We start from the raw sequence: 61,337 nt of genomic DNA, 5'->3' as shown, positions 1-61,337 counted from the left end.
AAATAAATCTATAAATGTTTTTTTATAGGTAATCAGTTTTTATGACCTATAGAATTATGAATATTTTATTAAATTGTTTATAGTTTATATATTTATTTCTTATAAATTTATTTGTAACTTATTACCTGCTATACCTAAGCCATTGAGACGTACAATATACAATTATTAATATTGCGTTGATTTCAACTATTAAACTAAACTAATTTTATTTTTCCGGTATTAGTGATAATATATTGTATACATTGTAAGTTAAGCGAAATACCAAAAAAGTGATTGAAATACTTTGATATTACTGAAAGTAACAATATTATTATGAATAAAATAGAATATATTAGTTTAGCAGTGTAATTTTGTAGGTTCTAAAAGTGATTTAAATGGTAAGTGATGGGTGGCCTGGATAGATTTCAATCTCCCGGCCTCAATTTGGTCGCCACTCTGTCAGAGGGTATAATGTAAATTTTTTGACAGTCATAATATTATATGTTATCAGCGGCCGAACAGGGTCTGTTTGAAAATTTGAAATTACCTTTTACTGGTAGATATATATATCTATGTTTCGATTTATGTTATAATATACTTATATAAGTATGTACAGTTGTTCATTATTTATTAATAATTATTTAAATTTTTACACGACACTGTTTAAGTTCAAAGTTGTATAATATGATAATAATAGTCATATGAAATATACGATAATACATAATATATTAATATAATATGCTCTATAGTGGTTTATTACTGTAGGTATCTATATTTATAATTTATATAAATTTATATTTATGTTGGAGTACAACTATAATTACTAATTATGTTATTTATTTGTATGTAATTTTAATAATTCTATTTCTAATTTCTATATAGCTTATGCTTTACATTATGACTTGTTATGTGTCAACTGTTATGACTGAACAGTTAACATTAAACAATACATTTTAATATTTTATAATTCTGTTGTATAAGTTTGTGTTGTAATTTGTAAATGAAATAGGTATTAAAAATTAAAATTAAACAAATATATTACCTATAGAACTACAGAAGTAATAGAACCATAGAAGTATATATACTGTTAGTAATTTGAATAAGTAAATTAATTATTATAAATGTTATAAATTTCAAATTTGTTTGAAACAAAAAAAAAAACAATAGGAATGACCAGTATGAACTTATAAATTATAAGTTATATGCACATAAATTATGTTTTTCTGTTTTAAACAACTGTTTTTTTTATATTGTTTAAATCATTTGTTTTAAACAACTGTTTTTTTTATATTGTTTAAATCATTTGTTTTAAACAAAACCATGTTTGATTAATTTAGATGTTTAAAACAAAATGTTTTAAACATCACAAATCTGCTATTTAGTGGTATAATTATTGGTATAGTTTTTCACTGATTTTTGATTATGTTAAACAAAAGAGGAAGATGGTGTTTGGCTCTATTTTTGGCACATTTGTTCAACTCTTTCAGCCAGCTCATCTAGATCATAGTCTTGCTCCCGTTGCAATTCACGATTGAATGCATCATGTGTGGGCTTCCAACATGAGTAGCTGAGAGAATGGTCAAATGACCAATGTTGGTCACGTCTCCTTCAGTAGCGATGGCGTCACGCAAGTGGATGTACTCGTCAGATTGTAACTTCGACTGATTGAAACAAATGAGATTGAGACGCTATATTAATGATTAATATTCAAATTAAAAAAAAATAATAATAAATAAATATTTGAGCACCTACCGAGAGTGGTGACTGATGATTGATGGATAACTGGATACTAAGGTTGTGGTCTCTGTCACTGGTAGGCGATTAATATCTTTTCTTCTGAAGGTTGTGTGCATTTTTTCTTCTTTGTTTTTTCAAGTATGAAGTATTTGAAAAAAGTAGTATGAAAAAAAACAATGTTTAGTATTGTTTAAATATAATTTTTTTTTTTTATAATTATTTTTAAATCATATTTTTGTTTACTACCACAATCTTGTTAAAATTAATTTCTTATAATTGACTTTGGAATAATCAATATTCAACAGTGTAAATATATATTATCGCTGTGTAGGGCAATTTGTTGACCAATTAAAATACGAGGAGTCGAAACCATAGAAGCAACATTAATAGTTATTAATAAATGCAAGGCTGGGTCAGTTCACAATTTTTTTTAACTCGTTAAGTTAAAAGTTAAATTTGAAAAAAAAGTAACTTAACTTAGTAAAAAGTTAAAATTTTTGAATTTGCAAAAACTAAAAATTCCAGACCCATAATTTGGTTCATAAGATAGTTTTACGCTCAAGAAAATTACTGGGAAAATTTAAAATGATACTTCACAGTAAAAATCTCATTCAAAAATGTACATTATTCATTGGATGAAAATTAACTAAAATAAAATAATCCTGTAAGTTATATTTACTGTGTTACTAAAATAGAAGAGTTGCATATTCAGTTATTATTCATCTGAAATTATTGTATATTAACTATAAAGTTTAAATAACAAACAATGATATAATATTAATATTTAAATGATTATTTATTACTATGGCATGGTACATAGCTGTGTTCGTAATATAAGTATATAACAATTTTAAGACCATTGCCTCACCATATGACAATGACACATCTGATGAATATAATATTGGCACTGTATGATTAAATATTTTTGTTTCGACCTTTAATGTTAATTTGGCTTAAGTACAAACCACAGAAGAGATATTCATGGCTTAGTTCAAAAATGTTGTAAGACATACAAAATAATGTTTTTACAGGAGAGTAGATTCAATATTTTCAAATATGTGAGTTAGACAAGAGAGATTGATAAATAATTATTTTAAATTAAATTGTGTGAATGCATTGTTTATTTACCCTTTTAATAATATATTATTATAAGAAAAGTTAACAAATATAAGCTATTATTAAAAATTTAAACTGTGGATTTTTTTTTAAATGGAAAGTATATTTAACATATTATTATTCTTGTCAATGCACTAGACACATTTTGAAACAATTTAGGTAGTAGGTATGTAACAAATAACAATTAGCTGTTATATGTAGAGATCAATGGTTATGAAACACATACTTAAATATATTTAACAAATTTAATAAAAAAAAAAAAAGAATTAGATGCAACTTAATATTATTATTCACAGCCCGAAGAGTTGCCTTTAGATCGATTTGTAGATGGGACTCATGTTAAATTTACAGTCGCGTTATGGACAACATCACTTACCCTTGTTTTCTGTCATCTTCAATATGCGGACAAAGCGACAAGCGGAAACGGCCAACAGATTAATTTTGTTGCGGAGTGTAGACCAAGCAGACTGGCGGCAGAAAAGATGATTGCAGAATGCGGATACTGGATTGCACACTGACGAGTGACGAGACTATAAAGTACAAATATAGTCAGTATTCACTAGTCTAATACGGGAGCATCATAAAACTAACCTCAGTTAAATCTGCGGTATGACCATAGAACAATCATAAAGATAAAGAATAAACTACCTACTAGTCATTAATATTAGAATTATATAAAAATTATTATAAATATGAATTACCTACTCTTTATGTGGACGAGAACAATAAAGAAGCGACATTTGATTTAAAGCAGTCTGATCGTATTCTTGCTTATCTTTGATCCACGATTAAAGATAGTATCTTATACTGTCTTTAATATTGTGCTTTGATCTGAAGTCTGCCCGGTAGCATAAAAGATCTTTAAACGTTTGATGGACCGATAGCCGTTTTAATGCCTCGCTAAACAAATTTCGTTGTATCAACAATAAACGTTCTTTAAAAAATATTTAAGAGGCAGTTAAATTTTAGTTTACCAGTTAACAGTCTATTAGTTATTCACTCGAATAATCGACATCGGATCGCTACATTTTATATTGTTAAAATCGAATTAGTGCCGTGCGTTAAAATGTATTATCAGTAACAATTCTTGATAACAACCTTGTGATATGAACTTGACTGTTACATAATATTACCTAGTACACAATATTTTTATAATTTAAATTTAAATTAAATAAATACATTTGTATTTGTATCGCCATGACAAATGTGTCTGTTAAAGTATACTTATAGCCAAGAACATTTAAGAAAATTACGTGAAGTAATTTTTAATTTTATTAATTGTATTTACTTATAAAGGTCCCACCCACTGACCACTGCAGCGGTGGCGGTAATATTATTTTGTCTTGGCCGTGCCAAATTGTGTCCGGACCATTGATATTAACGTTATTATATTTAGTTCAATGGTCCGGACTCATTTTACCGCTACCGCAGCAGTGTGTGCGGACATTAACATCTTGCTAATAAAAATAATTATTTTTTATGCTAATGGCGTTTTATGTAGCCCCCTAATTATTTTCGCACCGAGGCATACCAGACATAATTGGCACACGTCTTTTGAACAGCTACCTAGGTACGTTATACCTACATATTAATAGTAAGTAATAACAACATAAATAAAATATAGGTAATGTATCCTAGACTGACAAACCGTCTCCGCTCAGAATCGTTTTTCGTATACAATGATATTATATACCTAATTTAATTCAAATTTAACACCATCTACTGCATTATTACAGTGACCCACTTTTAACCTACTGTACAGCAGAGCATCACCCACTTACCCGCTATTTTAATGTTCACTGTATCTTTTTAAGTACCTAGGTAATAATTATTCAAACCACAATAATTCCAAGTTCCAACAGCTTATTATGTCGCTTTCATTAAAATGAGAAACACATAGGTAGGTACGCGGTGGCTTTTTTTAATGTCTTGTGTCGTATATGCACTTTTCAGTGATATACCTCTATTGACACTTGAGTCTTGAGTTTTACCAAAAGACCATAAATTAACCGGATACAGTTTGGCTCTCTAGAGACTAGAAGTCGATATCGATACGTTACTGTTTAGACTTTCAATCTTCAACGACCATAAATCAAACGGTTACAGATCAGATTCAAGAAGTACGTAGGATATTGTGTGGCTACTCAAATAAAACATATAATTTTTCAGGTCGGAAACACATTTATTAAAATTCAAAAACAAACATAAATAATTCGCTTAATCAAAATACTTAGCCCGTACTACGACTGCCGTTTCACACGCACAATCGTCGTACCTACGTTCTCGCCAATATACTCGACGACAACGGGACTGTCCCGTACATGCGCGTATGACGGTTTTATATATAATATTTTCTGTCACCTCAGCACATCTTGCTTCCCAGGCCCAGGCCTGTTATTCAAAAACGAATAACTGTAGAAACATGAAAAATTTACTGAATGTTTATATTTTTATTTTCTACACACCATAACATTTAGAAAGTATTTTGACTCTTTTTGAGCTGTTTAAGGACATTGTCAGTTTTCAATTTTTTTTCTATAATTGTCGAAGAAATTTTATTTGTTGGGTGATAATGCTTAAACATTTAATACAATGCTCCCGATATATTGTTACAATAGCAGTTAAAAAATATAAAAATACATTGGCATGACTTTTTTTAATAAACATTTAAGTTCAGATTTTGACAAAATTTATCAAATTTAAAATTTAATAATTATTTTGTAGTTAAAAATGTATAAAATGTTCAACTTTTATAGCTAAGGATTGGAAATTTAAAACAAGGTTCCACGTAAATAGGTTATATATATATTACTTTATTCACAATAGTATCATAATCAGGCCTGACCTATCTTAATATCTAAATTACTAAATTATTTCCCACCTATATTACGTGTACAAAATATATGTTAAATTATATTAAATCGACAATATCTGCAATATACCTACGACATGTGCCTAAAGCTTCCTCCCATTTATATTTTTCCAACCAACAGGTATTCCAAAAGTGGTGTTTGCAATAAAATGCGGTGAATGAATGCAACAATAGACATTTTTTGGGGTAATTGTATTAAAAAGATTAAATCACGGTTTACTATTTATGAATAGACCGAGATGTAATGTAAATGTGTAAATCACTATAGATATTATTATAAATTCTTGTAAATTAATTTTGATATATAGGTAATATGTACCTGGTTTTTTAAATTAATACGCGATTTACACAGCCGCAGTGGCGTTACTATAGGGCTGAAATGTTGTCGGGGGGGGGGGGGGCTAAAGCCCCCTGATATTACATAAAAAGTAACCCGTAAAGGCCCCTTAAAAATATAAAAAACCACATAGACTCATTTCAAATGGTTTCAATAATTTCTTATACATATTTTGACCTTCGGCTAATTATTATTTAATATTATTTAAATACGAGTAAAATTTAAAATTAACTAAATACTTCATGTCAGGGCCATGTGTAGTGTGAGTACGTTTCTCATACAATAAATTTTCCACGATGAGACCTTTAAGAAATTGGTAATACAGCTATTTGTAAGTCAATGTGCAAGATTTTTCCACAGAAATTATCATATTTATTACATTAGAAACCTATTTAAATTAGGTGCCTGTAGACTCTCATATTTTTTCAAATTGAATTTATTAAAACCAACTATTTTAATGTAAATTAAATTATTTTAAAAAAATATTACATTACAATTATCATATAGGTAAGGAAAAAAGGGGACTTTCAGGCTTAATAAAAAAATTACTTTTATTTGAAAAAATGACTTAGTGGCTATAGTTACAATCATTATAAAAATACTAAATGTATAGTGAATTTTTAATTTCCAGAAAATGAAACAGATTTCTTTTACACTAGTGTCTTTTTAAAAATGCTAAGAAATTTACTAACTCCTACAATCTACTAACTCAAGAAATAAACTTAGATAATTTATTACCTATCTAATTCACTAAAAAAATGTTTTAAATATAATAAAATTTAGCATAAATACCGGTTGCAGAACAGTCTGTTTGTATACATTGCAATGATTTAGAATTTGTTCTTGTACATTTAATTTTGTAAAAATACCCATTGTTACAATGTACAATTTTACTGTTTGATCTATAGCCTTCAGTCGTGACGAATTCCATTATATAATTATTAAGTAGCTAATTTAAATTTTTAAATATTATAGTGAATGGAGAGAAAACAAGAATAAAAGTGAATAGGTCAATTCGGTTAAAACCTTAGAACACATAAACGTGAAATGACTAGATCTCAATCGCAAAGCTTGGTAAATTATATTTTTATATAATTATATATACAGTGGAACTTCTATAAGTGGAATTTTTGATAATTCTAAGGAATCCCATGCTCCCCGCATTTCAATGTTGGAACCTATTACAATATGTGCGATTAATTTTCTCGATAATTAGAATTTCTCTATAAGTCTAAGTCATTTGGGTTGAATTTTGGCTTATAAGTTGAATTGTTTGATATACTGAAATACAATATATTATTATATAGTTCGTATAATTTAAATATGTGTTTAACCTCCAAATATTTATTTAAAATAAATTGTTTTACTTTTTTCATAAATAATTATAATGCAAAATGGTAAATGGACATTTCCCTCCCGGACTGTTTTCGGTCTAGTAGAACATTTCCTCCTTATATATTTTTGATGTGGACATTTCCCCCCCATTTTTTTTTAAAGTTTATTATTGACTAATAATATTAATTTTAATAATACAATATTATTTTTATTTTTTTTAAATAAAATATTATTAGTCAATAATAAACTTTAAAAAAAAATGGGTGGAAAATGTTCACATCAAAAATACCTATATGGGGGGAAATGCCCTACTATATCGAAAACAATCGGGGGTAAATGTCCACGATTCAATGCAAATAGTAGGTAAACAATAGTATTCATATCAGTCTAATGCGACGATTCTTTCTAGCCATATTGTCTATAACTTCTCCAACAGATACTTCCCAAGTCACGGTGAATGTTCAGTATAATATGTTAACCCATTAAGTTGATTTTCACTTATTGTATTCCTCAAATATGTTTTCAACCACCTAAGGGTCGAAAATGATCTTACACTAGTTTCAGTAGTAACTGGTAAAGAAGCTAACATAATTAAAAGTCTGTATATTGAAGAATATAATATGTTTTCATAGCAAGTTAGAACATTTTTTATGGGTTTGGTTGTTATTTGTTCAATCCATAATGCAAATTTTTTTCCAAAGTAGAATAGTCATCACTCATCAGCTTTAATGTCAACTATGTAGTTTTCAAAAGTGCTTTGAAAATGTCATCACTATTATCTTTATTTTATATTCGTTTACTCCTAAAACTGCACACTCGCGATAAAATACAGACCAAAACCGCACACTTTCAATAGGTTAAAACCGCATAAAAATTTAGCCCTGCAGTGTATAATCAATGGTAATACGAACGCTATACCGGAACGCTACGCCCACCGACTACAGTTTTCGAGAGTGCATCGGCCTACCGGTAGGTGCGCACCGAAACCCCTTCTTATAGTTACAGTACGCGTTACGAAAACGTGCAGATCATTCTAGCGTCTCTAGTGGCGGTTTTTTTCGGTAGGCTTATCTAAACTACTATAGCCCTACCAAAAAAACGTCACAGGAGGAGCTAGAATCATCCGCACGTTTTCGTGATGCGTAATGTAGGTATCTACACAACAGCCGTCTGCCGTCGCCGTCATCACTGAGGTGGCTTATACAAGGGAACTACCTAGTAGCATTATTTTTGTCTTCTGAGTTTCAAATTTTAGCCATCAATGTGCAACGCCATGGTGTCAGCGAAGATAATAATCTTGATTTCGATCGTCTCGATCGCGGCTATCACCGTGGAGTCTGTCAATATTGACTCCGCCGATAAAGATTGGAATAATAGTGAGTATCTACATTATTTTTTAATTTCGTTTATGTATATAGGTAAATATTTTTATTTATTCATTGTTTTTCTTCAAATTGCATAATTGTATTTTGTTTTAAAATATTAATGAATAGATTATTTAATTAAAGTTATTACCCTTAAAAAATAGTTACCACCAGTGCTGTTATATTGAGTAAATTTCAATGAAAAAAAAAATATCATCATAACAAAAACTACTCAAACCTACCAAAATAATAATAAATAATTATTTTTAAAAAAATAAAAAAATGTGTCACGCTCGAACAGTGGACTATTTATTTCTCCCGACTATTTTCGAAAATGTCTTGTTATTGTTGTATACAAATAGATACCTACCTAAAAAGTAAAAAAAAATCCACGTCCGGTTTACAAGTTCTGGCATATTTCCTGTAATTTAAACACGTTATTTTTTATTTGTATTATTTAAATTTAATCTATGCCATTATGATTTCAGTCCACGTTGACAAATTGTCAGAAACAAAATCTCGGCGGAATTTGCAGACAAAGATCGTTCCTAAATACAATGGCCTCGACGTGTGGAGTAGGTCGGAGTTACGGCCTAGACTTAACCCACTGAAAATATTATCGAGGCCTACCAAAACCGAGCCCATTGCCAGCCAGCACGATGCAGGTCGGAGGTAAATACATCCTATTTTTACATGGTATTAAGGAATCGACAATGCGAGCAATATCTGCCATGGTCACTATACTCTACTTTATAGCTATTTCTTTAATACATAACACATTATTTAGATTTGGCGAGCCTTCGCAGTCCATATAATATTATACTTTTGTCATTCGAGGCACAATACATTATTTAGCTTACTACGCAGGGTGTGCTTATCAATGGGCAACTAAAGCTAAAATGTTAGGGAGGCTATAGCCTCCACCTGATATTACATAAAAAGTAACCCGTAGGGGCCCCTTAAAAATATAAAAAAAACCATACAAAAAGACCAAATATTTATTTACTCGAGTTTCATTTTTCACAATAATAATATAGGTACTGTCTGTGGTAATCAGAATAAAAATCCCCAGACTACAATATAAGTTTAATGTTTATATTACTCACAGCTACATGGATAGATCTGAGCAAATATTTTTTAAAAACTAATTAGCGTAATGACCACATTATTAATATTTAGTTACAAATATTACACTAATTAGCTTTTAAAAAATTTTTGATCAATAAATTTCATGTGGTTGTCAGTAATATTGTAGTCCGGGAGTTATATTTCCTAAGTTCGGGGATTTTTTTTCCAGGATTGTTAGTCTGAGTTTTTTTCCGGGTACAATTTTTATTTCGCAACTCACTGTATCTATATTATAGTTAAGTGCATATACTGTAAAATTATGTATAATAATTTCAACTAACAAATAACAATATACCGACATAAATTGATTAATTAAAATAAATACAGGCATACAGCTACTGATATTTACCTTATTTATCACAGGCAATATAAAATAATTATAAAGTTTAAATAATAATTAGATAATTACATTTTTTCCAAAAAAAATAAGAAATACTTACAGTGGAATTTTTAAAGGTATATTAATATTTTAGGAAACAATTGAATAATTTGTTTTGCGGGGTCTATTAAAAGTTTTTTTTTTGGGTGGGGGGGCTAAGCCATCTAAGCCCCCCCCCCTAGTTGCGCTTATGGTGCTTATCATTATTGCATAACTGAATAAGTATAAGCATGGCAAAAAAGTGTTGAATTCAAAAACTCTGTATCAGAGGTTTTCAAATGTATCGATAATTTTAACAGGAAAACTAAAAATGCGTTTAGATTTTGATTAGAATCATATTGATTGGGAAAAATTGGGAAAAGTGTTGAGTAAATTATATTAGGCAGTCGAAGAGAATATAATAAATCTATGGGTCGCAGGGCTTGGTTATATCTATACACATCATAGGGTGATTGGTCACACGGTCACATTAAAAAATATTAAATGCTTTACTCTTTTCAGTAACTGTGTAATAAAATGTATATTTAATTTTTTTACATGTAAAGAAATCGACGACAAATCGACGGCAAAACTAAAGGCGAAGATGGCGGATCCAGCTCAGTCGCGTCCCTCGCCAGCTCTAGTTCGCCGTCAAATGTAAACGGTGAGGACGTATTATACCCCGTGAGTGTACAAAATTGGATACTCCAACATCTAAAAATCGAGGAGATGAATCGGATCCGGGAACCCACTTTGCGAAACAGACGTCGACGCTTAGCATCTGGAGCAGAAATATCAGCAGACAAGAATACTACAGCGTCGGCAGACCTAACGGTCTCTAATGATGGACATACTATGAGCGCCATTAAATGCTTATTATCTCTTTCGTTCCCTGTATCCCTTCCAACGCAGTGCATACAATTTTATTTTAGATCTTTATTTAAAGCTATTTACTGAAATTAGTTAAACAATTTTATGTCTAAATGATCAAACTGGTTTGATCTACCATATATATTATTGTTTTTTTTTTATTATTATTTTTGCTTATACCTAATCATTATATATAACATCTTATTATATGAATATTTTAGAAAAGAAAAATACAAACATATTCACTTTAAAATATAGATACATAGCGAATACATTATATACCTACATAGCATATTATAATTATAATATTATTCTATTAAATAGTGGTGTATTTTTTTTTTCATCTGGTAATATAATGAAATGAATGTGAAGTCAGTATTTGGAGTCGGTTGTCAAATAAATAATGTGAACAATTATTTTTACATCCATCTGATGACAAACAAAAAATGTATGTCCTATCAGATGAACCTCATCTTATAAAATGTCTACTAAGCCTTCATGATAAATAAAAATAATTTTACATTCAACAAAAAATTTTTTTTGAATACAAAAATTAAAAAGAATTAAAAATTATAACTTAACTTTTTTTTTATCTAAATAAGGATAATTTTTTTTTAATATATTTTTATTTTTCATTATCCATTTTTTATTCAAAATGTAATTTGAATACTAATATAATTTATTAAATAAATCTAAAATGAATACAAAAATTTAAATGGAATAAAAAAATGCAAGTTGATTAAACCTATATATATTTAATAAAAAAACTAATTTAAAAAAAATAAAGTTTAATAAAAAAATTGAATAAATAATAGAATAAAAAAAATGTAATTTGTTAAAAAAAAATATAACTTGACTTTTTTTATAATTGATTAATTAGATTTTTCGTGCATTTTAGATTATTTATTCAATTATATTTATTTTTATAAGTATTAGGATTTTTATTCAACCTAATAGATTTTATTTTACCTAATATAGATTTTTTTTTTATAAATGCAGATTTATTTTATACAACCAGGTTGTTTAATTATATTTAGATTTTTTATTCATGTTAGTTTTTTCTTTTTATCGATACAAATAACATAGTTATTTGTTTACAATTTGAATGTATGATTGTATGGCTGTGTTAAAAAAAATTAAAGCACTATCGAAGTATTTGGGTAGTATGGTAATTGTTCCAGCCTTGACCAGAAAGTGTATGTTGTGTACGCCTATGGTATAAAGTATTCTTTATAAGTACACTCACTGTATCTCAAAGAACAAGCATTGTCGTTAAATAATAATATATAACAGGCGCGTAAGCGCTTTTGTCACGGGCAGAACAAAAAGACACACATATTATATAGCGTGTGTGGATGAGTGTTTGTGTGGATGTGAGTGTGTAATAAAGATGAGGTTCGAAATGTCTTATAATAATATTATTACTAATAATACTATTATAAGACATTTAAAGACAATAATTTATTAGGTAGGTATTCATTATATTTTAAGATATCATCCATAAGTATAAAATATATCAGAACCTGCAGCTGTCCATGCTGGCCACAAGGGTGGACGCAGAGTTCAGGGGGTAAATTCTCCACGTAGGTATGCAGCCCAAGGTCAGTGCGCAGTCTTTATATTATTATATTATTATTATTATTTACATCGGAATGCTCGACACACGAATTATAGGAGGGTAGAATACGATGCGCGCGTTAAATACTGTTGCACGATTGTACAATGTTGCCAAATTTAATAATAAGGCAAAATAAAATCTAAGATAAATTGTGTTTTGTCGTAATGTTTAATTTCCTTTTCCTACCTATCCAAAGTACCAATATGCACTCGCACGTAAGTAAAGTTGAGTTACCTATACCTACTTATATCACTATTACATTAATATTAATTAAGAAAAGACGACTAGAAAAATATGTTCAGCTAGGTAGTTACTTTATACTGATGAAATTGGATAACACAATTTTGTCAACAAAATATGGCAATCAGGACCAACTAAAATACACATTTATTGGATAAAAATCAAAAGTTTTTAAAACATTTGAACGCATTTACCATATTTACGCCTAATCCGGCAACATTGCAACAATTCTTGCGCGCAATCGTACATAATATTATTAGTTTATACTTTATTACAATATAATATCTTATCAAAAATGTTTGTTCTATTGTCCAGTCGAAACGTGTAGAAAATCGTATTATAAAAAAGGTAAAATTACTAAGATAGCATATATGGACTGGAAACTGTGGATTAAAACATCGTTTATTTGTAAACACCTTGTTGTAATTAATAATTTCAAAAAACGTAAAATGCATTGAAAAAAAATTGTTGTAACGATCAAGTTTTTCTTTACAGTTTTCCTATGAGGGAACTGGAAAGTACTTTTTATTTCATTATGTCTATCTTGAACAGAATAATATTTCGTTGGAATTATAAAAAAAAATGAGAACTGACAATGTCCGTAAACGGCTCAAAAAGAGTCAAATTATTTTCAAAATTTTATCGTGTATAGAAAATGCTAATATAAACATTCAGTGAAATTTTCAAGTATCTACATTTTTTAATTACAACAAAATAAGAAAATCGTTACACGAGAAATATATACCACACTGTGCATTATTATATTTTTTTGACGGGTGTAGTCCGAACAGACAACATCGTACGTACGACATAGGTACTTACGTGTTTCGACGAAAAAAAAAACCACGATTTAAGCCTTAGATAGAGTGTGTGTGTTAGTGGGGGTGGTGGGTGGTGTGTGTGTGTGTGTGTGTGTAACAAAGACGAGGTTTGAAATGTTTTGCAATGGGTTAGGTATTATCCTTACTATTGTAAGATATCCTCCATAAGTATAAAATATATTATAACTTGCAACTGTCTATGCTCGCCAGTCGCCACAATGGCGGACGCGGAGTTCAGGGGGTAAATTCTTCACGTAGGTATATAGTCAGTGGGCAGTATTTATATTATTATTATTATTATTACTATTATTATTATTATTTACTTCGGAATGCTGGACACATGAATTATAGGACGGTAGAATACGATGCGCGCGCATTTAATACTGTTGCACGATTGTACAACGTTGCCAAATTTAATAACACGATAATATAAAATCTAATATAAATGTGTTTCAACGTAATGTTGAATTTCCTTTTCCTACCTAGTACCTACACAAGTGCAGGCGCGTAATTTCACTAAAATTCAGAGGGTGTAAATAACTATAATCAGTTAAGTTACACTCTCTACAAAATGGGTCGCTTCGTTCGCAAGTAATTTATTTACCACTTTAAACTCAATTCCAGTTTCTCGATCTAAATTGTATACATAATTTACTATCATCAATTTATATGAACTAGGACCTAAGTAAATTGTATTCTATGTTAATTTAATTTGTATTCGTTAATAGGCTGCAAACCAAGTAAATAACATTTTAGGAAGTACGACAAATTGAATTCTTTGAATCTTAAAATATTTGATATATTATTATAAACGTGTCTTTTTTTCTCAACGCCTTTTAGGACCATTAGGTATAATTATTATATGCTTATTTGTTAAAATATGCAAACCGCATGCACTAACGTCGAAATATTTACATTAGTAACGTCTAGTCAGCTAGGTTTAGATTTTAGATTAAATAAAAATAACAATACAAAATGATAAATTAATAATATTTTTAAATTGTCATTCAATACAATAATATAACTATTAAAAAATTATATTTATTGGTTGCCGTGCAATGAAGTACACTGGATCATTTGGTACAGAGATAGGTTAGATATTATCTTTATATTTTCATATTTCTTCATCATATCTTATCTTATCTATCTTTCCGTGGGTTTTAAAGCTATTATAATAATGCTTATTGGTTGCCATTGTCTTTAAATTGTTGTTATGGTAACCGTTATAAATCGTGACGGATTTTCGTTTAATGTCCCGTGTGTCACGACCTTGAAAATTTACTCCTCTCGTGCGTATAGAAAAGTTTCACTTCAAAAATAATATAAAAAAAATAACAAAACTAACAAAATAACAAAACCACTACATGAGAAATCGATTTGCTTGTAGACATTTTTTTTTGATAAAGGTAGACAAACTTATGACTAAACTAATACATTTATGTCAACATCTATATTATAAATGCTTATAAAAAAAAACATGCCTATGGATCTTTATTATTTATCAACTACTATCATAAACAGTTATAAGGAATCTTGTATTAAATTTGTAATCTTCATGATCCAACAAATAACATTTTATTGAAATTGATAGAATAAAAATTTTATAAATGTTTATAATAAACTCAAAACGAGGCTAAATATTTTGAAAATTTGGTCTTGTACTACGTACGGGACCCCTCTACTCCGCTCCTACACATAGTTAGAATATACGAATATCTAATGTACTAGGATAACACATAGATGGTTGGGATGATGTCAGCGTAGTGCACAAGACCCTGGGAGAGCAACATTATAATTGTTATCAACAGATTCAGCATCCGCCAACGGCCAGATGATAGAACCCGAGCCGGTAAGAATATCTGCGGGAACTCCGCGACGCGCAATAGATTCTATGAATTAGATCTTGGACTATGATAACACGGCCTTGGGTATACGCACTTATTATAACGATACCCCACATCGACCAAATGCACATCTGCAACCCTGAGTCATAAGTCAGTGTTCGCACTACGAAATAGTCAACCATCTAGTTATGGAAGGCCCCACGGACTGTGAGAACCACCGACGCAGTCCGCCAGGGATCTAGTAAAGGGAGGGGATAAGACTATATAGGAGCCCTGGGAGCGGCCCATTATTCAGACGTGATCTTGCCACCTTACGTACGCACTCCTGTACCTCTTCGATTATGGTAATCACTATTTTCTCGTTGGACTTAGATTATTTTCGATATTTTCGGACTTGGAGAATATTCGAGCAATCGCTATTTTCTAAGACACCAGTATTCGTCGTTAATTCGAATAGCTAACCAGTATAAATTTAACTTGTCTTTTTTACAATTTTTAATAAATAATTCATCGAGCTACAAATTGTTGATCATTTGACGCTTTTTAACCTATCCTGTCCCCTTCTCCTAAAAGATGGGTGCACGCAACACATGTATAGAATATTATAAAAAAAAAACATTTGATGAAAATTTCAAGTATTTACGGATAATATTTTTTGAATAACAACAAAATAAGAAAATTATTGATTGTAAAAAATTAATTTGCCTTGTCGGTAATTTTTTTTTTTGTTGTTAAACGTAAGATAACCGAAGGGGGATCATGTATTACATTTTCAAAGCTTAGATATAAAAAGAAACATTTTTGTGAATTTCTAACTTGAAATTATTTAAACATGTTAGCGATTTTGTTGAATGTTGTCAAATTTTTAACCTCATACGCTCATAAAAAAATATTGCGTATTTAAAATCGATTGATTTTATCGATGATTAAACACAAAATATATATAATTGCATGAGTGCCCGTTGCCAATACGTAGATAGTAGATACATATTGTTGACCGACGTAGTAACGAGGCCAATTCAACGCGGCTACACTAGAGAATAGAGATGGGGATTTTACCGGTAAAATGTACGTAAATTATCGTTAAATTGATAAATTTCTCCAGTCCCGACTCCTGAGTCCTGAGCATATTGTTCACAGAAAATCTAATTGTATTAACTAATATAATAACTAATAATTAATATATATGTCCTAACTCTGTAACCAATACAGTGTTTATAGAGTGTCCATGTTTTTCTTAATAATGTAATTATTAATTAACATGTGCTTTTGTGTACCGATTACACTATTAATTTGTGAACATTGTTTTTTATAATATTATAAGTTAAAAATCAATGTAGTAATTAGACATCTGCTTATAATATTTAGGTGTATACAAAATATTTTTTTTTTATAGACCACTGAAAAAAGGATGGATGAAAAACCTCCAATAAGTTATACGTAAGTATAAATTTCAAATTTGTCAGCAAATTACATTTCATATAAATACTTCTAAGATATAAGTACCAAGTTGATATACGATGCCTAATTAATATTTATGTTTATATTATGGTTGTCTCAAACTTATGGCTTTTTGATAAAGGACGATACTGGACATCATACAAGTAATGATAGTTCATACATGTGCAATGTACATGTATCATAAATATTTTTTTTATTATTGCGTAAATAATTAAATTATATGTACAATCCGTTAACAATATTTATATACTTAGTTATTCTATAGTTCTATACTTACATATCTGTGTTCTAACTTATACCCACCTACCCCCATAGAATATTAGAACTAAGTCATGGGGGCACCCCCCCTCCCATCAAACAAATTTTTAATCTAAAAAATATTTTTACAAGTTATAATATTTACTGCATTATGTTTACATTATAGCATTATTTCATATTTTAACATATTACAATTAGGTTCATCTCCAGAACAAGCTTCCTAAAAATAAAAACCAAGTTATTATCTCTTAAAACGATAATCACAGTCACTGATTTAGTTAAATAAGCTTTTAGCTAGGTGCATCATACTGATACCATTCAGTAAAAATTAGAACTATGACATTTTTTTCTTATACCGATGTAAATATATGTATATTATTTGGTTAATGGTTATACAATATCTTTTTTAGTACTGTACTATATTAATATGTTAAGTAAAATATTAATAATTGCTTTAGTTTCAATACCAATATCATTTTCATATGATACTTACAATATTCTAATATAGGTACATAGATAATATTATATTTATATTGCCACTACCTATTCAAGTAATTTATTTTACTGATAGTAAAACAATGTGCTGAATTAAATTTTGCTTCAAACATTGCATTATAGAACTTTTTTGTATGTATAAAATATAATAATATAAGTAAAAGTTATAAGTCGTCACGTATAATGTTTTTGAATTATAACAAAATAATGAATATCGTTAATCTTCGTTCAAACATCTAATTTCGTCTAAGTTTCAACTTAAAATTACTATGAAAAAACTGTGCTTATATATTTTTTAGATTTTTTTGTTACAGTCCCAGATAGCAAAATCATAATATAATAATGTGATTATGACATTTCACTTCTAATGAGTAATATTATTAGAATTACCCACTTATGAGAAATCTGGTTTTAACATTATTAAGTAGTATATTAATACTACATTATTAATACTAATTGTTTTATCACTTGTAAAATAAAAATAGTAAATGTACTGTATTATCAGAGGTTTTTGACTTTTCCACAATACCATTGTTTATAAATACTAGAATTTAATTTTTAATGAAAACACTATTAATTAAATTATTAGTTAGTTATTGGCTATATCTAAAGTCACCACATAGTACACACTGCACGCTACTACACACTAGGAAGTCATCTTTTTTATATTTGTATATTTGTACAATATATTATTATACTTAGGATTACGATTACCCACCAATTTTAGGGGGTACACCCACCCCCTAAAATAGGTGTGGCGGTCGCCACACTTAATACATGGTTTCGGCGCCACTGTCTGTGTTCATAGTAAGTCTGATACTATTCGATACACCATACACATGTGTTTTCTTGAATGATCGTTTTATACCAATGTATGTATCGTTACACTCAAATTTGTTTAAGAATAACATGTATAAGAGATATACACTTATACTCAAGGCTGGGCAAGTTAGTGATTTTTTTTTAATTCAGTTTAGTTAAGTTAATATGCACTAATATCAAAAAGTTAAAAGTTAAAAGTTAATAGGTTAACTCAGTTATGTTAAAAGTTAATACATACTTTTTGTTAACTTTTTATGAAGTTAAGAAAAAGTTAATTTGTTTATACAACGCTATAGCGTACTTAATTTATTTCCAACACAAAACTAAATTATAGGATATAGTGTTTATACTTCATACTGCAGTATTTCCAATTTTCCATATAAGTTGGATTCGAATGATATACATTTTTAACTTCAAACAATTTACGATACATATTTTTTGACATGAAAACAAAATAGACTGAAATAGTGAAATATTATAAAATAAAAACAAAATAAATTAACTTAACTTACTTCTTAAAATGAAAAATTAACTCGTTAATTTCATGTTAATTAAGCAAGAAATTTAGTAAGTTAACAGTTAAGTTAATGAAAAGCCAAATGTAACTAGTTAAGTTAAAAAGTTAAAATAAAATTAACTTTCTAACTCGTTAATGCCCAGCCTTGCTTATACTATATAGAAATCTGTGGAAGGTGGATAATTAAGTTAGCTCTATATAGCAAATATTACTATGTGTTAGCTATAAGACAATGCCAAGAATGATCAGATATAATGCCCGAGCGGTATGATGATTTGAATCCAGAAAAACGTTGATAATTTAACCATAAACACTGTTATCAACATTTCAATAGTTTATTTTTTTTTTGGGAACGAGTGGAGGGAAGAGCACACCCTGGATCCGCTCTTGGTACAACTCAAGTATTAAAAAAAGTTTAACATTTTAGAAACGTGCCACTAAAATGTTGAATACTTGAAAAGAAAAAGCGTTCCGGTCGATAAAATGATACATTTCTAATACTGCATAATGTACAATTTTATTTATTCCTGTTGTAAAATAATATATACATATAGTTAATCATTCTACAAAAATTAAAAATTAAGAAAGTGTAAGTATCGACCCTCCACTTGACAAGCATTTTTAGTTGAGTTGTAGTATCATGTACCATAGATTAAATAACACTAGTTCAAGTAAAAGTGCAAAACTATAATGTATTTGGATTATGGACCCATTGCATTTGGCAGTAAATAAATAATAAACAAAATATATAAACAAACAATAATAATGTGCAGTGCTTTATAACTCAATTTTCATCATTTTCTTTTTATCATTAGATACTTCAGTTTTTTGTTCAACAGATAGAATTGTATCATTTTCTTTAGAATATTGCTCTGTTTTATCTAACATTTGTGTTTGAAATGGAGTATTCATTTTTATGTTTTCTTTGTCATAAAGTGGTTTTATGTTGAACATTCCATATTCATCCATTGGCCCATTAATTATTTCACATAGTGACGATGATTCTATTATCAAGATGTATTTACATGTTTTTGGCTCTAACAAATAAAGCACTACTGATTCTTCATTATATCGACCATTTACACATTTATACCGTACCTGAAAAAAATTTAGGGATTATGATGACAGCTGAATAGTTAATACTTAATAATATTTATTAATTACCTCAGTCTCTCGTTTATCACCAGTTTTTTGACAGACAGATCCTGAAGAGTAAAAATGAGATACAACTCTTATCTTGTCAAAAGCATCAAGTTTAGCTTTTTTCTGTGGATTCTGAGATACCCACTTTATATGTTCATCTATATTTAACATTCCTAAAATAACAATTTCATCCGGTTTTCCTTTTTCTTTGTGCACTTGTCGTATGTATTTATTGTAACATATTTCATATTTCCACCACCCAGAACCCTATAATAATTAATAAATATGCATTATTACTATTGAGAACATTGGAAAATGTTTTTTTTAATACTGTTTTTTGCTTACTCCATCTAAACATAAATCTCCATTCACATATTCTTTAATTTCATTGTTTGGTGTTCTGGAGTGCGTAAATAAAGAATTTTCTTTTGACAAATGTAATTCTGATTCTTTATTTGGTTGTATTTTAACCTGTATTTTGGTTTCTCCGTTCTTGAAAAATAAATAATTAATAATATATAAGAAAAAATTATTATTTTAATGTCCTATTTTATAAATAAAACTCAAAATGAAAAATAATCAAGAAAAAAATGGAAGATAATTTAAAAAATAAAATACTAAACCTTATCTATTGAAACACCAAATATGTAGTTTTCCTTTTTATTGAGAGAATCCTTTAAAAATAATAAAATAATAAATAATAAATAAAACATGCAACTGGTAAGCAAACTGTACAAAATATATACTAAAAATAAAATAAGTTAAGACTTACACTTAGCATATTTATTTGCTTTTTAAATTTAGATGTATCAGATTGAAGAACTTTCAAGTTGTGGGGCTTACTCATTGAATCACCAATTGGAAGGCAATCAATATTTAGTTCATCACTGATTGGTGGCCTATTTAAATTATTAAAAATTAACTTAACGTAATAGCACAGAAACATTAGTTTTACATAAATAATATTGAATATATTATTTATTAATTTTGAATAATGAATACTAACTGGTACCAAGGATGTGTGCATAACAATGATGTTAAAATGATTACTTCATATTGGCATGTGGATGTTTCTTTTACTGAAAACAAATTATGTTCACGTTGAGGATAACAGACATACAAGACATTGGTTTGTCTTGGTCGGCCACTAAGGTCACAAACTGTGCCGTTGGACATTTTCATTTTAAAATAGGGTAAGTTTACACCATAAACTTTTCTTGTCATTGTTGGTCCTGGATGATTTAAATTTGCTAATCTTTTCAGTTCCTCCTCTGTAAAACCACATAATTTAATGAAGGAACTTATCACAATATGCGTGACTAAAGATTGGTTATTTTTACACAAATTTCCTATTATTTATACTTTATTCTGGTAATACCATTTTCTGATTAATTTGTCTCAAATTAATTTCAAATTATTTTGTACATAAGTTTACCTAATTTAAGACCATCAAACATATTCCATTTTCCTATGAAGTACTCTTCCTCTTTTTGTTCCTTCCCCTCAAGATCGTTGTGATATTGACGGACATGCTGCCCATGGCATACCTCATAATTCCAATAAGTATCAACCTGTTAATAAAAAAAATGCAATTCAAATATTTTATATGGTAGTTATAGAATATATCTCTTACTCTATAAGAGCAAGCTTGTTTTGTGAATAATGGTGATAACAGTTCCAATGGGCTAGGTCCATTATAAGTTGTGTCAGATTCTTTATTTACTTCATCTTGCTTTGGTAAGAAACATTGATATGATTCACCAATAGCTGTTATTACATTTAACGTGTTTTCGTCTTGTTCCTGAAAAATGAACCATAAGTTATTGTCATCAAGTGTTAACAAGTCAGGTCACTGGTCCTATGAATTAAAACTAAGGTGCATGGTGCCAATGTTATTTTGTCTATAAAAATACACAGTATGGGAATAATAATCCTGTCCTGTAGAATTAATCAAAATTTGACAATTTATTTTTTATTAATGGAGGGTAATATTCTACAGATCACATTGAACTTTGTGTTTCAATATTTTAATTTCAAACTTTATAATAGGTATTTAAAAATAAAACTATTTTAAGCTATTTTTACAATTTTTTTTTTATTTTAAACAAAAAAAATATCAGACTTTAAGGGGTCTGTAGGAAGTCTTCTTCTTTCAGGTCAAAAAATATTTATCAAAATCCTACAATTCTACAATCCTTAAATCCTCAAGGCCCGAGAGTTTACTTTTAAAGTAATTTTTATTGTTATAATACACCGTATCCACCCTTCCTAAATAGGTACCAGGCAGTAGATTAGTTGAAAAGTATTACAATAAATATTAAGGTGGCAACTTTAATATAAAATATGATTTTAAAATTGTATAGAATTGAGGAAAAATTTAAATATTGGAACCGGGCAGCTTAACTCAAAAATAATATTTGGAATTGTATGTGTGGTGTTAGTCTTGCACATTTTTTTTTTAAATTTCTATGATTTCAGTATTGTTCTCTGAAATTAAGTCATTGTACAGGATAGGTAGACCATAGGTATGTCACAAAAATTAAAATTTTGCTGGGTGGTTAGACATCAATCAAGAAGTGAGTAGTATGTTTTCCAATAAAATTTATATTTATATTGTTTATTCTTAATTAGAACTGTGCATTACTAAAATATTTATTTAAAAATAATTATTTATTTCGAAGTTTCAAATGTTTAAAACTTACCTTCACCAATCGGTCAGTGACATCTTTACCTGGCCAGTTTATTTTGTACAGTATAGTGTCATCGAATCCATTAAACTCTTGCGAATAGCAAAAGTTTAACGAAAAAACAATAAGCAATTTCGAATAAATGCTGTATGACAATATCATAATATTATAATATAGTTCAAGATGAATTAATTTAAATAACAATGGTCAAAAATTCAAATGTAAATATATTCAAATAATGTTTTTTACTGACGTTCGATTTATAGACTTCATCATTGAATAATATTATACAACACAGATGGCAAATTGGCAACCACAAAAACACAGCAAAAATTTGTAAAAACAATTAACTGAATAAACATTATTCATTAAACCAATATGCAGTCGAATTTTGACCAACGATACGTCAATAATACAATATGGATTATGGGTATCTATAGAAACACTATGGTGATAACGATAAGCTTTATTCTTTATTGCTTTATTGTATGTAATCACGATTTAAGATATACAGGTTGCGTATCGAACTCCAATAATTTGACCGGTGAACTAACTATCTGAAACAGCTGTTCCCAGTACTACTAGCGCACCCTGAAGCAGATAACCATGGTAAGTGGTTATGTGGTTATGATATAATATATTTATTTAACATATTTAAACCACGACGAGCGCTAGTGAAACTGGGCCCCTCAGCTGTTTCAGATAGTTGGTTCACCAGTCACCATAAAGCACTATTCGTTATAGGCCGATGTTTAACCTGTATATCTTAAATCGTGTATGTACACAATATTATTATCATTAAACACCATGGACCAAGATAGATTCACTCAAGACCACGATTTAAGATATAATATACCTATCTTAAATCGTGCTCAGGACTCAACTACTCAAGATGCATTGAATAATATATTGATATAATATATTGAATTGTATATTTGTATCCATAGAACAATAATTAATAAAGATACCTAATAATATGCGTATATGCATAACTTTATATTTTATAGGTCTACTATGATTGTATCAATACACCTCGGATCTTATAGCACAGAATAGATTTAATTTAATCTATTCTGTGCTTGTAGTATATATTGTATGCCTTGGAGTTGGATACACTACTTTTTACAGAAATTATATCTCTTAACCAAGATTTACGATTATAGATATTACATTTTTAATCGTGATACCAACAGTTCTGACGTGCTGTAGCCAGAAAATTGTTTATGGGGTGAGATACTGAGGTGTGAGAACTGAGGAGCACTTCATTTTTCACTAATTTTTGTTACAATCACGAATTTATATGTCTATTAATACTATTCTACTATGTATCTCAATTCATGGTATGATTTAAGAAATACTTAAATCGTGATTTGTGATTACAATTCAGGCCTACTTATCAACTACCTATTACTTTATGACCACTTTGTTCATAAACAGTAAAGAGTAAACTATGTGTAAACACACGGCGTGTACTTTTTTCTTTTGATAGTACAACTCTGTAACTAACTGTATTATACACTTAACATAAAAATATTTTATTCAAATATTATTTATCAACACTGATAAAATATTTTGTATTCAACCTAAAAGTCCAGTGTAATTAAAGACTAAAGAATAAAAGTTCGGTTAAAAATCCAATATTTATTTTGTAATTGCGTAATAGCATTGATTATAAATACTAGAATTTATTTACAATCAATGGTAATAGGTACGCAGGTAGGTACCTACTAATTTAATGGCGTGGTGAACCTTTATAAACAATGATGCCCAGCATATATTATTTCAGTACCCATTATTTATCCCATGAATATAATAAATAGTATAGGTATATAATTATTATGCGACTGTAAATATTTTAATTTTTGTTTTATGTTATTGGTACCATAATGTATTCAACCACCGCAAACTCCCAAAAAAAATTTCACCATGACGCCATTACACCCTGTTTCCAACGCCTCTAGGTACTATAATTTTTTTAAATTAACATTAATTTGTATTTTACGTTGCTTGAATATCTGCTTATATGGCTATATGCCTACCTAAATGCAATAAGCTTTTATATGTCTATATACATCATTGCATGAACATAAAAAGTAATATAATATTATGATCAATACAAAAAATCATATAAAAAAAATCTTCGAAAAATAATATAAATTTATAAGAATATGTTTAATCAACTAATTGATATTGTAGTTTATAATTTTTAATTTTATGTATTTGGGTAGGTAGGCACATAATATTATCTACAAAATATCTAAATTATCACTATATTAATATAGGATACAGCACGATTGCAAGAACTACTGCCCACCTACTGGCTACTATCAGTCCATGGCACACAGCTTAGGTAGGTAGGTATAGTAATAATAAAAAAAACATTATAATATATTAGAAAGGTAATTTTAAATACCATTGATTATACAGAGTGTATCTTATGTCATTGTACGTGGGGTTTTTTAACGATTATGGATCGATGGCATGGAATTTCGCTAAAACAAAAAAAGACGTGTATCTTTATTTTTAACAGGCAACTTTTTTATAATAATTTCAAAATTTTTAAACACGCAGGTGTACCAATATCAATATCAACTTAATTTTTTCAAAGGCAACTACTATATATCTTAATGGATTCTGGTAAAGCTTTTTTTTTCTGAACATTTCGATAGTCATATCATCAATTTTGGTTCGCTAGTTTATTAACTATGGCCTACTTAAGTTTAGTAAAATCTGCATTAATACTTTTAATTGGAATAGTTGGTATAGGTTTAATTTACAAGAGATAAATAATTTTTTCTTATAGCTACCTTTTTATACACTCAAGTAGTTTAATCTAATGAGTAATGACACTCTCGCTCAAAAAAAAAAAAAACAAAATTGTTTGCAAACAAAGTTCATTACCTATTTTTATTTTAACATACAATCATCAAAATCAGTATTATTATTTTAATTTTTTATTATAGGTAATCGTAATTAATTACTTCAGAGTTACTTTTCTTACAATATCATACATTTGGATTCTTTATTAGGTGGCTAAAGTAATAATGGTAAATTGGTAAATGGTATTCGATTGTTGACATTAATGTCTTAGGTATGTATGGAGGTTAAATAAAATTGTGTAATGAAAAAAGTGCAATGTTTTGTGGTGCTCTTCTCGTAGTGGTATAATTAATAAACTTGAAATTTGAAACATATAGGTTCCCTATATTGGTAGGTATCGCATGTAAAGTATGAATTTTTCTTAGTTGAAATTCATAACCCTTCTTATTTTTAGTCTTAGACATTTACATTTTATTCGTACTTTTCCTATCATAAATTCTTATCATACTTTTCTTACAATAGCATTAATTCGGATTCTTTACTAGGTGGCTAAGGACTAAGGTATTACCTAAAGGTATTTGATTCTTATTATAATAACATTGGAAATTTGTAATTAACTCAGATTAAAATTATGCCTAAGTTAGGTACAAACCTACATTGACATTGACTATTTATCTAAATATCTTGCAAATAGTTTATTTTAAATCACGATTATTAAATATTTCTTAAAAAATTTCAACTGCTAAATTCATACTTAGCATGCGATACCTACCAATATAGGGAACTTATGGTTCAAATTTCAAGTTATAAAAGTAAGTTATAAAAAAAATGTATTTAGCTCTTGTAAATTAAACCTATACCAACTATTCCAATTAAAAGTATTAATGTAGATTTTACTAAACTTTAGTAGGCCATAGTTAATAAACTAGCAAACCAAAATTGATGATTTGACTATCAAAATGTTCAGAAAAAAAAAGCTTTACCAGAATCCATTAAAAAATATAGTAGTTGCCTTTGAAAAAATTAAGTTGATATTGATATTGGTACACCTGCGTGTTTAAAAATTTTAAAATTATTAGAAAAAAATTGCCTGTTAAAAATAAAGAAACACGTCTTTTTTTGTTTTAGCGAAATCCATAATCGATCCATAATCGTTAAAAAACCCCGTGTACAATGACATAAGATACACTCTGTATAATCTATGGTATTTAACATTACCTTCCTAATATAAATATATACCTTATAAATATATATATACCTTATATATACCTTCCTAATATATTATAATGTTTTTTTTATTATTACTATACCTACCTAAGCCTGTATAAATAGCCTTTGTAAAATTCAACGCACAGTAGGTATCTATCAATAAATATTTAAATAAGACATACAAGTAATAACATCATTATAGTGCATTATCTAGTAAGTAAAAAGTAAAATACCTATATAATAATATAATTACACTAAAATGTAAAATTGTTTGCAAATGTCATATAATACGTCTATCTATACTATTTATAGTATTGTTAATAGACTTTTAAAAATATTTTCATCATGTGAGTACGTTACCTACGTTACTTTTAGATTCTGAGTGGAACGATGAATGTGTTGATATTTGATTTTACAATGATGTGAGTTTTTAGATTCTGAGCAAAGCAAGGAAGCTAGTGGTCTTACAATGGTGTTTATTTTTTTTTTCCTGGGTACAAAATTTATACCAGAAAGAGTGCTTTTATTTCAACATATAGTATCTTATATTTTAGAAAATTGGATCAAGATGGTACTCTATATGACTCAAACTTTGTTAAATGTATTATTTAATATTTGGTGTATGCCGTATGGTGTTCAAAACTTATCTTAACTTTTACTTTGCCCAGAATAAAAATTCTGATTCGCAGCAGTATATTATCAGGTAGGCAATCTATCTGTGGTAGATCGCAGACCCCGTGCTGTTTGTAGGTAAGTGTATAATTTAGCTCTAGAGTATCAAAGTTATACCAAGTTTGTCGCTTTTACTTAATTCCACCTACGGTTAGGTATTATAATATTGATCAACTCAAAGGCTATAATAAATAATAAAACTATAAAAAATCCAGACTGATAAGCCATCTCCGCTCAGAATCGTTTTTCTTATATAATGATATTTTATCATTGAATTCAAGTTTAATACAATCCATTACACATTGACCCACTTGTAACCTACTATGCAGCAGAATGACATCCAATTACCTAAGAACTTTATACATAGTTTTTACTAACAAAAGTGGTACTAAAACCTTCAGCAGACTGTCAGGTATAACAGTAAAAAATTTCAGCCAAATCGGTTCAGTAGTTTTCTCGTTTAGCTCGGTCGTAGAAAATCCCTTACAATTTTATATAGTAGTATAGATTATCTAAAACTTTCGGAATCGTAATTAAATTTAATCGATTTTTAATTTTTCTCGAATATCCTAACCCATAGTTTTTGTTATACATTATAAACTCGTAACTTATTTTAATTAAGTGGAAAATAACACGCGTTACCCCATAGAAGTTATTTTTCAAAGTTAATAATAATTTAAATTTAATACATTAACACAATGCAATTTCTATAGCGTTACTCTGTAGTATAACTAGAATATCGATTGTCCGTGGCAAAATAATCCAGTGGGTCCTTGAAAAAAACCACATTGTAACAATGCATGTCAACTATAGGTAAATTTAAACGATAAGACACTTAAAATTAGTACTAAATGATTCTAGTGAATCTTAAAGAATATAATATTTAACTTAATACTCGATGTGCGTATATTACAATATTAGTCTTAAATTCTAAAACTTCTGCCCCGTTTGATGAATTGTATTATCATTATTACGCATCTATAATATATTCAAATGCAATGTTCATCGTTCAGAATAGGGCAATTTGAAATAGTTAATCGATAAACTTCGTGTACCTATAGAGAAATGCAATACAATAGCACCAGTCTTTGAAAAGTATTTGGAATAAATACTCGAATACTTACGAAAAATAGTATTCCGAATATGTATTCGAATACTTGATAAATATAATATTCTGAATAAAGTATTTGGAATACTATAAAAGTATTCAGAATACTTAAAAATATTTTTGATAAACATATGAAACGATACCAGTTATAATTTTGATATTGTATGATATTAATATCTAATTACTGATTCCAAATTTCCAACTCATAAAATATACATTTTGTACCATTTTAAAATTCAAAACTATTTTACAAAAAATGTATGGATATCAAACAATATTGTTCGTATATCAAAAATTATAAGTGGATAAATACAGTCAATGGAGGGCTTGCCAGAATACTTGACCAGCAACGATTTAATCTACTTCAAGTACGCGCCAATAACAACTACTGACGTAGAAAAAAGTTTCTTCCGATACAAAAACTTGTTGTGCGATAACAGACGGATCATTCGGTTTTGAAAACTTAAAAAAATCATTTGTAGTGAATGCAATAATGTAAGCAATATTCATAATTAATTTTTATTATTATTATGTAGGTATTAATATATTTGATTTTATTGATTATAATTCAATTTTTTATAATTAAATTATTTGCAATAATGCAATCAATTTAGTGTGTTTTTTAATGCAATAACTTCACAACCCTACTTATTACATATTATTAATACGGTAGATAAGTTGAATTAATATTATAAAATTACAAAAAAATAACTAAAATTGTTATTCTTGGACTCTTGGTTATTTAATATGTAATTTCGTAACATAAAATAACTATAAAAAAACGCTTGCCAAGTCAGGGATCGACATGTACTTAACTTTCTTGGTTTTTAATTTTTAGAAATTTATTAACTGATATCACAACCAAGTGGTATAACAATTTGAATCCAGAAAAACAGCCCCACAAAATATCATTTTCATTTTCATTTAGTGAGATAGATCTCCGAAACTGGAGAGCGGATTTCGTTGTTTGGGGTCTTGTTAGATTCACATTGGTTAGGAGAAGTGCAGTGTAGATTTCCATAACTTTATCTTTAATAGTTAATTCACTACAGAACATTAAAAAAATAAAACAAATTTTATTGGGTGTTTTTTGATGTTTTTCAGTTTTAGAGCTTTCTAGTGAATTAACAATTGAAGATAAAGTTTTGAAAATCTTCACTGCACTTCTCCTAGTCAATGTGAATCTAACCTTAAACAACAAAATCCAAAAGATTTTGGAAATCTACCTCACTAAATGAAAATCTAGCAAAAAATAACTCTTTTTTTAACTCCTATTTAACACAAATTCTTGAAATTTTCAAAATTCAGACTTATTTCATTTTAATAACTATACTTACTTGATTAAAAATCAAGAAAGTAAAACCTATGTTTTTTATATTTTTAAGATTTTTGGGTTACATAATAACCTATTTACGTGGAACCTTGTCTTACATTTTCAATCCTTAACTATAAAGGTTGAATATTTTATAAATTGTTAACTCTCAAATCATTTTTCAGTTTTAAATTTGATAAATTTATATACATTAGTTTTCAGTTTACAGTAATTTCCTAGTAGTTTTTAAAAGCACCGTGAAAAACAAAAGAAAAATTAAGGAAAAACGGTAATTATTACGCAAAATCTGTTTTCGAGAGAATCGATTTTGGTTTTTGTTGTAACTCTAAAACAAATGAACATATATACATGAAATTTTCCCTGGTTGTTTATATTTCCATTTTCTATACACGATACAATTTTTAAAATATTTTGATTTGTTTTGAACTGTTTAGGAACACTTTCACTTTTCAATTTTATTAGTATTTTTTTCTATGGATGTCAATAAAACTTTATTTGTTGGGCAAAAAAGCTTGAAAATTTAATTCAAGGCTCCTATTATATAGTTACAATGATATTTGAAAAATATCAAAAATCCTTAGTCACAGTTTTTATTTATAAGCCTTTAAAGTTCAAATCTTGACCAAATACTGAAAAATCACGAAAATTAGCAAACTATTTTGAGTTGAGAATTTATAAACATTTTTCTTTTTAAAATGTAATACAAGATATCTTATATGATTATCTACCTTTATCAAAAAAAAAATGTGTATAAGAAAATCAAATTTAATTTTTATGAGGGTTTGAAGTTCATATTTTTACAATATTGGGTATTCACTCTATTTCTCATGTAGCGGTTTTGTTATTTTATTGTTATTCAAAAACGAATAACTGTAGAAACATGAAAAATTTATTGAATGTTTATATTTTCATTTTCTATATAGGTACCATCAAATTTTGAAAATATTTTGACTTTTTTGAGCTGTTTACGACTAAATACGACAATTTTTTTTAGTTTTTTTCTTTAAATATCAATAAAATTTTGTTTGTTTGGTAAAAAAGCGTGGAAATTTAATACAAGGCTTCTTAAGCTATCCATAACTCATTAGATGATTTTTATACATTGGAATGAACGAACTTTCTCTTTTAACGTCTTTTTATAATGATTTAGGTTTGGTTATGTAAACACAGTTTAATTTTCAATATTCTGATTTTGAGAAATATACATTTCACCTAAAATGTGTGTAGTATTAAAATATTTTCATACAGTAAAATAAACTTACTATATTATATCGATATTTTATATACCTACCGGTAAATGAGAGGTTGACGTCTCCAAGTTTCTTAAAAAGCTTATCGCAAACACTACACTTTTAAACATTTTTAATGATGGCTAATAAACACTCGACTAAGAACAATAGTTATACATCCGCCGGAGCTTGAAGAATAGTGAGTAAAATCGGCTCTCTCGTATAGATATACTTATATATATCCCGGATGCCTAAGGCGTTGGTTAGGTTATCACCACATTCTGATATATACTAGCTTGCGTAATCGCCCATCGAGGCAACTACGCGGTTTTACTGTACTTCCAAGTATTGTCAAAAACATATTCTTTCCTATATAGTACGCTGATAAAATAAAAATGAATAAATAATAATAGTTTTTTTTTTTTAAAAATTGTATTGGATTACACAAGGGTCAGGCGCCATTATATTTTTTATATTATTTTGTAAAAGAAATATCGGAAATATTTAAAAAAAATAAGTATATGGCTTGATAGAATATAATATTATACCGATGATAATCTACACATTCGGTCGTTCAGGTAACTCAAAAAAACATTCTCATATTGTTATTCGATTTATTTTGTACTTGAAAAACATAATTTGTATCTCTCACGATTATTTTGAATATTATTATAATCTCATACGAATTAAACTTTACAAGTCTTTTTTTACAATACAGTTACGATGTTCAAAAACGCTATACGCCTGACTTCGACTGGATTGAAAAGTATGCAAGGTCCATCACGTGTATGTAGCTCATCGTTGATCAACGGTAATACATTTTCACTAATGGGTGAAAGCGTTCGACAGTTTGCCATCCAAAACACCATGAACGTAAGTCATATCACTTTGGTCGACGTATATTCGTCTGCCAGTGAAAATTCAATTTTAATTCTTCGCAAATTATTTTAAATCCTTTTATTTAGGGGCAATGTAAGCCACCTGTGACCTGTGCTATAGAGGTGCCCTGTACCAACTTACCACCTATGGCGATTAACGGGTTCGGCCGCATAGGTAAATGCGTTCTCAGGATGGCTCTTCACGAAGACGTGAACGTAAGTCGTATCTCACGTCGTTTGTACTTAGTAAATTGTTTTAAACCCTCTTCCCTCGTCATCCACAGGTGGTCGCAATCAACGAGCCGGGTGCCAAAATAGAGGACATCGCCCGCTCGTTAAAATACGACACAGTGCATGGGACGTTTGCCGGAAACGTTACCGTAAAGGGTGATAACTGTCTGGACATCGACGGTAATCGACTAATAATATTTATAATTATAGAGATATGATTTATGAGCACAAAAAATCAAAATTGTAAAATGCGCTCACAAAAAACACATTTATTGTAAAAAAAAAACATGAAACGACTAACTTTTAATTTATTCAACATTTTTAAATGTTAAATAATCTATAATTATTATGCACTTGAAATATTTACTTTTTGCGCTCACATCGACGATTCACGGCTATAGTATTTTGAGATTTGAAGGTAAGCAAAAGTCGACCTTGATAGTTTTTATTATAATATTTATGCCTGTTGACCGCGAAATAACTTATTGAATCACGCAAAATTGTAGTATAATTTTGTTATGAATCAAAATTCAACGTGCATTGCTTAGGTATCATAATACATTTAAAGTACCTAATACCTAAGTCAGAGAATTACACAAAATATTTCAAACATTCTGTTAAGATTGTAAAATATGTTACACAAACGGTAGAATGTATAAAAATACAATAGTATGCGCTAAAATATATGTGTTTTGTTAACAACTTTAATGTATAATGCAATTTCGTAAAATATTGTTGCGATTATAAATCGAATACGAATATAACGGTAAACAATGTCTTGTGTCTTACACGTGGTGGCTCCGATAGGCAAAACCGTGCGGGTATATAATGAAAAGGACCCCGAAAAGATCAAATGGAAAGAATTGCAGGTTGAATACGTTATAGACTCGACCGGAAAATTCACAGAAGTTGAAACAGCTAAGGTATTTACTATGAAATACGTTTTACGAGGGATATTTCTATATTTCTTTAGATAATATTGTATGAATTATGACCGTGCCCCCGCTCAATTGACTATAGAATATAATATTATGACATACAACAACAAACATTTTTAGAAACACTTGGCGGCGGGAGTCAAAAAAGTTATTATCAGCGCTCCGAGCAAAGACGCGCCGATGTTTGTAAGAGGCGTCAACTTCGACAAGTATAAAAAAGATATGACTGTGGTGTCGAACGCATCGTGTACAACCAATTGTGCGGCGCCATTGATAAACATCATCAACCAAAAATATGGTGTTGAGAACTGTCTACTGACGACTGTTCACGCTGTGACTTCCTCACAGCATGTCCACGATGGAGTTAAGCACGTGAGGAGCTACTTTTTTAAGGCTTTAAATAACAATATGTATTTTTGTAAGCTATTTTATTTTATGTACCTACATACTGCGTGTTAAAAGACCATTTTGTTGTCAAGAATCACGATTAAAGTTATAAACCAAAAAAATTTATTACCTACTCGCCCTCTTATAATAAATAATTAACGCGTTGTAATAATGGTTGTGATATTGAATTTCAGTGGTCGGCCTTAGGAAACATAGTACACAGCACAACAGGCGCCGCAAAAGCCGTGGGTATCGTCGTACCGGAGCTTAAAGGAAAAGTGACTGGTGACTCGATAAGAGTGCCCGTTCTCGACGTTTCACTGCTAAAACTCTATATAACGTAACGTATAATATATTTTTGTTATATCGCATAATAATAATATGGTAAGTACAGTAGTCAAAGTAAACTTTGAAATTCTGAATTTAGTGGCTAAAAATATTACATTATAATGAGATAGTTAGACGGCAATGCGTGTTGTAATGTTGATACAAATATAAATAATAAAATAATGAAAATTATGAGTGAAGGATTCTCCAGGTGTATTTATATAATAAGTAATTACCTACCATACTATGCATCGCAAATTATAAAAATATAGATGGATACTTTACGTCAGAAAAAACTTATGTGTTTACTTAGCCAAAAATCATTTCCTAATTGTTTTTTTTCTAGTTGATTCAAACTTGTCCTTTATATTTACAGAGTTAAGAAACCAGTGAAACTAGAAGAATTGATGTGTCCAAAGCTCTGGGAGTGTGAAGTGATATCCTATTTCAATGATAAACGGGTCAGCTCCTCATTCATTGGCAGTTATTGTTCGGCAATAGTTGACTTACGCCAGATATCAGTTATGGGTGACAAATTCATGACAATCGGTGCGTGGTATGACAACGAGATGGGATATTCAAAAAGACTGTTGGACCTGTACAATCACATGGTCAAAGTGGACAAAGAAAAACCGGCATGCTGATTCGATTAAATTCTATCGTCAAAAGCCACCTATTGTCCAAAGTACATAATATATATATACGCATATATTAGTTAATTATATTTGAAATTATAAATGTAACACATTTTCCAGACACCGAATAATTAAAATAAATATATATAAAAATTATGTAGGTACTGAATATCATCCTAGGTTGAGGTATAAACGATAGCTATTCTAGAAATATTATTATTGCTAAAATACTAACATATTGTAACAAAAGTAAAATTATAAAAATATGCAATAACGAATTTATTTATCTGACGAACAAAATCATGATAAAATATTAATATGTTTATATTTCCTTGTTGTTTCATTGTTTAGACCCCACTCACCATGTATATTCATTCAAACATTCCAATCCAAAAACCCTAAAAAGTATTTTAATCCCCGCTATCACCCATTTACACAGATCACCAACATCACCTGATTATAGTAGTACAAATGTTAAATGCTTCAAAAATCATTTAGATTGATACATTTTTAGAATTTCATTCAGCATTAATCACGAATAATATTATAATTTTATCATTTATAGTCGAGAAATAACTTCGTATATTCATTCAAACATTCTAATTCAAAAACCTTTAAAAGTATTTTAACTCCCAATATAACCCATCTACACAGATCAACAACTTATTCTGATTAAAGTGCATAAATGTTGAATGCTTCAATAATCATTTTGATTCTGACATTTTTTGGAATTTAACTGAGCATATAGACACCTTATTCCTACGTAAAAAATAACGGGAAAGTACTTTTGCATGTCCCAAATTATTCAACTTAAAAAGTAATTACAAATAGTTGTGATTTTTTAAGAATATTATATGAAACATATCTTTAAGTACCTACGCCATACCCCAGAAAAATATTTTTGTATTAAATTATAATTATAATATAATCACGAATAATATTATAATTTGATCAAAAAAGAATGTATTCTAGGACGTGAAAAAAGTAATACTTACATAATATAAAGTCAAAATTACTTCGTATATTCATTCAAACATTCCAATTCAAAAACCCTTATAGTATTTTAACCCCCGAAAAACACCCGTTTACACAGATCACCAACTTATACTGATTAGAGTGAACAAATGTTAAATGCTTCAATAATCATTTTGATTGTTACATTTTTTAGAAATTAACTAATTATATAGACACCTCATTCCCACTTAAAAAATAACAGTAAAGTACTTTTGAATGTCCCAAATTATTCAACTTAAAAAAGTATTTACAAATAATTGTGACTTTTTTCGAATATTATCTAAAACTTATCTTTAAGTACCTACGCCATACCCTAGAAAGATAATATTGTATTCAATTATTAATATAATATTATAATCAAGAATAATATTATAATTTTTTCGTAATAGAATGTTTTCAAGGACATAAAAATGTCATACTTAAAAATACATTGTCTAAATGACATTGTATATTCAACAGTAGTTTAACTGCCGCAAAAAACACATCTAAACAGAACACCAATTTAATCTGATTATAGTGCACAAATGTTAAATGCTTCAATAATCATTTTTTAGAATTTAATTAAGCATATAAACACCTCATTCCAACGTTAAAACTATCAGGTAAATACTTTTGCATGACCCAAATTATTCAACTTAAAAAAGTGTTTACAAAAAGTTGTGATTTTTAACGAATATTGTTTTAAACTTATCTTTAATTACCTACCCCCTACCCCAGAAAGATATTTTTGTATTGAATTATAACTATAACATTAAAATCACGAATAATATTATAATTTTATCAAAACAGGATGTTTTGTAGGACATTAAAAAGTCATACTTACATAATGCATTGTCTAAATGACATCGTATATTCAATCAAACGTTCCAATTCTAATACCCAAAATAGAAGATTAACTGCCGCAAAAAACCCATTTAAACAGAGTAGGGGACACCTGAAAGATATTTTTGTATTAAATTATACCTATAACATTATAATCACGAATAATATTAAAATGTTATCAAAACAGAATGTTTTCTAGTACATTAAAAACGTCATACTTACATAATACATTGTCTAAATGACTTCGTATATTAATTGAGACGTTCCAATTTAAATACTCAAAAAAGTAGTTTTACCGACGCAAAAAACCCATCAACACAGATCACCAACTTATTTTGATTAGAGTGAACAAATGTTAAATGCTTCAATAATGATTTTGATTGTTACATTTTTTAGAAATTAACTTATTATAAAGACACCTCATTCTCATTTAAAAAAAATAACGGGAAAGTACTATTGCATGTCCCAAATTATTCTATTTAAAAAAGTCTTTACAAATACTTGTGATTTTTTATGAGTATTGTCTAAAATTTATCCTTAATTACCTACACCCAACTCGGAAACATATTTTCATATTTTCATATTATTATAACATGATAATCATGAATAATATTATAATGTTATCAAAACAGAATGTTTTCTAGTACATAAAAAAAGTCATACTTACATAATACATTGTCTAAATGTTTCTGTATATTAATTGAGACGTTCCAATTTTAATACCCAAAATATAAGTTTAACCGCCGCAAAAAACGCATCTAGAAACAATCAACTTAATCTTATTATAGTGTACAAATGTTAAATGCTTCAATAATCATTTTGATTGTTTCGTTTTTTAGAATTTAATTAAGCATATAAACACTTCATTCCAATGTTAATATTAACGGGAAAGTACTTTTGCATGTCCCAAATTATTAAACTTAAAAAAGTGTTTACAAATAGTTGTGATATTTAACGAATATTCTTTTAAACTTATATTTAATTACCTACCCCCTTTCCCAGAAAGATATTTTTGTATTGAATTATAACTATTACGTTAAAATCACGAATAATATTATAATTTTATCAAAACAGAATATTTTCTAGGACATAAAAAAGTCATACTTACATAATACATTTTTTAAATGACGTCGTATATTCAATCAAACGTTCCAATTCAAATACCCAAAATAGAAGTTTGACCCCCGCAAAAAACCCATCAACACAGATTACCAACTTATTCTGATTAGAGTGAACAAATGTTAAATGCTTCAATAATGATTTTGATCGTTACATTTTTTGGAAATTAACTTATTATATAGACACCTCATTCCTACAAAAAAAATAACGGAAAAGTACTTTTGCATGTCCCAAATTATTCAACTTAAAAAAGTATTTACAAATAGTTGTGATTATTTATGAGTATTGTCTAAAGTTTATCCTTAATTACGTACACCCAACCCAGAAACATATTTTCATATTTTCATGTTATTAGAGTTTAATTAAGCATATAAACACCTCAATCCCATTTAAAAATTATGGAAAAGTGCATTTGCATGTACCGAATTATTCAATTTAATAAAGTATTTACAAATAGTTGTTATTTTTTATGAGTAGGTATTGTTTTAAACATATCCTTAATTACCTACCCCCTACACCTGAAAGATATTTTTGTATTAAATTATAACTATAACATTAAAATCACGAATAATATAATAATTTTATCAAAACAGAATGTTTTGTAGGACATAAAAAAGTCATACTTACATAATACATTGTCTAAATGACGTCGTATATTCAATCAAACGTTCCAATTTAAATACCCAAAATAGTATTTTAAACCGCCGTAAAAAACCCATGTAAACAGATCACCAACTTAATCTTATTATAGTGCACAAATGTTAAATGCTTCAATAATCATTTTGACTGTTTCATTTTTTAGAATTTAATTAAGCATATAAACACTTCATTCCAATGTTAATATTAACGGGAAAGTACTTTTGCTTGTCCCAAATTATTAAACTTAAAAAAGTGTTTACAAATAGTTGTGATATTTAACGAATATTGTTTTAAACTTATCTTTTATTACCTACCCCCTTCCCCAGAAAGATATTTTTGTATTGAATTATAACTATTACGTTAAAATCACGAATAATATTATAATTTTATCAAAACAGAATATTTTCTAGGACATAAAAAAGTCATACTTACATTATACAAATGTTAAATGCTTCAATAATCATTTTGATTGTTTCATTTTTAGAATTTAATTAAGCATTTAAACACCTCATTCCTACCTAAAACTTAACGGCAAAGTTTTTTTGCATGTCCCAAATTATTCAACTTAAAAAAGTATTTACAAATAGTTATGGTTCTATATGAATATTGTCTAAAATTTATCCTGATTTACCTACACCCTACCCCGAAAAGATAGTTTCATATTAAAATATTATTATAACATTATAATCATGAATAATATTATAATGTTATCAAAACAGAATGTTTTCTAGTACATAAAAAAATCATACTTACATAATACATTGTCTAAATGACTTCGTAAATTCAATCCATCGTTCCAATTCAAATACCCAAAATAGTAGTTTAACCACCACAAAAAACCCATGTACACAGATCACCAACTTAATCTGATTATAGTGCACAAATGTTAAATGCTTCAATAATGATTTTGATCGTTACATTTTTTAGAAATAACCTTATTATATAGACACCTCATTCCTTCAAAAAAAATAACAGAAAAGTACTTTTGCATGTCCCAAATTATTCAACTTAAAAAAGTATTTACAAATAGTTGTGATTATTTATGAGTATTGTCTAAAGTTTATCCTTAATTACGTACACCCAACCCAGAAACATATTTTCATATTTTCATGTTATTAGAGTTTAATTAAGCATATTAACACCTCATTCCCATTTAAAAACTATGGAAAAGTGCATTTGATTTTTTATGAGTAAGTATTGTTTTAAACATATCCTTAATTACCTACCCCCTACACCTGAAAGATATTTTTGTATTAAATTATAACTATAACATTAGAATAACGAATAATATAATAATTTTATCAAAACAGAATTTTTTGTAGGACATAAAAAAGTCATACTTACATAATACATTCTCTTAATGACTTCGTAAATTAATTGAGACGTTCCAATTTAAATACCCAAAATAGTAGTTTGACCGCCGCAAAAAACCCATCAACACAGATCACCAACTTATTCTGATTAGAGTGAACAAATGTTAAATGCTTCAATAATGATTTTGATCGTTACATTTTTTAGAAATTAACTTATTATATAGACACCTCATTCCTACAAAAAAAATAACGGAAAAGTACTTTTGCATGTCCCAAATTATTCAACTTAAAAAAGTATTTACAAATAGTTGTGATTATTTATGAGTATTGTCTAAAGTTTATCCTTAATTACGTACACCCAACCCAGAAACATATTTTCATATTTTCATGTTATTAGAGTTTAATTAAGCATATAAACACCTCATTCCCATTTAAAAATTATGGAAAAGTGCATTTGATTTTTTATGAGTAGGTATTGTTTTAAACATATCCTTAATTACCTGCCCCCTACACCTGAAAGATATTTTTGTATTAAATTATAACTATAAAATTAAAATCACGAATAATATAATAATTTTATCAAAACAGAATGTTTTGTAGGACATAAAAAAGTCATACTTACATAATACATTCTCTTAATGACTTCGTAAATTAATTGAGACGTTCCAATTTAAATACCCAAAATAGTAATTTAACCGCCGTAAAAAACCCATGTAAACAGATCACCAACTTAATCTGATTATAGTGCACAAATGTTAAATGCTTCAATAATCATTTTGATTGTTTCATTTTTTAGAATTTAATTAAGCATATAACTACCTCATTCCTACCTAAAAATTAACGGGAAAGTTCTTTTGCATGTCCCAAATTATTCAATTTAAAAAAGTATTTACAAATAGTTATGGTTTTATATGAATATTGTCTAAAATTTATCCTTAATTACCTACACCATAACCCTGAAAGATATTTTCATATTAAAATATTATTATAACATTATAATCATGAATAATATTATAATGTTATCAAAACAGAATGTTTTCTAGTACATAAAAAAATCATACTTACATAATACATTGTCTAAAAGACTTCGTATATTCAATCCAACGTTCCAATTCAAATACCCAATATAGTAATTTAACTGCCGCCAAAAACCCATCTAAACAGATCACCAACTTAATCTGATTATAGGCCACAAATGTTAAATGCTTCAATGATCATTTTGATTGTTTCTTTTTTTAGAATTTAATTAAGCATATAGACACCTCATTCCTACGTAAAAATTAACGGGATAGTACTTTTGCACTTCCCAAATTATTCAACTTAAAAAAGTATTTTTAAAAAGTTTTGATTTATGAGTAGGTATTGTTTTAAACATATCCTTAATTACCTGACCCCTACACCTGAAAGATATTTTTGTATTAAATTATAACTATAACATAAAATCACGAATAATATAATAATTTTATCTAAACAGAATGTTTTGTAGGACATAAAAAAGTCATACTTACATAATACATTGTCTTAATGACTTCGTATATTAATTGAGACGTTCCGATTTAAATAACCAAAATAATAATTTAACCGCGGCAAAAAACCCATCAACACAGATCACCAATTTATTCTGATTAGAGTGAACAAATTTTAAATGCTTCAATTATGATTTTGATTGTTACATTTTTTAGAAATCAACTTATTATAAAGACACCTCATTCCAACGTAAAAATTAACGGGAAAGTACTTTTGCATGTCCCAAATTATTCAACTAAAAAAAGTATTTGCAAACAGTTGTGATTTTTAACGAATATTGTTTTAAACTTATCTATAATTACCTACCCCCTACCGCTCATAGATATTTTCATATTTTCATATTATTATAACATTTTAATCATGAATAATATTATAATGCTATCAAAACAGAATGTTTTCTAGTACATAAAAAAGTCATACTTACATAATACATTGTTTAAATGACATCGAATATTCAATCAAACGTTCTAATTCTAATACCCAAAGTAGAAGTTTAACTGCCTCAATAAACACATTTAAACAGATTACCAACTTAATCAGATTATATTGCACAATTGTTATATGCTTCAATAATCATATTGATTGTTTCATTATTTAGAATTTAAGTAAGCATATAGACACCTCATTCCTACGTAAAAATTAACAGGAAAGTAATTTTGCATGTCCCAAATTATTCAACTTAAAAATGTATTTACAAACAGTTGTGATTTTTAACGAGTATTGTTTTAAACTTATCTTTAATTATCTACCCCCTACCGCTGATAGATATTTTCATATTTTCATATTATTATAACATTATAATCATAAATTATATTATAGGGTTAACCAAACAGAATGTTTTCTAGTACATTAAAAAGTCATACTTACATAATACATTGTCTAAATGACATCGTATATTCAATCAAACGTTCTATTTCAATACCAAAAATAGTAGTTTAATCGCCGCAAAATACCCATCAACACAGATCACCAACTTATTCTGATTAGAGTGAATAAATTTTAAATGCTTTAATTATGATTTTGATTGTTACATTTTTTAGAAATTAACTTATTATAAAGACACCTCATTCTCATTTAAAAAAAGGTGGATAAGTGGATGTCGCACTGCTGTACAGTAGGTTACAAGTGGGTCACTGTAATGGATGGTGTTAAATTTGAATTCAATGATATAATATCATTGTATAAGAAAAACGATTCTGAGCGAAAACGGTCAGTCAGCCTATGATTTTACCAAGTATATTTGATGATATTATTGTTAATAAAGTAATTTATATATAACCTATTTACTCGGAACCTTGTTTTAAATTTTCAATCTTTAGCCATAAAAGTTAAACATTTTATACATTTTTAACCACAAAATAATTAATAAATTATAAATTTGATAAATGTTGTCAAAATTTGAACTTTAAATGCTTATAAAAAAAAAATGTGACTATGTATTTTTAATATTTTTCAACTGCTATTAGAACGATATATCAGGAGCCTTATATTAAATTTTCACGCTTTTTTACCCAACAAATAAAAATTTATTGATATTTATAGAAAAAAAAACTAAAAAAATTGAAAACTGACAATGGCCGTAAACCGCTCAAAAAGAGTCAAAATATTTTGTAAATTTCATGGTGTATAGGAAATGCTAATATAAACATTCAGTCAAAATTTCATGTCCCTACGGTCATTTGTTTTAGAGTTACACCAAAAACCAAAATCGATTTTCTCGAAAACAGTTTTTGCGTAAAAATTCCCGTTTTTCCTTAATTTTTCTTTTGTTTTTCACGTCGCTTGTGAAAACTACTGGGAAGTTTTTACTTTTGACCCCCCAAAGTACCAACTAGATTCACTTTCCTATCAGAAAAGTTACTATTGAAAAAAATCCAAGCACTTTTACTGTCCTAAAAGGTGATGACAGACACAAAAATAAAAAAAAAATTAAAAAATTAAAAAAATTAAAAAAAAAACACACATCATTGTAGAATCAATACATTCATCGCTTCGCTCAGAATCTAAAATAACGGAAAGTACTTTTGCATGTCCAGAATTATTCAACTTAAAAAAGTATTTACAAACAGTTGTGATTTTTTATGAGTATTGTCTAAAATTTATCCTTAATTACCTACTCCCTACCCCGGAAACTTATTTTTGTATTGAATTATAACTATAACATTAAAATCACGAATAATATTATAATTTTATCAAAACAGAATGTTTTCTCATACATAAAAAAAGTCATACTTACATAATACATTGTCTAAATGACATCGTATATTCAATCAAACGTTCCAATTCTAATACCCAAAATAGTAGTTTAACTGCCGTAAAAAACCCATCTAAACAGATCACCAACTTAATCTGATTATAGTGCACAAATGTTAAATGCTTCATTAATGAATTTGATTGTTACATTTTTAGAAATTAAATTATTTTATAGACACCTTATTACCACTTAAAAAATAACGGGAAAGTACTTTTGCATGTCCCGAATTATTCAATTTAAAAAAGTCTTTACAAATAGTTGTAATTTTTCATGAGTATTGTTTTAAACTTATCTTTAATGAGTTACCTCCTATATCTGAATGATATTTTTGTATTAAATTATGACTATTACATTAAAATCACGAATAATATTATAATTTTATCAAAACAGAATGTTTTCTAGGGTATAAAAAAAGTCATTCTTACATAATACATTGTCTAAATGACATCGTATATTCAATCAAATGTTCCAATTCAAATACCCAAAAAATAGTAGATACATTTTTTAGAAATTAACTTATTATATAGACACCTCATTCCTACGTAAAAGTTAACTGGAAAGTACTTTTGCACGTCCCAAATTATTCAACTTAAAAAAATATATACAAATAGTTGTGATTTTTTATGAGTATTTTCTAAATGTATTCTTAATTACCTACACCCTACCCCGGAAAGGTATTTTCATATTAAAATATTATTATAACATTATAATCATGAATATTATTATAATGTTATCAAAACTGAATGTTTTCTAGTACATAAAAAAGTCATACTTACATAATACATTGTCTAAATGAAATCGAATATTCAATCCAACGTTCCAATTCAAATACCCAATATAGTAATTTAACTGCTGCCGAAAACCCATCTAAACAGATCACCAACTTAATCTGATTATAGTGCACAAATATTAAATGCTTCAATGATCATTTTGATTGTTTCATTTTTTAGAATTATAATATTGTAAAGGAATAGCTTTACGTACTCAATTCACGTATTAGTATATAAGTATTATTCTACTCGGAGAGGCAGTTCTCCTTGTGTTGTTATGGTCTATTAGGCGTAACTTCATAGTTAGAAACCACATTCTATTTTGGCAAGCTAATCAAGGGGAGCGGCCTACAACAAGTTACGAAGCGGCGGTTGCGAGAATAATAACTTATTGAACCAGCTACATCCACCTCAAGGACGCTCTGTCCACGCGCAGGATCTATCAAAGGAACCGACATCATATATAGGAGGGCTGGGAACACAGTAAAGATAGATGTACCTGGACCAGCAACGCAGAAGCGACTTCACGCCATTAGCCATATACAGGACGACTACTACTACTACTCTTATCACGATGATACTATACATTTCATTTTGTTCTAATAAAACATTGTATTTATAAATCTAATTTGACTACTATTATTTACAAATCATCAACATAGTGAATCCTTGAAGGGGCAGCACGTAACAATATAGACACCTCATTCCTACGTAAAAATTAACGGGAAAGTATTTTGAATGTCCCAAATTATTCAACTTAAAAAAGTGTTTACAAATAGTTGTGATTTTTTACGAGTATTGTTTTAAACTTATTATTAATTAACTTCCCCTACCCCAAAAAATTTTTGTATTGAGTTATAACTATAACATTAAAATCACGAATAATATTATAATTTTATCAAAACAGAATGTTTTCTAGGACATAAAAAAAGTCACACTTGCATAATACATTGTCTAAATGACATCGAATATTCAATCAAACGTTCTAATTCTAATACCCAAAGTAGAAGTTTAACTGCCTCAATAAACACATTTAAACAGATTACCAACTTAATCAGATTATATTGCACAATTGTTATATGCTTCAATAATCATATTGATTGTTTCATTATTTAGAATTTAAGTAAGCATATAGACACCTCATTCCTACGTAAAAATTAACAGGAAAGTAATTTTGCATGTCCCAAATTATTCAACTTAAAAATGTATTTACAAACAGTTGTGATTTTTAACGAGTATTGTTTTAAACTTATCTTTAATTATCTACCCCCTACCGCTGATAGATATTTTCATATTTTCATATTATTATAACATTATAATCATAAATTATATTATAGGGTTAACCAAACAGAATGTTTTCTAGTACATTAAAAAGTCATACTTACATAATACATTGTCTAAATGACATCGTATATTCAATCAAACGTTCTATTTCAATACCAAAAATAGTAGTTTAATCGCCGCAAAATACCCATCAACACAGATCACCAACTTATTCTGATTAGAGTGAATAAATTTTAAATGCTTTAATTATGATTTTGATTGTTACATTTTTTAGAAATTAACTTATTATAAAGACACCTCATTCTCATTTAAAAAAAGGTGGATAAGTGGATGTCGCACTGCTGTACAGTAGGTTACAAGTGGGTCACTGTAATGGATGGTGTTAAATTTGAATTCAATGATATAATATCATTGTATAAGAAAAACGATTCTGAGCGAAAACGGTCAGTCAGCCTATGATTTTACCAAGTATATTTGATGATATTATTGTTAATAAAGTAATTTATATATAACCTATTTACTCGGAACCTTGTTTTAAATTTTCAATCTTTAGCCATAAAAGTTAAACATTTTATACATTTTTAACCACAAAATAATTAATAAATTATAAATTTGATAAATGTTGTCAAAATTTGAACTTTAAATGCTTATAAAAAAAAAATGTGACTATGTATTTTTAATATTTTTCAACTGCTATTAGAACGATATATCAGGAGCCTTATATTAAATTTTCACGCTTTTTTACCCAACAAATAAAAATTTATTGATATTTATAGAAAAAAAAACTAAAAAAATTGAAAACTGACAATGGCCGTAAACCGCTCAAAAAGAGTCAAAATATTTTGTAAATTTCATGGTGTATAGGAAATGCTAATATAAACATTCAGTCAAAATTTCATGTCCCTACGGTCATTTGTTTTAGAGTTACACCAAAAACCAAAATCGATTTTCTCGAAAACAGTTTTTGCGTAAAAATTCCCGTTTTTCCTTAATTTTTCTTTTGTTTTTCACGTCGCTTGTGAAAACTACTGGGAAGTTTTTACTTTTGACCCCCCAAAGTACCAACTAGATTCACTTTCCTATCAGAAAAGTTACTATTGAAAAAAATCCAAGCACTTTTACTGTCCTAAAAGGTGATGACAGACACAAAAATAAAAAAAAAATTAAAAAATTAAAAAAATTAAAAAAAAAACACACATCATTGTAGAATCAATACATTCATCGCTTCGCTCAGAATCTAAAATAACGGAAAGTACTTTTGCATGTCCAGAATTATTCAACTTAAAAAAGTATTTACAAACAGTTGTGATTTTTTATGAGTATTGTCTAAAATTTATCCTTAATTACCTACTCCCTACCCCGGAAACTTATTTTTGTATTGAATTATAACTATAACATTAAAATCACGAATAATATTATAATTTTATCAAAACAGAATGTTTTCTCATACATAAAAAAAGTCATACTTACATAATACATTGTCTAAATGACATCGTATATTCAATCAAACGTTCCAATTCTAATACCCAAAATAGTAGTTTAACTGCCGTAAAAAACCCATCTAAACAGATCACCAACTTAATCTGATTATAGTGCACAAATGTTAAATGCTTCATTAATGAATTTGATTGTTACATTTTTAGAAATTAAATTATTTTATAGACACCTTATTACCACTTAAAAAATAACGGGAAAGTACTTTTGCATGTCCCGAATTATTCAATTTAAAAAAGTCTTTACAAATAGTTGTAATTTTTCATGAGTATTGTTTTAAACTTATCTTTAATGAGTTACCTCCTATATCTGAATGATATTTTTGTATTAAATTATGACTATTACATTAAAATCACGAATAATATTATAATTTTATCAAAACAGAATGTTTTCTAGGGTATAAAAAAAGTCATTCTTACATAATACATTGTCTAAATGACATCGTATATTCAATCAAATGTTCCAATTCAAATACCCAAAAAATAGTAGATACATTTTTTAGAAATTAACTTATTATATAGACACCTCATTCCTACGTAAAAGTTAACTGGAAAGTACTTTTGCACGTCCCAAATTATTCAACTTAAAAAAATATATACAAATAGTTGTGATTTTTTATGAGTATTTTCTAAATGTATTCTTAATTACCTACACCCTACCCCGGAAAGGTATTTTCATATTAAAATATTATTATAACATTATAATCATGAATATTATTATAATGTTATCAAAACTGAATGTTTTCTAGTACATAAAAAAGTCATACTTACATAATACATTGTCTAAATGAAATCGAATATTCAATCCAACGTTCCAATTCAAATACCCAATATAGTAATTTAACTGCTGCCGAAAACCCATCTAAACAGATCACCAACTTAATCTGATTATAGTGCACAAATATTAAATGCTTCAATGATCATTTTGATTGTTTCATTTTTTAGAATTATAATATTGTAAAGGAATAGCTTTACGTACTCAATTCACGTATTAGTATATAAGTATTATTCTACTCGGAGAGGCAGTTCTCCTTGTGTTGTTATGGTCTATTAGGCGTAACTTCATAGTTAGAAACCACATTCTATTTTGGCAAGCTAATCAAGGGGAGCGGCCTACAACAAGTTACGAAGCGGCGGTTGCGAGAATAATAACTTATTGAACCAGCTACATCCACCTCAAGGACGCTCTGTCCACGCGCAGGATCTATCAAAGGAACCGACATCATATATAGGAGGGCTGGGAACACAGTAAAGATAGATGTACCTGGACCAGCAACGCAGAAGCGACTTCACGCCATTAGCCATATACAGGACGACTACTACTACTACTCTTATCACGATGATACTATACATTTCATTTTGTTCTAATAAAACATTGTATTTATAAATCTAATTTGACTACTATTATTTACAAATCATCAACATAGTGAATCCTTGAAGGGGCAGCACGTAACAATATAGACACCTCATTCCTACGTAAAAATTAACGGGAAAGTATTTTGAATGTCCCAAATTATTCAACTTAAAAAAGTGTTTACAAATAGTTGTGATTTTTTACGAGTATTGTTTTAAACTTATTATTAATTAACTTCCCCTACCCCAAAAAATTTTTGTATTGAGTTATAACTATAACATTAAAATCACGAATAATATTATAATTTTATCAAAACAGAATGTTTTCTAGGACATAAAAAAAGTCACACTTGCATAATACATTGTCTAAATGACTTTTTATATTAATTGAAACGTTCAAATTCAAATACCCAAAATACTAGTTTAACTGCCTCAAAAAACCCATCAACACAGACCACCGACTTATTCTGATTAGAGTGAACAAATGTTAAATGCTTCAATATTCATTTTGAGGCCGGGGGGCTGCCGGCTGGTACCGTCAATTCAGAGTCGTCGGGACTCGACCAAGTCGAGCCCGGGCGAGCATCGGCCGAGTATCCGGGGCCCCCTTGCGGGACCCCGGAGACTAACGGCCATTGTAGCAAATACTCGTATGCCCCAGGTCTCTCGTGGTAGGACTCGCTCCAATCGCGGTAGATTGGGGAGACCTGGTGGAAATCCGGTGCGAGGGAAGCACGCCACGCGCAGTGCAACCCACGCGGAGCGGATGTCATCGCCCTCTCGCCCCAACAGCCGACCTCTAAGGTATTCAAAGACCGGGTCGGTGGGTCGATACGACGCGGCGCGATCAGGCCGCTCACGGACGACCGGCCCGAGCAAATGAGCGGGGAAGTCCGGGACGACCGTCTCGGGCACGGTGCCCGACGAACGCACTCAACGGGGCCGACGACGGCGGGCGTGGAGTGGTGAACCTCGCCCAAAGGAGACGGTCCCACGCTGTCTCACCCTACAACAGGTAGCAAACAAAGCGGCTGATGCAGGCTAAATCGGAGGCGCGGCCGGGATGTCGGCCGTTTTCCGATTACCGTAGCACCGGCAACCAGCCGCTGAAAAGCGAACTTGGAGGCGGTCACGCTACATCCATCCGATAGAATCCACAAGCTCGCTGAACGACTGTAAGCTGAACACGGGAAGACTGTTACCCCGAGGAGAAAATATCGTGTGGTTGGCGTCGATTGCCCGATCTCATCGGTGACACAGGATCTTAACGGAGCAAGCCTACAGGCTCCAAGTCCCAGGGACTAAAACTGTGGTACCTTCCGGGGCAGGCCGCACAGGGGCATGTGCCCGACAAACGAGTCGGGGTTGCCCATGACCTCCGGGAAGTGCCACACCGCTCTCACCTTCTAAAGCGGCGAGACCCAGCTAGACTTAGAAGCGAATACTAGGTTAGCGAAAGGTCCCGGAGTAAGAGTGGAAGGCGTGTGGGCGTCCGCAAAAGGCCGTACCCTTGGGCGCCCACGCGAATAGCTCGTCCTCGGTGGTACGGAACCGTGGACGGGCAAAAGAGGGCCGCGGCATCGAGACCGCGTCCGACGAGCCCCGCATGGTAGCGGGGCTGGGTGGAGACGCGTGACTGAACAGGTCTTCCGTCACCCCTCGGGTAATCCCCCGTCCCAATCTCTCGACGCCAGCGGAGGGCGCATCTCCGAACCGACTCACCCGGTGATATGGTGAGAACTCGGCGCATTGGTCACGCGCCGTTTAAAGCAGACTACTAATCTTATGACACACGATGGTACAGTATAGAGACACCCCGTCGGGCCGAGGCCCGGTAGATGGAAATTCGGATTGCGGGGTCCCACCACCAACGTGTATAAGACTTAGTTCTTCAGAGGTGGAGCCGAGCAGCCCGTCGACAGATAACCCCCTCACCGGTCGACACGCTGGTGTCACCCCGGTCGATACCATCGTGTCGACCCCACCACCACGTAAAAAGAAAGGCTGGTGGAAGATAGGGCGGAAAAGACCAGGACGAGTCCGACCTCAAAAAGAAAGGGTCGACCCTGGGATAGGCCACTTGGTTCTCGAATGCGATAATATAACAGGCAGCCCCGAGGATCAGCTAGCTCGAACCGAGAACGGCGAAGCGCAAGGAACAGCTGTGTCAGTTGACTGCATAATTAACACGGACACTAGCAGGCTTGCGGCCCAAGGGAAAGACGAGACGCTAATCAAAGTAGCCCAGATAAATGCGGCAAGGTCGAAGATCGTAATGCATGAGATCGAGCAACTATTGGTAAGCAAGACCATTGATATATGTTTGATACAAGAGCCCGCAACCGATGGAAAGGGGGTTTACCTGCTAGACAGGCGCCCCTTCAAGGTAATAGCTAGCGACCGCGAACCTAAGTCCGCGGTCGTTATAGTAAACCAAGCCATAAGCGTCCTGGGCCAGAGACAGTTAAGTACCTCGCATAATGCCGTGGCCACGATCGCTAGGGACGATATCCAGCTCACGCTGATATCATCCTAGTTCCAGTTCTCGGTACCCACCCAGGAGTACGTCGACGCCCTGAACTCTATCATGGACGGACTGAGAGGCGATGTACTGGTGGGCGCTGACGTGAACGCGAGGTCCACAGTTTGGCACGACGACAGGCCGGACAGTCGAGTTGACATCGTTTTCGACTTCATAAGTCAGAGGAACCTGAGAGTCCATAACCAGCCGGGCGTACCGACGTTCAGAAACTGAGGGTCGGCGTACCTGGACGTGACTCTGTCGTCTAACAACCTCAGAGTTGTGGACTGGTCCACCACTCACGATCTGACGTCGAGCGACCATGCGCTGATCTGCTTTAATATCATTGCACAGAATAGCGCCCGAGAGCCTCCTAGGGAGAACGCGCAAGGCTTTAACCACAGCCGGATGGACTGGAAAAAGTTCGGTAAGACCTTAGCCGACAGGAGAGACGCTAGGAGAAGGGAACTCGAGTGCCCGGACGTTGAGAGTTGCACGATAGCGCTCTCAGACGTACTGAGGGAAGCGTGTGAAACACAAATGGCAAAGAGAAAGGAAATCAAGCATAGACCTTGTTGGGTACACAACGATAATTCAAAAATTGCGCAGTCGTATACGATAGGCATATGTCGCAATGTTGTCACCCTGCTGCGCCGCCACCGAAACACTGTGCGTGTGAACTTTGTACCACCGAAGAAAGGGATGGTACCGTCGCGGTCAAGCCGACGGCCGCCAGCACCCGCCGCTATACTTTTTGTCGTTCTTTCCGAGCCGTCTAGGCAAGTTCATGTTCATGTTGCGATCCGGTGCGCCGCCGCCGTTAAAACGCCATCTTGGTTATTTTGTTCCGTGCACCCGAGCCTCGCTGCTCTTTAAATCGTCGCAAACGCCCGTTTTCGCGTTACGAGTATCGGCCCGTGTGCCGACACCACGGTTCCTTGTCTTTTGTCCGTCGCCCGCCCGATTCGATCGCTGCGCGACACCGAGCCGTGGTCACCCACGTATCCACGTGTTTTGTCGTCAAAGCGGTTCGCGCTTTCGACGCTTTCGTGTCGCAACGCCCGATTATGCACACGAATTTGTGTTATTCGACCTCCCGTGGTCAGTACACTTATCGTACATCGTTGCCCGCTCGTTCTGCCTACGCAGTGCGATTTTGCCGTGTTCCCACGTGTTCACGCGCCTGACCGATCATCCGCCGGTTTCTTCGATTGTGTGCGCCGCATTTACGCCGCGTCGCCACCGAGGTATTGGTGCAATTCGAACCTCGCTATTTTGTCACCCGCCCGACGATCGCCGTGCGATTCGAGTTCCGCTCGCCCACGCATCCACGTGTTTTCCCATCCGCCCGCCCTACATCGTGCGAACGGGTCAGCCGTGACGTGGTCCAGTTTTGTCGTTTGTGCCGCGTTAGTACCGCGACAACGGGCACGTCCAGTGCCGATCGTAATTTGGCCCGCGCCGGCCTATTCGATCTCATACCAACGCCTCCACACCATCGTCGACCACCGGCCGCCAATACGCGGTGTCGTCGACCGATTCGCCGTTTTCGACGGAAGTAACCCTGTCGTATACCTCACAGACGCGAGCAACAGCATCATTGTCGTTTTGGGACAACCGCTCCGTCAACACGTTATCACCTGCTATCAACGTCGTACACACGCGTATTATTTTGTATTATTAATGTATTGTCATAGGTCTCCGACGTGCATATTGTCGCACTATTATTCTAATTTGAATTATTATTCGTCGTCGTCGTCTTCGACGGGCGTTGTGTATTATTATAGTATTTTTCGCCGATCGGCTTGTGATCGCGCATTTATTACCACTAACATTAGTAAATACGATTTTCGTACTGCAGAATGTCATAATAAATTGTTTGTATATTTTAGACCGCAAACAACTGTTTTATATTTGCATTACCGCATTAGGTTAGATACCTCACATCATCATCATAATAAATATAATTCCTATTTGCAATCAGCTCCTATCATATTTTTAAATACAGTCCACTTCTCTTCCCTCCCATAGGGCTATCGACTAAGGTAGGTAAGTATCGTCACACAAGACGGGTTGCGTGTTGGCCGCCGTCCGGGCGCGCACTCACACACACGCATACTCGTAACCGGCTTTGCATGTGCAGCCGTCGTCCGCACAGACCTCCTCCATGGTGGAACGGAACGCTGGGCCGAGAACTGAGCACCCTCGGCCGTTGGAAGGTGAAACTTAGAAATTCCGGCAATGCATTTGAACGACGGGCCACGCGCACCAAGTTCAGGAGGCTGAAAAAGGCCCACAAAAGAAACTGCTTCAAGGCCAGACGCAACGCCTGGCGCGACTTTGTAACGGAGACAAGGAACGAGAAACCTTGGGGCCACGTCTTCAAATGGCTTAAGACAGGTGGTACCAGGCCCTCTGAGAGCCTTCCAACAGCCGTCCGCAAAAGCGACGGCACGTTCACCACGTCTCTAAGGGAAACCGGGGAGAAGCTGATGGATACCCTGGTTCCCAACGACAGCTACGATAACGAATGTCCTGAGCAGATAGCAGCCAGGATAGAGACGGGAGTGATGGTCGGCTCCTTCAGTAAATGGTCTGAGAACCCCAGGCACATCGAACCCTGCGACGTTGAGGAGGTCAAAAGGGCCATATGGCGGATGGCACCTAAAAAGGCCCCGGGCATGGACGGTATAACAGCCAGAATCCTGAGGCAAGCCTGACCGGTGCTCGGGAAGAACATAACCGCGGTATTTAACAACTGCCTTAGGGCGAGAAGATTCCCGAGCACATGGAATGCGGCCAGGCTCGTGGTGATCAAGAAATCACCCGACAAAGACCCGGCGGAGGCTAAATCATACCGTCCAATAAGCCTCCTACTCGTATTATCTAAAGCACTCGAACATGTGATAGTAGATAGGATAAGACGTGACACAAACGCGCGCATGTCGAAAAGGCAGTTCGGGTTCACGAGGAACCTCTCAACGACCGACGCTATCCGACATGTCCTCGACTGGTCAAAGGCAAGAACGAAGAAGTACGTCCACAGGATCTTCCTGGACATCTCGGGCGCGTTCGACTGCCTCTGGTGGCCGCAACTAGTAAAGGACATGGAGGCTGCCGGCTGCAGCGACGGCCTCGTAGAGTTCACGAAAAGTTACCTCGATGGTCGCCAATCAGAAATGAAAATAGGCGACCAAGTCATACGGAAAACCCTCACCAAGGGGTGCCCGCAGGGCAGCGAATACGGCCCTGACCTTTGGAAATACGCTGTAAATCCACTCCTGTCAGAGGTGCTGCCCATAGGTACGGAACTTGTCGCGTACGCAGAAGATCTGGCGCTGCTGATCTCGGGCAAAAATAGAGCCGAGCTGACCACGAGGGTAAACTCACTTCTCGAGAGAACGTCACTATGGGCGAAGCAGCGCAAACTTACGTTCTCAGCGGCCAAGTCGCAAACGCTATGGTTGAAAGAATCACTTTCCAAACCACTGGTCCTCCTTCTCGGGGCCGACAGAATAAAGCCAACTAAGTCGGCGAAATACCTCGGTGTTACGTTCAACGAAGGCGCAAAGTTCAGCGACCACCTGGCGGAAAAAGCGAAAAGCACGAAAGCCCTGTTCGGTCGCCTGCACGGAGTCGCTAAGACCACCTGGGGACTGAAATCCGGAGCACCGCTCCTGATTTACAAAACAGTTTTCATACCGAAAATGAGCTACGCGGCCTCGGTGTGGGCCATGGACTGCATGTCCCTGGCGCACCATCGGGGCGGAGCGAACTCCGCCCAGAGACTACCACTGCGGGCGATAACAGGGGCATACAATACAACGTCGACGGTGGCGCTGCAGGTACTAGCGGGGGCCACCCCCCCTGGACCTGTAACTAAAGGAAATGGCCAAAACCGAGAAGGACAGAATCCTGGTAAGAAACGGCGCTATGACGGCTGTGGAGGCTGGCCACAACCTGTTAAATTATACGAGTGAAACCATTGACCTCTGGCAGAAACGATGGGTCGCCGCGACCTATGTGGATGGCCTCGCAGAGACTGTGGTAGTAGCGCCTTAGTAGAAGAGGAGCTATTTGACTGGGTCGAATCCATCGCTCGCCGACGTGGTTATACGAAACCCACCGATCTATCTCTAACGAGAGCAGCCGGCGGGGGACTTAACCATATATACACTTTATTCCTACGTGAAAATTAACGGGAAAGTATTTTGAATGTCCCAAGTTATTCAACTTAAAAAGTGTTAACAAAAAGTTGTGATTTTTTATGAGTATTGTCTAAAATTTATCCTTAATTTATTACTCCCTACCCCGGAAACATATTTTCATATTAAAATATTACTATAACATTAAAATCACTAATAATATAATAATTTTATCAAAACGGAATGTTTTCTAGGACATAAAAAGTCATACTTACATAATACATTGTGTAAATGTCATCGTATAACCAATCAAACGTTCCAATTCAAATACCCAAAATAGTAGTTAATCTACACACACCAACAACTTATTCTGATTAGAGTGAACCAATGTTAAATGCTTCAATATTCATTTTGATTGTCACATTTTTTAGAAATTACTTTAGCATATATACACCTCATTCCTACCTAAAAGTTAACGGGAGTGTACCTTTGCATGTCCCTAATTATTCAATTTAAAAAAGTCATTACAAATTGTTGTTATTTTTTATGAGTTTTGTCTAAAATGTATCCTTAATTACCTACTCCCTACCCCGGAAATAATATTTTCATATTAAAATATTACTATAACATTATAATCACTAATAATATAATAATTTTATCAAAACGGAATGTTTTCTAGGACATAAAAAGTCATACTTACATAATACATTGTGTAAATGTCATTGTATAATCAATCAAACGTTCCAATTCAAATACCCAAAATAGTAGTTTAACCGCCGCGAAAACCCATCTACACACACCAACAACTTATTCTGATTAGAGTGATCAAATGTTAAATGCTTTAATATAGATTTTGAAGGTTACATTTTTTAGAAATTAACTTATTATATAGACAACGAAATTCCTACTTAAAAAATAATGGGAAAGTACTTTTGCATGTCCCAAATTATTCAACTTAAAAAAGTATTTACAAATAGTTGTGATTTTTTATGAGTATTGTCTAAAATTTACCCTTTATTACCTACTCCTTACCCCAGAAACATATTTCCATATTAAAATATTACTATAACATTATAATCCCTATGAATATTTTCATTTTTTAAAAACAGAATGTTTTCTAGGACATAAAAAAGTCATACTTACATAATACATTGTGTAAATGTCATCGTATAACCAATCAAACGTTCCAATTCATATACCCAAAAAAGTAGTTTAACCGCTGCGAAAAACCCATTTACACAGACCAACAACTTATTCTGATTAGAGTGAACAAATGTTAAATGCTTCAATATTCATTTTGATTGTCACATTTTCTAGAAATTACTTTGGCATATAGACACCTTATTCCTACCTAAAAGTTAACGGGACAGTACTTTTGCATGTCCCTAATTATTCAATTTAAAAAAGTCTTTACAAATTGTTGTGATTTTTTATGAGTATTGTCTAAAATGTATCCTTAATTACCTACTCCCTACCCCAGAAACATATTTCCATATTAAAATATTACTATAACATTATAATCACTTATTATATAATAATTTTATCAAAACGGAATGTTTTCTAGGACATAAAAAGTCATACTTACATAATACATTGTGTAAATGTCATTGTATAATCAATCAAACGTTCCAATTCAAATACCCAAAATAGTAGTTAAACTGCCGCGAAAAACCCATCTAAACAGATCTGCGACTTATTCTGATTAGAGTGAACAAATGTTAAATGCTTTAATATAGATTTTGATTGTTACATTTTTATAAATTGACTTATAATATAGACAACGAAATTCCTACTTAAAAAATAATGGGAAAGTACTTTTGCATGTCCCAAATTATTCAAGTTAAAAAAGTATTTACAAATAGTTATGATTTTTTTTGAGTATTGTCTAAAACTTACCCTTAATTAACTATTCCCTACCCCAGAAACATATTTCCATATTAAAATATTACTATAACATTATAACACTTATTATATAATAATTTTATCAAAACGGGATGTTTTCTAGGACATAAAAAGTCATACTTACATAATACATTGTGTAAATGTCATTGTATAATCAATCAAACGTTCCAATTCAAATACCCAAAATAGTAGTTTAACCACCGCGAAAACCCATCTACACACACCAACAACTTATTATGATTAGAGTGAACAAATGTTATATGCTTCAATAAAGATTTTGAAGGTTACATCTTTTAGAACTTACTATAGAATATAGACACCTCATTCCCACCTAAAAGTTAACGGGACAGTACTTTTGCATGTCCCTTATAATTCAATTTAAAAAAGTATTTACAAATAGTTGTTATTTTTTATGAGTATTGTCTAAAATGTATCCTTAATTACCTCCCTCTACCCCAGAAACATATTTCCATATTAAAATATTACTATAACATTATAATCACTAATTATATAATAATTTTATCAAAACGGAATGTTTTCTAGGACACAAAAATCATCCTTGCATAATACATTGTGTAAATTTCATCGTATAATCAATCAAACGTTCCAATTCAAATACCCAAAATAGTAGTTTAACCGCTGCGAAAGACCCATCTACACGGACCAACAACTTATTCTGATTAGAGTGAACAAATGTTAAATGCTTCAATATTCATTTTGATTGTCACATTTTCTAGAAATTACTTTAGCATGTAGACACCATATTCCTACCTAAAAGTTAACGGGACAGTACTTTTGCATGTCCCTAATTATTCAATTTAAAAAAGTCTTTACAAATAGTTGTTATTTTTTATGAGTATTGTCTAAAATGTATCCTTAATTACCTACTCCTTACCCCAGATACATATTTCCATATTAAAATATTACTATAACATTATAATCCCTAATAATATTTTCATTTTTTCAAAACGGAATGTTTTCTAGGACATAAAAAACTCATACTTACATAATACATAGTCTAAATGACAAGGTATATTCAATCAAACGTTCCAATTCAAATACCCAAAATAGTAGTTAAACTGCCGCGAAAACCCCATCTAAACAGATCAGCGACTTATTCTGATTAGATTGAACAAATGTTAAATGCTTTAATATAGATTTTGATTGTTACATTTTTTAGAAATTAACTTATTATATAGACAACGAAATTCCTACTTAAAAAATAATGGGAAAGTAATTTTGCATGTCCCAAATTATTCAACTTAAAAAAGAATTTACAAATAGTTGTGATTTTTTTTGAGTATTGTCTAAAACTTACCCTTAAATAACTACTCCCTACCCCAGAAACATATTTCCATATTAAAATATTACTATAACATTATAATCCCTATTAATATTTTCATTTTTTCAAAACGGAATGTTTTCTAGGACATAAAAAATTCATACTTACATAATACATTGTGTAAATGTCATCGTATAATCAATCAAACGTTCCAATTCAAATAACCAAAAAAGTAGTTTAACCGCTGCGAAAAACCCATCTACACAGATCAGCGACTTATTCTGCTTAGATTGAACAAATGTTAAATGCTTTAATATAGATTTTGATTATTACATTTTTTAGAAATTAACTTATTATATAGACAACGAAATTCCTTCTTAAAAAATAATGGGAAAGTCATTTTAAATGTCCCAAATTATTCAACTTAAAAAAGAATTTACAAATAGTTGTGATTTTTTATGAGTATTGTCTAAAATGTATCCTTAATTACCTACTCCCTACCCCAGAAACATATTTCCATATTAAAATATTACTATAACATTATAATCACTAATTATATAATAATTTTATCAAAACGGAATGTTTTCTAGGACACAAAAATCATCCTTGCATAATACATTGTGTAAATGTCATCGTATAATCAATCAAACGTTCCAATTCAAATACCCAAAATAGTAGTTAAACTGCCGCGAAAACCCCATCTAAACAGATCAGCGACTTATTCTGATTAGATTGAACAAATGTTAAATGCTTTAATATAGATTTTGATTATTACATTTTTTAGAAATTAACTTATTATATAGACAACGAAATTCCTCCTTAAAAAAAAATGGGAAAGTAATTTTGCATGTCCCAAATTATTCAACTTAAAAAAGAATTTACAAATAGTTGTGATTTTTTATGAGTATTGTCTAAAATGTATCCTTAATTACCTACTCCCTACCCCAGAAACATATTTCCATATTAAAATATTACTATAACATTATAATCCCTATGAATATTTTCATTTATTCAAAACGGAATGTTTTCTAGGACATAAGAAAGTCATACTTACATAATACATTGTGTAAATGTCATCGTATAACCAATCAAACGTTCCAATTCAAATACCCAAAATAGTAGCTAAACTGCCGCGAAAAACCCATCTAAACAGCGACTTATTCAGATTAGAGTGAACAAATGTTATATGCTTCAATAAAGATTTTGAAGGTTACATCTTTTAGAACTTACTATAGAATATAGACACCTCATTCCCACCTAAAAGTTAACGGGACAGTACTTTTGCATGTCCCTTATAATTCAATTTAAAAAAGTATTTACAAATAGTTGTTATTTTTTATGAGTATTGTCTAAAATGTATCCTTAATTACCTCCCTCTACCCCAGAAACATATTTCCATATTAAAATATTACTATAACATTATAATCACTAATTATATAATAATTTTATCAAAACGGAATGTTTTCTAGGACACAAAAATCATCCTTGCATAATACATTGTGTAAATTTCATCGTATAATCAATCAAACGTTCCAATTCAAATACCCAAAATAGTAGTTTAACCGCTGCGAAAGACCCATCTACACGGACCAACAACTTATTCTGATTAGAGTGAACAAATGTTAAATGCTTCAATATTCATTTTGATTGTCACATTTTCTAGAAATTACTTTAGCATGTAGACACCATATTCCTACCTAAAAGTTAACGGGACAGTACTTTTGCATGTCCCTAATTATTCAATTTAAAAAAGTCTTTACAAATAGTTGTTATTTTTTATGAGTATTGTCTAAAATGTATCCTTAATTACCTACTCCTTACCCCAGATACATATTTCCATATTAAAATATTACTATAACATTATAATCCCTAATAATATTTTCATTTTTTCAAAACGGAATGTTTTCTAGGACATAAAAAACTCATACTTACATAATACATAGTCTAAATGACAAGGTATATTCAATCAAACGTTCCAATTCAAATACCCAAAATAGTAGTTAAACTGCCGCGAAAACCCCATCTAAACAGATCAGCGACTTATTCTGATTAGATTGAACAAATGTTAAATGCTTTAATATAGATTTTGATTGTTACATTTTTTAGAAATTAACTTATTATATAGACAACGAAATTCCTTCTTAAAAAATAATGGGAAAGTAATTTTGCATGTCCCAAATTATTCAACTTAAAAAAGAATTTACAAATAGTTGTGATTTTTTTTGAGTATTGTCTAAAACTTACCCTTAATTAACTACTCCCTACCCCAGAAACATATTTCCATATTAAAATATTACTATAACATTATAATCCCTATTAATATTTTCATTTTATCAAAACGAAATGTTTTCTAGGACATAAAAAATTCATACTTACATAATACATTGTGTAAATGTCATTGTATAATCAATCAAACGTTCCAATTCAAATGCCCAAAATAGTAGTTTAACCGCCGCGAAAACCCATCTACACACACCAACAACTTATTCTGATTAGAATGAACAAATGTTAAATGCTTCAATATTCATTTTGATTGTCACATTTTCTAGAAATTACTTTAGCATATAGACAACTCATTCCCACCTAAAAGTCAACGGGACACTACTTTCGCATGTCCCTAATTATTCAATTTAAAAAAGTCATTACAAATAGTTGTTATTTTTTATGAGTATTGTCTAAAATGTATCCTTAATTACCTACTCCCAACCCCAGAAACATATTTCCATATTAAAATATTACTATAACATTATAATCCCTATGAATATTTTCATTTATTCAAAACGGAATGTTTTCTAGGACATAAGAAAGTCATACTTACATAATACATTGTGTAAATATCATCGTATAACCAATCAAACGTTCCAATTCAAATAACCAAAAAAGTAGTTTAACCACTGCGAAAAACCCATCTACACAGATCAGCGGCTTATTCTGCTTAGATTGAACAAATGTTAAATGCTTTAATATAGATTTTGATTATTACATTTTTTAGAAATTAACTTATTATATAGACAACGAAATTCCTACTTAAAAAATAATGGGAAAGTAATTTTGCATGTCCCAAATACTTCAACTTAAAAAAGAATTTACAAATAGTTGTTATTTTTTATGAGTATTGTCTAAAATTTAC

The 61,337-nt window shown here is 30.8% G+C and overlaps 3 protein-coding genes and 1 long non-coding RNA gene across 4 annotated transcripts; 2 read left to right on the top strand and 2 right to left on the bottom strand.

Annotated features, from left to right (window-relative positions):
- Nucleotides 1-1,245: 1,245 nt before the first annotated feature.
- LOC132933037 (uncharacterized) lies at nt 1,246-3,262 on the bottom strand. The gene is made up of 3 exons (XR_009662881.1): nt 3,209-3,262; nt 1,732-1,840; nt 1,246-1,640 (listed from the first exon to the last, which is right to left on the bottom strand). It is a non-coding gene; the product is annotated as an uncharacterized LOC132933037 (long non-coding RNA).
- A 1,125-nt stretch (nt 3,263-4,387) lies between these two features.
- LOC132936186 (uncharacterized) lies at nt 4,388-11,403 on the top strand. Its single transcript, XM_061002878.1, has 4 exons — nt 4,388-4,402; nt 8,528-8,752; nt 9,229-9,412; nt 10,793-11,403. Exons 2-4 carry the CDS (start codon nt 8,638-8,640, stop codon nt 11,181-11,183), a joined length of 690 nt encoding a protein of 229 aa, XP_060858861.1. The 5' UTR covers nt 4,388-4,402; nt 8,528-8,637; the 3' UTR covers nt 11,184-11,403.
- An 8,507-nt stretch (nt 11,404-19,910) lies between these two features.
- Nucleotides 19,911-23,164, bottom strand: LOC132953261 (endoplasmic reticulum lectin 1-like). The gene is made up of 9 exons (XM_061025785.1): nt 23,018-23,164; nt 21,949-22,116; nt 21,751-21,886; nt 21,322-21,586; nt 21,088-21,214; nt 20,939-20,989; nt 20,661-20,807; nt 20,337-20,582; nt 19,911-20,270 (listed from the first exon to the last, which is right to left on the bottom strand). The coding sequence occupies exons 1-9, from the start codon at nt 23,162-23,164 to the stop codon at nt 19,950-19,952; spliced, it is 1,608 nt and encodes a 535-aa protein (XP_060881768.1). The 3' UTR covers nt 19,911-19,949.
- Nucleotides 23,165-32,096: 8,932 nt separating this feature from the next.
- On the top strand, nt 32,097-34,778 carry LOC132934234 (uncharacterized). Its single transcript, XM_061000516.1, has 7 exons — nt 32,097-32,246; nt 32,339-32,467; nt 32,536-32,662; nt 33,290-33,405; nt 33,541-33,792; nt 34,002-34,147; nt 34,511-34,778. The coding sequence occupies exons 1-7, from the start codon at nt 32,097-32,099 to the stop codon at nt 34,776-34,778; spliced, it is 1,188 nt and encodes a 395-aa protein (XP_060856499.1).
- The last annotated feature ends 26,559 nt before the right edge of the window (nt 34,779-61,337 follow it).

Source organism: Metopolophium dirhodum, chromosome 1 (assembly GCF_019925205.1).
Source record: "Metopolophium dirhodum isolate CAU chromosome 1, ASM1992520v1, whole genome shotgun sequence".
Classification (NCBI taxonomy): domain Eukaryota; kingdom Metazoa; phylum Arthropoda; class Insecta; order Hemiptera; family Aphididae; genus Metopolophium; species Metopolophium dirhodum.
This window is presented reverse-complemented; position numbering and strand designations above follow the sequence as displayed.

Bases quoted from the DNA above. Each gene is read 5' to 3' on its own strand.
- LOC132953261 (XM_061025785.1), bottom strand. From the start codon at position 23,164: ATGATATTGTCATACAGCATTTATTCGAAATTGCTTATTGTTTTTTCG. The intron at 20,990-21,087 runs GTAAGTCTTAAC...TTATTTTTAAAG, and splicing joins AGCAAATAAATATGCTAAGT to GATTCTCTCAATAAAAAGGA. The intron at 20,583-20,660 runs GTAAGCAAAAAA...TAATTATTATAG, and splicing joins GAGATTTATGTTTAGATGGA to GGTTCTGGGTGGTGGAAATA.
- LOC132936186 (XM_061002878.1), top strand. From the start codon at position 8,638: ATGTGCAACGCCATGGTGTCAGCGAAGATAATAATCTTGATTTCGATC. The intron at 8,753-9,228 runs GTGAGTATCTAC...TTATGATTTCAG, and splicing joins CGATAAAGATTGGAATAATA to TCCACGTTGACAAATTGTCA. The intron at 9,413-10,792 runs GTAAATACATCC...TTACATGTAAAG, and splicing joins CAGCACGATGCAGGTCGGAG to AAATCGACGACAAATCGACG.
- LOC132934234 (XM_061000516.1), top strand. From the start codon at position 32,097: ATGTTCAAAAACGCTATACGCCTGACTTCGACTGGATTGAAAAGTATG. The intron at 33,793-34,001 runs GTGAGGAGCTAC...ATTGAATTTCAG, and splicing joins TCCACGATGGAGTTAAGCAC to TGGTCGGCCTTAGGAAACAT. The intron at 34,148-34,510 runs GTAACGTATAAT...TTATATTTACAG, and splicing joins CTGCTAAAACTCTATATAAC to AGTTAAGAAACCAGTGAAAC.